The sequence below is a fragment of the Thalassophryne amazonica genome, chromosome 13 (genome assembly GCF_902500255.1).
Source record: "Thalassophryne amazonica chromosome 13, fThaAma1.1, whole genome shotgun sequence".
Lineage (NCBI taxonomy): Eukaryota > Metazoa > Chordata > Actinopteri > Batrachoidiformes > Batrachoididae > Thalassophryne > Thalassophryne amazonica.
The window spans coordinates 82240539-82312627 of record NC_047115.1 but is presented as its reverse complement, the minus strand read 5'-3'; the positions used below and the strand labels follow the sequence as shown (position 1 = coordinate 82312627).

General features: G+C 41.3%; 2 protein-coding genes across 2 annotated transcripts; one reads left to right on the top strand and one right to left on the bottom strand.

The window, feature by feature from the left end:
• Window positions 1-20477: 20477 nt before the first annotated feature.
• On the top strand, window positions 20478-34914 carry LOC117522989 (inositol polyphosphate-5-phosphatase A-like). Its single transcript, XM_034184407.1, has 4 exons — window positions 20478-20603; window positions 29048-29116; window positions 33097-33133; window positions 34713-34914. Exons 1-4 carry the CDS (start codon window positions 20478-20480, stop codon window positions 34760-34762), a joined length of 282 nt encoding a protein of 93 aa, XP_034040298.1. The 3' UTR covers window positions 34763-34914.
• Window positions 34915-38855: 3941 nt separating this feature from the next.
• nkx6.2 (NK6 homeobox 2) lies at window positions 38856-40421 on the bottom strand. Its single transcript, XM_034185489.1, has 3 exons — window positions 39860-40421; window positions 39335-39507; window positions 38856-39132 (listed from the first exon to the last, which is right to left on the bottom strand). Exons 1-3 carry the CDS (start codon window positions 40287-40289, stop codon window positions 38884-38886), a joined length of 852 nt encoding a protein of 283 aa, XP_034041380.1. The 5' UTR covers window positions 40290-40421; the 3' UTR covers window positions 38856-38883.
• Between the last annotated feature and the right edge of the window lie 31668 nt (window positions 40422-72089).

The window sequence follows — 72089 nt, the reverse complement described above, 5'->3', positions numbered from 1 at the left end:
GGGTGCTGGAGTCCTCTGCTCACATATGCACTGCCCTGAGTTTCTTCATGAAATGTCACAAGCCTGCTTCTGGCTGTGGGATGTCGTATAATTTTTAACCGAGGTCAAAATATGGCCATCGGGTATTGTGAAGGCTTTGCATCCGTCTGTCTGTCCGTCTGTCCATCTGTCCATCTGTCTGTCTGTTTGTGCTCAGGTTTCGAATACTGTCCTATTACTGTCAGGGTCTTCAAATTCACAGGGAACATTCTTGGGACACAGACCTTGGACGAGTTCAAAGATAGCTAACCTTGACCTAAGAGGTCAAAAGGTCACAGTCTGTTTCCTATTGTTATGCACATAGGGCCAAGGGTATTTTAGCATTGCAATATATTCTATGTTACTGATATAGTTCTCCACAGGAAAATCTCCAGTGATAAAATAACACTAGAGAGTGTCAATATGTGTTCCTTCTTTCACTGTTTAACACTTTTGGTAGAGTTAATTTAAGAATGTTTGTGTTAAATCAACACTGCCTTGGCTGGGGTTGGTCACAAACACACACTGATGGGCCTTCGGATCCCTAAACACAGGCTTGTAGATCAGTGGTTAATTTAACACTGTCAGTGTTAAATCAGCACTGAAAGTCCTAAATTAACACTTACATAGTGTCATTAATGTATAACCCAGTGCAGGAAGCTTTCTGAATAGTGGTGGTGTCAGCAAACGCTCTGTGCACAAACTAAGTTAATACAACCCCAATTCCAATGAAGTTGGGACGTTGTGTGAAAAGTAAATAAAAACAGAATACAATGATTTGCAAATCCTCTTCAACTTATATTCAATTGAATACACCACAAAGACAAGATATGTAATGTTCAAACTGATAAACTTTTTTGTTTTTGTGCAAATATTTGCTCATTTTGAAATGGATGCCTGCAACACATTTCAAAAAGCTGGGACAGGGGCAACACAAGACTTTGAAAGTTGATGAATGCTCAAAGAACATTTGTTTGGAACATTCCACAGGTGAACAGGTTAATTGGAAACAGGTGAGTGTCATGACTGGGTATAAAAGGAGCATCCCCAAAAGGCTCTGCCGTTCACAAGCAAAGATGGGCGAGGATCACCATTTTCAACTGCATGAAAAATAGTCCAACAGTTTAAGAACAACGTTTCTCAATGTTCTTTTAGGGATTTTAGGGATTCCATCATCTACAGTCCATAATATAATCAGAAGATTCAGAGAATTTGGAGAACTTTCTACATGTAAGCGAAAAGGTCGAAAACCAACATTGAATGCCTGTGACCTTCGATCCCTCAGGCGGCACTACATTCTCATACTTGCAATTTGTGTTTACAAGCAATTGAACAGGTTCAATTCAATTCAATTCAATTTTTTTTTATATAGCGCCAAATCACAACAAACAGTTGCCCCAAGGCGCTTTATATTGTAAGGCAAGGCCATACAATAATGATGTAAAACCCCAACGGTCAAAACGACCCCCTGTGAGCAAGCACTTGGCTACAGTGGGAAGGAAAAACTCCCTTTTAACAGGAAGAAACCTCCAGCAGAACCAGGCTCAGGGAGGGGCAGTCTTCTGCTGGGACTGGTTGGGGCTGAGGGAGAGAACCAGGAAAAAGACATGCTGTGGAGGGGAGCAGAGATCGATCACTAATGATTAAATGCAGAGTGGTGCATACAGAGCAAAAAGAGAAAGAAACAGTGCATCATGGGAACCCCCCAGCAGTCTACGTCTATAGCAGCATAACTAAGGGATGGTTCAGGGTCACCTGATCCAGCCCTAACTATAAGCTTTAGCAAAAAGGAAAGTTTTAAGCCTAATCTTAAAAGTAGAGAGGGTGTCTGTCTCCCTGATCTGAATTGGGAGCTGGTTCCACAGGAGAGGAGCCTGAAAGCTGAAGGCTCTGCCTCCCATTCTACTCTTACAAACCCTAGGAACTACAAGTAAGCCTGCAGTCTGAGAGCGAAGCGCTCTATTGGGGTGATATGGTACTACGAGGTCCCTAAGATAAGATGGGACCTGATTATTCAAAACCTTATAAGTAAGAAGAAGAATTTTAAATTCTAGCTAATAGCTAATTGGTGTGTGTCGTCTGGCTTCATGGATAGATAAAGCTGGGTATAATGCGTAACAATGAAAATTTAAGCAATACCGTCTAATAATACTGCCTAAGGGAAGCATATATAAAGTGAATAAAATTGGTCCTAGCACAGAACCTTGTGGAACTCCATAATTAACTTTAGTCTGTGAAGAAGATTCCCCATTTACATGAACAAATTGTAATCTATTAGACAAATATGATTCAAACCACCGCAGCGCAGTGCCTTTAATACCTATGGCATGCTCTAATCTCTGTAATAAAATTTTATGGTCAACAGTATCAAAAGCAGCACTGAGGTCTAACAGAACAACACAGAGATGAGTCCACTGTCCGAGGCCATAAGAAGATCATTTGTAACCTTCACTAATGCTGTTTCTGTACTATGATGAATTCTAAAACCTGACTGAAACTCTTCAAATAGACCATTCCTCTGCAGATGATCAGTTAGCTGTTTTACAACTACCCTTTCAAGAATTTTTGAGAGAAAAGGAAGGTTGGAGATTGGCCTATAATTAGCTAAGATAGCTGGGTCAAGTGATGGCTTTTTTAATGGTTTAATTACTGCCACCTTAAAAGCCTGTGGTACATAGCCAACTAACAAAGATAGATTGATCATATTTAAGATCGAAGCATTAAATAATGGTAGGGCTTCCTTGAGCAGCCTGGTAGGAATGGGGTCTAATAAACATGTTGATGGTTTGGATGAAGTAACTAATGAAATAACTCAGACAGAACAATCGGAGAGAAAGAGTCTAACCAAATACCGGCATCACTGAAAGCAGCCAAAGATAACGATACGTCTTTGGGATGGTTATGAGTAATTTTTTCTAATAGTTAAAATTTTGTTAGCAAAGAAAGTCATGAACTCATTACTAGTTAAAGTTAATGGAATACTCAGCTCAATAGAGCTCTGACTCTTTGTCAGCCTGGCTACAGTGCTGAAAAGAAACCTGGGGTTGTTCTTATTTTCTTCAATTAGTGATGAGTAGAAAGATGTCCTAGCTTTACGGAGGGCTTTTTTATAGAGCAACAGACTCTTTTTCCAGGCTAAGTGAAGATCTTCTAAATTAGTGAGACGCCATTTCCTCTCCAACTTACGGGTTATCTGCTTTAAGCTACGAGTTTGAGAGTTATACCATGGAGTCAGACACTTCTGATTTAAAGCTCTCTTTTTTAGAGGAGCTACAGCATCCAAAGCTGTCTTCAATGAGGATGTAAAACTATTGACGAGATACTCTATCTCCCTTACAGAGTTTAGGTAGCTACTCTGCACTGTGTTGTTATGGCATTAGAGAACATAAAGAAGGAATCATATCCTTAAACCTAGTTACAGCGCTTTCTGAAAGACTTCTAGTGTAATGAAACTTATTCCCTACTGCTGGGTAGTCCATCAGAGTAAATGTAAATGTTATTAAAAAATGATCAGACAGAAGGGAGTTTTCAGGGAATACTGTTAAGTCTTCTATTTCCATACCATAAGTCAGAACAAGATCTAAGATATGATTAAAGTGGTGGGTGGACTCATTTACTTTTTGAGCAAAGCCAATAGAGTCTAATAATACATTAAATGCAGTGTTGAGGCTGTCATTCTCAGCATCTGTGTGGATGTTAAAATCGCCCACTATAATTATCTTATCTGAGCTAAGCACTAAGTCAGACAAAAGGTCTGAAAATTCACAGAGAAACTCACAGTAACGACCAGGTGGACGATAGATAATAACAAATAAAACTGGTTTTTGGGACTTCCAATTTGGATGGACAAGACTAAGAGACAAGCTTTCAAATGAATTAAAGCTCTGTCTGGGTTTTTGATTAATTAATAAGCTGGAATGGAAGATTGCTGCTAATCCACCGCCCCGGCCCGTGCTACGAGCATTCTGACAGTTAGTGTGACTCGGGGGTGTTGACTCATTTAAACTAACATATTCATCCTGCTGTAACCAGGTTTCTGTTAGGCAGAATAAATCAATATGTTGATCAATTATTATATCATTTACCAACAGGGACTTAGAAGAGAGAGACCTAATGTTTAATAGACCACATTTAACTGTTTTAGTCTGTGGTGCAGTTGAAGGTGCTATATTATTTTTTCTTTTTGAATTTTTATGCTTAAATAGATTTTTGCTGGTTATTGGTAGTCTGGGAGCAGGCACCGTCCCTACAGGGATGGGGTAATGAGGGGATGGCAGGGGGAGAGAAGCTGCAGAGAGGTGTGTAAGACTACAACTCTGCTTCCTGGTCCCAACCCTGGATAGTCACGGTTTGGAGGATTTAAGAAAATTAGCCAGATTTCTAGAAATGAGAGCTGCTCCATCCAAAGTGGGATGGATGCCGTCTCTCCTAACAAGACCAGGTTTTCCCCAGAAGCTTTGCCAATTATCTATGAAGCCCACCTCATTTTTGGACACCACTCAGACAGCCAGCAATTCAAGGAGAACATGCGGCTAAACATGTCACTCCGGTCTGATTGGGGAGGGGCCCAGAGAAAACTACAGAGTCCGACATTGTTTTTGCAAAGTTACACACCGATTTAATGTTAATTTTAGTGACCTCCGATTGGCGTAACCGGGTGTCATTACTGCCGACGTGAATTACAATCTTACCAAATTTACGCTTAGCCTTACCAGCAGTTTCAAATTTCCTTCAATGTCGCCTGCTCTGGCCCCCGGAAGACAATTGACTATGGTTGCTGGTGTCGCTAACTTCACATTTCTCAAAACAGAGTCGCCAATAACCAGAGTTTGATCCTCGGCGGGTGTGTCGTCGAGTGGGGAAAAAACGGTTAGAGATGTGAACGGGTTGGCGGTGTACACGGGGCTTCTGTTTGGCTACGCTTCCTCCTCACAGTCACCCAGTCAGCCTGCTTTCCGGCTGCTCGGGATCTGCCAGGGGGAACTAACGGCGGCTAAGCTACCTTGGTCCGCACCGACTACAGGGGCCTGGCTAGCTGTAGAATTTTCCACGGTGCGGAGCCGAGTCTCCAATTCGCCCAGCCTGGCCTCCAAAGCTACGAATAAGCTACATTATTACAAGTACCATTACTGCTAAAGGAGGCGAGGATAACTAAACATTTCACACCCAGAGCAGAAAAGTGCGGGAGAGACAGGAGAAGCCGCCATGCTAAATCGGCTAAGAGCTAGTAGCTACGCTAAGCTAGCGGATTCCTAAAAACCGCAAAGTGAATAATGTGTAAATAATTTAGAGGTGATTCAGCAGAAGGAGTGCTTTAGTTAAGGCACGTAAAGATTACACTGGGAAACAAATCGTAATCTAGATAACTAGATCAATCTAACTGCGACAATTAAACAGCTAACAGATACAGAAAAACACCGCTGCTCCGGAACAGGAAGTGATACAATACCGCAGTGAGAGCCAACCACCAGTAGAGGCAAGCAAGCAATTTGCCCAATAAAGTGGTCAGTGAGTGTATAATGATGCATTTTATTTATAGGACCTTTCTCAGTACTCAATGATGCCCACAGGAATAAAAACAAATAAAACAACAATAATAAAAATTAAAATACTAGTGTGTTGCCCGTGAGGATCCATGGGCTCTGGATTCGGTAGTGTTTATTAAATAGGTAGCTGACAAATGAGTTGAAATGGTGTGTGAGTCCAGAATGTTTTTAAAACCTTAAACCTTAGACCTCAAGTTTTTAGAAGAACTCAACCCTTTTATTTCCTGTTAACTGTGTACTTTTTTAAAATGTTAATTTACTGTATTAACTGTACTATATTAAATGTATTTATAAATACTTTCTATTTTGTCATTTTATTTTTAAATGGACCACAATGGAAATAGCTTTCACTTTCTTGTGTCATCCATGTATTTTTAATATATTTACAATTATGTTATGTACAGTACTTACATTGAACTTACTAAATAAAATCATACACAGATGCATGCAGGCACACAGGCTTTTTATATATTTTACCGCCCCCTGCTGGAGTGGACCCCTAAAAAAACCAACCCTACATCCATGGTTTGGGGGGCAGACCAGAAGGTGGACCAAGACTGGAACCTGGAATGTGAGGACAATGCTTGCAAGCTGGAAGAAAGGAAAGAAGCTGGCTTGGACTGGCACTCCATGGTTCGGATGTCGAGGGATAGAAGGAAGTGGAGAGAGCTTGTTCGTGGCTTATGCTCTGCAAGAAGAAATAAGAAGCTGAAATGGTGTGAGTCCAGAATGTAATCATCAATGTCCATTGTTCAGTGTTGTTAGCTAATATCCATAGTTTCTTTTAAAAATTAGTCGTATCAATGTTCCATTTTGGCAGCGTTCATCCTTGACCCAAAATACATAAGCACACCAAACAGCAAATGTCAGTTCTCACAGTTTGTCCGTGACTGAAGTTATAGACCCACGAATGCACGCACGCACAGTTTTTTTTTGTGTCTTTTCTGCATTCTGCCGCAACCAGGTGCTTTTACTTTTACACACCCACAACAGAGACAGCGGTGAAAGACATCAAATGCACTACACTTCTCACTCATAATGGCATTAAAGAAACTGCCTAAATCAGTTGAACTACAAAACACAATAAATCAGTAACACAACACTGTTTAACAAGAACCACGATAACATTTAAAACCCCAAACTCCCATGGTGCATTGCAGCACATTGTCCATTGTGTTATGTGCCGACGCAGGTTGAGGAGCGAACCTGCGTCTGACTGAACCTAGCGCTAAATAACCAGAAAGCGGCTCCAAAAACAAAACATTTATTTCCCTTTCTGTGCAATAATTGTGTACAACATAATACAAGGCTTGTCTGGCGGAGTGAAGGACGGCGCGCTCTCCAGCTCCCAAAGGGATCGAAGCCCGGCGCTTCTGGACTCAAATTCACTGCCAAACACCCCCCAGGTGGACACGACAACTGACTCTGTGAAGGATAGAAGAGGCGAGGTAAGTCAACAGCTACAACTAATATCCTTCAAAGACACACGCTATCAGCAACACATTCAGGTCTGACTTTAAGCTTTATGTAAATGAGCAGCTTCTCACAACAGGTGGAGGATCATCAGTCCGTACGCCACGGCCGTGAGAAGCGAGCTGCACAATTCTCATCAATGTTCAAATATACTGCGTAACAAAATACCAAATTACTATTACACTTATTCAGACAATCAATCACCTCTGATGTGTGCTGACAGCATGTGTCCCTCACCCGTCCTCCTTCACAGGCACGATGTGTCAAACCCAGGCGCGGTCCTCAGCGTCTCACAAACGAACGTCACAAGGTCGAGTTTCCGGCAATTCTGCTTGAACCACTCATGGCTTAAATGCAGAACGCCATCTAATTATCTGCTTCAGCTGAAAGTCCTTAAGTCTGCACGTGAGCATCATCCACAGGTGCTGCGAGTCATTAGGCCTGCACGTGGACATCCTCCACAAGTGCAGCCAATAATGTTGATGAGGGTGAAGGATTCTTCTGCCAGCACCTTCTCCACAGACAAAAAACAGTTTGCATACCACCTGGAGAGCAAAGAAAAGAAAAGAACACAAAAACATCCAGCCAAACCCCCAACACACAACAGTACCCCCCCATCAACGGGAAGCCTCCCGACTGAACATACCAGGCCCGAGAACAGCACCTCCCTCCGGGGTCCATGACAGCAAGCAGACGGCGTAACGCTCCCAAGGTCCACAGCAGACAGCAGGACAGGGCACCGTGGCTGGAAGGCCGGCTGGCATCAACAAAACCCCAAAAAGTCCCACATACAACCCAACATACAAAAAAAACACAAAACCTACCCAAAACCTCCCCAGGGGACCGTCCCATCCAACCCGGGAAGAAAAGAAAACTCCCAAATGCAAAAACCCAACACAGCCCCAACAACACAATACAAACACAAATTCACAAAGAAAAATAACAACCAACCCCCCCAGAACGATATGCAGCCCAACCCCCCCCCCCCCCCCCCAAAAGACCTTTACCACCAGTTCTAGGAGAGACAACCAAAACCGGAATCCCACAGAGGTCCCCAGGTTTACATGGAGGAGCAGCGCCCCCCAGAGGACCGTACCATCAATCCTGGAGGTGGAACCTGGAAGGAAGCATAAAAACACAAAAATCCAACCCCCGGCGGACTTCATTAAAACACCCCGGGGGCAAATAAAACAACTGGAAAATCCTGTTACCTCCCCCAGCACCCCGAAAGACCCCAGATCACTCCCAGAGCCAGTCGTTAGCTCCATTTTGGTGAACGGCACAAATTACTAACCTGGGGAAGGAAACAGGAAAAACTAACCCGGTCCCAACCCCGAAGCGCAGCGGAAAACCGGAAATACGTCTGGTGCCCCTACCCGACCATACCACCAGCCTATCGGGAGGGCGGAACTACCGAAATGGCGAACGGCAACACATCGGCCCACCCCTCCAACTGAGGTATGTTCCCGCTGCACCACACCCCGGTAACACCAATGACGAATGGTCAAAGGCCCACCGAGGCTGGAGTGGAACCGGGCCCTAACCAAACCTAAAAAAATGCCCCTGACAACCCCCCCAGGTGCAGAGGTCTTCTGAGAAACACTCAGCGTGACCAACCTGCACCACCCACAACCCACAAGACGAACGGTCTTAGGGCAAGTGAGGTTGGGGTTAGGGAAGCAGGGAAATAAAAACAACAAAACAAAACGACCCAATCCCAAACAGAAAATACCTAAATTCAAATGATAAAAACCGATGATTGGCTGAGTCCAGCCGAGCTCCGACCCGCCAGTCGTTCACTCCACCAGAACCGCCTCTAAACACCCAAACAATTTGTAACCCCTCACAAAAAAACAAAAACAGTCCACATGAACTAATTATGTTTTTTTTTGTGTGTCCATTATTGTGCCTGTCCCAGAACACCTGGAGATACGTCATCACTATCTTTCTTGATGCTTATGTGACCGGGGCAATATGGCGGCTTCAGCTCTTCCGAGCTGCATGGGCTCATCCGCAAGAGGAGCCAGAGGTCCCGTCGGAGGAGTCTCAGTGGGGCGAAGAAGAGGCAGCCCAGATCTGTGTCGGAGAAAGCCTCGAGACAAAAAGACCCGCTCTGATGTCCGCCCTCTCTCGCGTCCACGCTCCTTTATCCGATCATCTAGACGAATAACCAAAGATATTAGCTCATCTATATCGTTTGGTTCGTCACGGACTGCTAGCTCGTCTTTTAATGAATCGTTCAAACCATCCACAAACACTCCTCTTAAAGCTGCAGTATTCCAACCGGACTGAGCAGAAAAAATTAGGAAATCCACGGAATAATCCGTCGCACTCTGCCTCCCCTGCCTGAGATTCAGCAACCGTTGAGCAACGGTATTTGTTTTCACCAGATGGTCAAAAACCAATCGGAACTCCCGGGAGAAATCCTTAAAGGATCCTAACAATGGAGAATTATTACTCCACAATGCAGTGACCCAAGCTAAGGCGTCACCTCGGAGCAAATTTGTCACATATGAGACACGGCTACCATCAGAAGAGAAGGAAGCCGGTCGCTGAGCAAAAACCGGAGAACATTGCATCAAAAATGGAGCACAGGCTTCAACGTTTCCCGCATAAGGCTCCGGATGACAAATAATTGGTTCGGAAGCCGAATCTTCTGAAAAAGTGAATACTCAGATTTAACTGGTACAGGTCGTAGTAGTCTTTGTGTAAAAGTAGGTCAATTGGATGATCAGCTACAATATGCAGTCAGTGGGACTCTGAGTAAAAGCCTCCTGTGCAACATAAAACCAATGAAAACATCATTCTTCAACAGAAGAGAGTTTAAGATTTTTGACTGAAACAGTTTAACTTTTTGGAAAAGTGTGGGCAAATTAAGAAATAACATTTTGTGTATGCGCAAAAACAATTGTGTAATGAGAATCGTACATACTCAGTTGTATTGTAAACAGTCAGTCCCGATTTCCTCAATTTCTAATTCAGGGCCAAAATTGACAGTTAACCTCACAGCAAAACTGAAACTTAATAATGGATAAACTAAGTTTCTATACTCGCTTATTCCAGTTAAGGTTGACTGGGGCTGCTGAAGTGTATCCCAGCAGTTGGGGGGGGGATAGGCAGTGTACGATTCACAGAGTATCACCTCGTTTCTGCTTAAAAACTCCACTCCAGTCATCATCTATCTCAGCAACAGATATCTGAAGCTTTTGTACAACAATCACTTCCACATTATTTCAGCATTATTTCATCATAAAAGGTGGAGGAAGCGATCAGAGCGCCACGGCCAATTTTTAGGTGTGGACCGTTCAGTCTGAGACAGGAGCAGTCTATCCCAGGGCTGCATATAAATAGATAAACACGGTCACACCCACAGTCAATTTAAAGTGTAAAAAATTAGCGTCGATAACAGATAATCAGCTAACTGAAAAGTTATCTTTATAAAGCTAAACCGATAAACCACCCAAAGGTTTACCGGAAGCTACAGATAACCGATAACTTCCAGTATTGTCTCCGGCAGAGAGAACATAGAGAGGGCTGACTTCCTATATGCTGCATTGCAATTGGCTGAGCGCCGGCCACCATTTTCAATGTGTGTAACTGGGTGTTGCTATAGACACACAATGGCAGACTTTGTGTCACTCTAGAGTCCGTATTAGAGACAGAAGTTTCTGTTTATGTGCATTTTTCATGACCATGGATCATAACTATCATACCAGCAACATCAGAAAAACATCAAGATCTAAAGGAACTGAGTGTTCGGCTATCAATTGCACCAAGTACACTAAAACATACAAGGAAGTGGCATTAGGGTATCCTTAAGAAATTATTCGATCCACCGACATCAATAACCTTTTGCTTAACGATTCCCTTATCGGTCCTTCAGAGTGGCCATTGTTTTTGGGGGTGTTGGTCAGGAAATGACCATTTCTCTCCATTGATTACAGACCCTGCAGCGCGTCTGTAATCAACTTTTCTACAGCGCGGCTTTACTTTGAACCTTGAACCAATCGAAGCAGTGATTTGCAGATCGAAGCAGTGCTTCGATCTAATCCTTCCTTGATTCATTGTTTTATTTGCTTTATCTTAATTTTCCCTGCTAAAACCCTAAAGAGTATATGTCTATAAGTAATATTTACCCTTTTTATGTTAAACCGACCTGTTATGATCTTCTGAAACAGTTGATAGATGTATTTTATAACTTAAAAAGGGGACCGATGCTAACGCATTAGCATGTCTATGGCTTTTTCAATGTTAAAGTTAGCATTAAACTGTTGCAGTTGTCAGCATGTTTGTGTGCATTTGTTTTTTGTATAATAATGGTTCAGTGTTTGTTGTCGTAAAAGAGTCAGATGTATTACAAATTGTAACATTTTTAACAATAATAGTAATAATAACTAATAATGCTACAATACAATTTTAGAGAAATAGACAAAAAGAACCTGATTAAAAACACAACAGAAAATATAAAACTAAATATAAAATATAAAACTAAAAATATAAAGATCAGGCTGCCTAGGTTATAATATACTTACAGTGCCTTATTTCCACTCTATACACTCCACAGTCATACAGCTGTTTAAATAAAGTTTGTAATAGCAGTTCCTTGTGTTCTAAAGTCAAATAGTGCATCACAGTAGCTTGTAGTACACTCAAGAGAAGTTTTGTTTATAAAACGTCTCTCCACTGCAGCAGCCAAGCTGCCCCAGTTACATACAATCAAAATGCTGTCTAGATTACATCATTTTGTGGGAGTTGGCCCTCTCTATATACTCTCTGGTCTCCGGTACACTTGCAACTACTAACAAGCTGATTTTGAGTTTTAACACCACAATCCCTTCTGGTAGCATCAAAGGCGACTACAGACTCAAACAATGAGTCAGCACTTCTGTTTTTGTGCAACCCGCCCCCTGCTGGAAGCAATGTAATAAACAGGAGCTTCCAGTAACGAAGCAGTTGAGAGGAGCAGCGAAGCTCAACTCTCTACTCAATAACAGCTTTGCCGTGAAGCGGAGGTCTTGGAAAATAAAGCAGTGTTGACTTATGGTTTGGTTTATAAATAAAATTATACTGACAGGATAACTCCATTAATGTCAATTCTGTCATTTGTACAAAGTTAAAATATAACATATGTCTTTTAATGTTGAATAATGCAATAATTCTGAAGTTTTATAACAAACACAGACAGATGGCAAAGGATTATGGGTAAAATGTGCCTCCGCTAACACTGATTGGTTGACTCATTCAATTTATGTAAACCAACACATTAATGTGAGGTGTGTCGTGTGTTGGTGTTTACAGATAAATGTGCTTTTGTGCCATTTTTTATTTGTAAAAAAAGGCATTTTAAAAAAAAAAAGCCAAATTGTAATTAGATAACCGTCTGATATGCCAACTACTGGATGCTCAATACTAGGGCGAATACTGCCATGAATACTACCGGCCAGTAGATGGCAGTAGAGACAGTGAAAACGTGCCAAAACAAAATTCAGGAATCCGTGTCTGCTACGTTTTAGATGCGTGGAATTTAATAAACGCAAACTGAATTTCATACATATACTGTATATACTACTCTGGAACAAAGACGACACACAGTGTTTGACATAAGCAGGACTCTAATAGCAAACAGGAATCGATTGCAATGATTCCAACTGAAAATAATGGAGGAGCAACCTGAGCTTCTTCTGGCATTTTTACATAAAACAAACATAATAACAATGTCTATAAACCCAGAGAATATATTCACGAGAGTTTTAGGCACAATATATACAAAGAGTTAATGCTGTTGTCCATGTAGAGCCTGATCAGAGCGTCTCAAATGCATTTCTTCTGTTGTGAATGTACTGAGGTACCCATAATGCAACTGGGCACAGCCTGTCCACACTAAAACCTTCACATTAGTGCATTACTTTAAAACTAAAACATATATCTGATATTTTCACTTTATAAAACTTCAGACGTGACGTTAATTTAAATAACTTGTCCAAAATGAGTTTGGTTAAAATTTTAACCATAAGTTAAAACTGTATACCTCTGGATGACTTGGGTGATATTGCCAGCATATCAGTATGGGGTCAAAAGAAATGAGCCTTTTTTTCTTTTTTGTGACCATTTCTCCTTTGCCTGCAGAGGTTAGAGCAGTTTCTCCTAGAACCAGCTCTCCTCTGTTTACGCAGGATAGAACTGCTCATCTACTCTAAAACATTTACCAGGTAGGTGCTTAACTGATTTTAGATTTCATAGATGTTTGTAACTATTCAGCTTTGTTTACCACATCTGCAAAAATACATTAGTGGTCTAAAAATTATCGGACCAAAACTTATTGGAAGATAATTAGTCTGATGATGGCTTTCAAAGTTATCTGAAAAGCTAATCCCATAATGAAAACATTATCTTCGATAATTAGTGGATTAGCGGAACTGTGCCCACCACTGCTCAGGGGTATTATTGAACCATTGCTGTCATTTATCATAAATACACATCCGGTGCAGACACTCATAGCACTTTACATTCTCTCTCACTTTACATTCTCTCTCACAGAAACACACAACCCTAACCCTAACACACACACATTCTGTATACAAGGTGCTCAACTTGCTCAAGCAGTGAGTTTCCTGTGTGATGGGAATCAAACCAAAGTTTTTCAGGTCATAAGCCCTCCTGTCTAACCTCCATGCCACTACCTCCCCTCCACCTGTGCCCATAGACCCCAATCTGGCCTGAAGTCAGCTGCAGAGTTGTCATGCTAATGTTGCAATAATCAGATGGGTTCATGATGCGCGTGCACTCTGCATGTGTACACAAGGAAACAGAATAGAAAAGAACAATGAAATGAAAGTGTTGTGACTTCACTGTACCGTTACACCGCTTCACCTCATGGAGATTAGCTTGTTGCTCTCCACTCACGCGCATTGGTTGACATGTTGAGCACAGATCCCGTAACTCACTGGAAAACCTCTGATGTGAGTCGGCTGTTGAAATCATGCACCAGGTGTCAGACCATCCTGACTCTGAAAAGGGATCACAAATTCCATTCTGAACAGATGACAGTGTGACTGGTTTATTTCAAGTTATATCCTTGACTATACACCCATGACTAATACATTCATTCTCTGACCCCGTTTAGTCTTATTAAGGGTCATAGGGGCTGGAGCTCACATTGACCACATGGTGGCAGTATCTTTATTTTAGCCAAAACATCATAAACCTCTCAGTGTGTTATACATTTGTTTTTGTCTAATTGTGTAATTGAAGGCAAATGCAGGTTTGTGCAGTGTTAGTCACTCCATCCCTTAGAATTTTAATCATATGTTCAGAATGTAAACCTTGTCCAATAGATGAGTTCTGAAACAGACACTGTCTGAGTTGCAGAAATATATGGCAAGAATGAAGACCACAGTGCTTGCAAAGTATCCCAATTCACTCCACGTCATTTGTCAGTCTTTCCTGCTGAATATTTTGGCCATTGTCACAGTATTGTCACCACCATGTTCTATGTTTGAGAGCTAAATTTTTTATTTAATTTGTCAACTGTCTTGACACATTCTTTGACCCGTTGAGCCCATCAGGGACAGTGCTTTATTACATTCGTTATTGTCTTTTACATCACATCCCCGTGTAACCTTATTGAGAAAAAAAGTCATTTGTTAGTCTAACGTATTAGCTGTGTGTGTGTGTTTACTCACGTATTTTCTACACACTGAGCATGGTGTGTATATGTGGTTACCCTGAAGTGTTGCACCGCCTTCTGTACAGGTGGACAGTTGTTGAAGATATTAGTTTGTCCCATTAATTAGTGTAATTAGTCTTGCTTTGGGCAGTAAGGGTCTGATAGACGCTGGCTGCCTCCAGTCCGCACGCCCTCTTGGACCGTTTACCTTCCTCGATAAGTTTGTGAGCCTGCTAATCAGACACATTAATCACTTTGGCCCCAGCGTGCCATTTGACTGTTTGCTGTTGCATTAAGACACGTTATCTCTATCGGAGCCAATGAAGGGTGCGGTGAGACAGAAAGGGGAACAACCTGTATCAGCACAGGCACACAGAATAGCCCTTTAATGGACACTGTTGACTGTTTTAATCAGCTTTTATAATGGCTGGCTGTCATCAGAAATGACTGATCGATAGTAACGTTTTGCTGCTGAAATGCTGAAGGAAGTTTGCTATCAGGCGGGACTTGTTGTTTGAAATAGTTGAGGGACTTGATTTGTCTCTGAGTCTTTAACACCACAATGACCCCACACTTGTTAATAAAGCTATAACAGAGTGGGTCTGAGTCTGTCATTGGTGTTTTGTTGACCGTCCCTCAGGAAGCAGATGGAAGGAGGGCAGATTCGGGCCACCCTGTAGTCAGCCGGCTTCACCAGCCCTTTGAAGACTTTGCTCTTTTCCACCCTCACTTTGCTCCTTTCTGTCTGATCCCTCTTTATCCCCTCTCTTCTGTCTTCCTATCTATCTCGGTTTCACTCATCCTATTCTTTGTGCACCCTTTTATCCCAGGATCACTTCTTTAGCCTGTTGATTAGCATACCAAAGCCCCCATGCATTTCCCTCATGGTTTAAGTGCTATTAATGCTAATTGGAGACGGGCAACTTCTGTAAGTAGCACTCTGCAGATCTGTTTGTGCACCTGCTCTGTGTGTGTGTTTGTGCGCGTGTGTGCATGCACACGAGCATTCATGTGTGGGGAGCTTGAACCCAATACACACAGGTGCACACACTCAAGAAAACCAGTTCAGTTTATCTGGTTTTTAAAAAATGTTTGTGTGGAATTAAGCAGAGATTCCAGTGTACATTGCAGTGTAGCAGCTGCTGATTCAAACCACAATTACGATGCTACACACAGGCTTCAGAAAAATACATTTTTGGTTCATTTCATCTTTCTTAATTAGGGCTGACTGATTAATAATATTAAAATCTAAATCTTAATTTGATTTCACATCACAAGAGCCACAATTAATCACACCAGTTAACGCTCATTTTGCAAGCTGGCCAAATGACAAAATGAAACTCCTGGCCAGTGTGCGTGTGTGCGTGTGTGCTCTCTGCAGCGTGGTGAGGTGTTGGAGTATTCACCAAAGATTTATCACACTGTTCCCTTGAGGTGTTTGAAAGATAAAGAAGAGGACGTTGACTGAAGCCCCTTTTACACGTGCGCTACACCACTGATCTTATGGAGACATTAACCGGTGGAGTTGTGCATGAGAACACACATCTCCAAATCAGTTTGTTTAGATGTGAAACAGACTTGGTCAAGCTCCCAAACACAGTGTCCATGTGATGTCAAACTGAGCTGGTATGTGAGGATGGCAGGTCTTTGTCTGAAGCATTCATGGCAGAGCAGTTGGCAGGTTGATGACCTTTATATATTTGTTTTGTCTCTTGTTTTGTCTTCTTATATAGAAAAGCAGAGGTGTGCCTGAAGACGAGTATAATGTACATACAGTAATACACCTCCCGTGTACCACCATAATTGCGGTGTAACTCTGTCGTTAAACCAGTGTAAACCTGTTATAGAAAGGCTTCTGCAACAAATGGTATCCAAACTGAAAATTGATCAGAGGTCAGAGGTTTACATACACTCATCATGGGCATGAATGCCATGGTAATTTTGGGCTTTTAATGATGTCCATGAACTGTTCTTTTATCAGGGTGGAATCACTGTACGTTATTAATAACTTTAAAAAAGAAGAATTGGGTGCACAAGTTTGAATTTGTTTGGATCATCGCTAATCTACACAGGTTCAAAGTTATGCATACAGGCTCAAATTAAATACATACATTAATTTAAATAGTTTAAACAGTGGTGCTGAAAGTTCTACAGTGTCTTTGAATGTGAAAGGCCAAGGCCAATTACCTCTTCATTAATGATCATGATTGACTACAACTGGTAGTTTCTCTTTGCCAGCATAAAAGGACATGTTGGACAGAACTCACTGAACTGAACAATACTCAGAACAACAGGAAAGTCAAAGGAGCATAAAGATCTAAGCAGGAGCATTGTAGAGTTATAGAAGTTGGGAAGGTCTCTATGCCATTTCTAAGGGCCCCTTCACACATAGTCCGAAGTTTGGACGAAGTGCACACATAGTGCGCATGACGCAGGAATTGTGTGCAATCCGTGTAATGTCATCCCTGCTGCCAACACCTTGTACACCTGTTGCTACAACTAATTATGCACACAAGTGCCTGAAAGACAAAGTGTGCACTGTGCAAACCCATCGCACCCTCTCGCGGCAGGTGCCTGCCAAATTCCAGGTGACAAGCACGAACACCTAACACAGCTCGCATGGCACTTAGAAAATGTGTGGCCAGTCGCACTCTTGGCACGACAACAGACTGCAGACAATCACTGTCGTAGTGCTGTGAAATTTGTCTAAGTTCCCCACAAGTGTGACTTTGCAAATACACACACTGACACGTGGGTGTGTGCGCTCCACTCACAGGAGGCGTAGCTTCTGACAGAAGCAGCTGTGGTAATGTCATTCTGGATGTTCCAGCTACACAACACCTACTGTGTTTGGACAGTCATGGACTAACAACTGTCAACTGTGAGGCACGTGTGTCTGATTGCTGTATTTACGTGGACATAAATAAAAACATATATCGCCCTGGTGGCAACAAGCTGCAGCAAGCGAGCGCGCGTACAGAGCAGACACTGCACACGCGTGCCCGTCTGCGCGCTGTTTCGTGTGCTAATTTCAAACTGTTTTGCACTTTATATATGTATAAAATGCGTGTGTGTGTGTATACCCTGCTTGGACTCCGGTGAGGGCGGTCGCATCTCCTCCTCTCTCCTCTGTCTCTGCTCCAACCTTCAAGTCCCCTACTTCCTATCCAGACCTTCCTATCTGTGAATTCTTCAAACTATATTGGATTAACCATGGAATTCATCATCTCTGAATGCTATTGACACCATTTTTTCAACAAGGAAATCAGGGCTAGGGGACCCTGTGTGCCCAGATGGAACCTACCCTGCAGGCTATGTTCTTGACTCCTGGGAGACGTGGCGGGTTGCATGCTTTGCACCATTCTCTGTGGAGGACGTCGAGGATTTATTTATATTTGGTTTCAATGTAGGAGGGCTGGTACTTATGTGCTGCCCTGGGCTTATGTGCTGCCCTGACCTACCAGAAAATTGGCAAGACGGCTGCCACCACAACCACGACTCCTCACCTGTCCGTCCTGATTAATGAGTTGGGCAAGACAATACATTCTCACACTGTGTTAACCTTTGAACTCAGATGCAAAATGGATAACATCTTGGAGCAAATGCACACCTTGCAAAGGAAGATGTCAGAGACCAGGGAATATTCATATTTGGATCTGGTTGTTCATGTGAAGCTGTAAAGGTGTTTTTCACTGCTCAACCATAAACATGGCAAGCTTATCAGCCTCTGAAGGACAAAATGTCACGTTGTTTTCCTCCAGAAGAATTTCTACGGCCTTGGTGAACATTCGGCTGCCTTCTTATCTTCTCCAACTCCAGCACACATGGACAGAAACTGACTCATTTGACTCACACATGGACAGAGACTGAAAGCATGCTCCCACCTACTCCCTCCTGTCCTCATCCCACACCCCATCCCGGCCCCCGGTCACGCCACTCCCTTCCCCCTCTGGGGTGCTGCGCAGTTTTAGCTGCTGTAGGTCCCCATTCCCCCCAAGGTGGCGGTGGCGCAACTGCATGTTGCTGCGGCTCCTCCACACTCACATCGCCTCAATTCGGAAAACGGACTGTTTCAAGTTTAGTGCACATAAACAATGTAAAATGTATATGTGTTGTCTTAATTCTGATGTGTGCCATTATTACAGTAAACAAGTAATAATTGTGGATTAATTGCTCTATCTTGTGTGTGGTCATTTGAGTGTGGACGTAATCTCGTTGTTGTTGCACTTGTGTAATGACAATGACAATAAATCTCATCCATCCATCCATCCATCCATATACACACACATATATATATATATATATATATGTATATATGTATGTATGTATGTATGTATGTATGTATGTGTGTGTGTGTGTGTGTGTGTGTCTGTATAAACATGCCTTATTTGTTTAATCCATCCCATTTGCACACAAGTATGAGAAAAGGCCGAGAGGCTGCAGGTTTTCTTTGCAACCATCCACTCCACCAAGTGATTTTCACTGATTAACTGACTCCATCTGCTCAAAATGATGTTAATCAGTGAAATCACCTGGTAGAGTGGAAGGTTGCAAAGAAAACCTGCACCCTCTTGGCCCTTTCTGGAACGAGTTGAATACCCCTGCCCCAAAGGGACCGTAAGCACAAATGAATAGAGTCATGACGAAGGTGTTTGCTTCATGACATTGAAGAAAGTTGCATTTATGGACACTTATTGCCAGCTCTGTAGTTTTCTATACTATGTACAATTATAATGCAGTATTTAAAACTAGTTGACTGCCACAGATGGAACATTCTTGAATTGATGAGGTAAATAGTAGAAGTTGTCATGGCAGCAGTCGCAGCCACATTGCAATGCAAATGCAATCATAATCAAATACCTATTAAAACTGTCCTGCATTATCACAAAGTCCAATTAAGCTATCAGAGCTTGGAAAACATTATGAATCAAAGGCATATTGTGTGTTTTTATTTTATCATTAGGATACCACAGCCCGTGGAGAAAAATCACATTGTGTTACGCTACAGTTAGCACGCGTGGCGCTGAAGGAGCAAATTGGATTGGTATTACAGTACGTAAGCCCAGACTTACGTCCTGATGAGCGCAGACAAACAAATTGGATTGGTGGCGTGCAAATCTGAAGCAGTTTGATGAGCCGAAGGGCCAAATTGAATTTTCAACAATGTAAATCTGTATCAGCTCGATGGCTCTTCGCCCGACTCCAGCTTTGCCATCACTTAAATCATGCGATCGTTTCCTGCTGTTCCAAGATACAATCTCTTTTGGCCATTTGCCGCGGCACCTAATCTGTTTTTGATGACCGTGCAGGGATGTAGCTATACATATGGGCAACTGAATTTCTCTCTGATATCAGTCTGTCTAAATCACTACCCTTTTTTTTCTGCTCTCTCTCCCACACAATCACAGCTTGTACAGTTGGCAAAGGATGAGAGCTGTGATTGAGCCGTCCATGTGTGTTGATTCTAGAGATTACTCAGATGATTGATCATACGAATGGACCACCTTCTCAAGAAAACTGATATCTGTTTGTAAGATGAGGTGGATGACATGATGTCTTATATTTATCACTTATCTGCAACTCTGATTCCTCTTGAATCACATTTATTGTCTACCTTGTTGGTTTTCTCAGTTTTCCTTTTGTATAACACTCAAGTTGGAAGTTCTCTGTATGTTTGTTTGTAAAATCCATTATTTCCATTTCGCTCAAATGTGCATATATTGCCATAACTGCCAGTCATGTAAGTCTGTATTTTCATTGATATTGTTGTGCCTATGTGTCCCTTCAGTTACCCATACAGTGAAGACAGCAGTCAGGGGAAGGAGTACATGAACACCAGATGTCCCGCCTGGTGTGACCGAATCCTCATGTCTTCTTCTGCCAGAGACCTGGTTTTAAAGGTGAGCAACATTCAAATCCCTCTGTTTTGTTTAGAATTGTTGTGTTAAAATGTAAAAGAATCTTCCTTAGTGCACATTGTTTCAGTTGGATTGGGCTCCATCTTCTTGATCAGGGGTGCCCAAGTTCGGTCCTCGAGATCTCTTAGTTGTCTCCCTGCTCCAACACACCTGAATCCAATGAAAGGCTCATTAAAGCCTGCTAACGAGTCTTTCATTGGATTCAGGTGTGTTGGAACAGGGAGACAACTAAGAGTGTCAGGAAGGTAGATCTCGAGGACCGAACTTGGGCACCCCTGTTCTTGATGAAGCCTAAGCTCTGCTTCCATCATTACTGTGACCCCCCACAGATCCTCATTCTGCTTTAAATCCACCGAAGCAATGCCAACTCAGTCTGCCACAGCTCTAGACATCTCCTGTGCTGCATGCAGTATGTTCACTTGGAAGTCAGTAATGTGTTTGGTCGATGACCTCAAAAGACACCATGCAGACCTTGAAACTATATTCCAAAATTTGATCACACTGTTTGACTTTTCTTCTTTAAGTTTGGCAAAAATATTCATTCAAACTGTTTTTCTCAACTCATGATGTCACCGAAATAAGTTTTCCAGTCAACCAGAAAGACTACATTTTCTTAGAAAGTTGTTTTTCAATGAACAGAAATTTATTTTAGTTTATGTTCACAATGTTCACAATGAAACTTGTTTATAAAAGATTAAATAATCATTTGCTTAAGAACTCAATTTTATATAAATATCAATATGGTTTTCGGGAAAAATCATTCAACTTGATCGAATTATTGGACAGAATTCATTTAGCTTTGGAAAATAATGAGTTTGGTATTGGTGTGTTTTTAGATCTTTCAGAAGCATTTGATACAGTAAATCATGAAATTTTGCTTTCACAGTTAAACAAATATGGATTTAAGGCAACTGTACACACATGGCTTAGTAATTATTTATCTGAAAAAAAAACTGTATATTTCTCTAAGCCTGGACTCGGATATCAATTGTGTAGAGTGTGGAGTACCTCAGGGATCAATTCTGGGACTGTTATTGTTCATAATATATATTAATGATTTTGCATCTGTTTCTATTACTACATTCCGTTTGTTGTTTGCCGATGATACTACTCTTTTTTATTTCCAGCAAAGATATTGATAGTTTGGTTAGTACTTTAAATGATGATCTTTGTAATTATTCAACCTGGTTCAAAGCCAATAGATTGTCATTAAATATAAAAAAGTCTAATTTTATGTTATTTGCTGGCAATAAAAAATGTAATCATGGTGTAATGAAAATTTGCATTGATAATGAAATAATATCTAGGGTCTCATCTATAGGTTTTTTGGGTGTGTGGATAGATGAGAAACTGTCTTGGAGAGAACATATTGATCATGTTTGTAAAAAAAAAAAAAACAAGTCAATAGGAATCATATGCAAAATAAGATGTTAAATACATCACAAATGGCTTTTAACATTATATTATAGTTTAGTTTATCCATATTTAAGTTATTGTAATATTGTATGGGGAAGTACCTTTGCAACTTATATAAGCAAAATATTTCTTCTACAGAAAAAATTTGCTTGAATAGCTACTCCTTCGAAACCTTGTGCTACAAGTGCACCTCTGTTTTTTAAATTGCAGCTCTTAAATATTTTCCATATAAATATTTTCTTGACTTGTACATTTGTTTTCAGAGCTCTGTATGATATTAAGTGGCCTTCCTTCATTAAATATTATTTTATGTATAACCATCAAATTCAGAATTATCCGACCAGGCAGGCTGCACATTTGCATTTACCTTTGCATAGAGCGACTCGTTATCAGCATCACATCAGATATCATGGCGTTAAATCTTGGAATGATAATGTACATCTAGTGAATCCATCTATCATCTTATATACATATAAAAGTGGATTAAAAGCGAAGATCCTGCAGGAGTATTTACAATGATTTGTTTTAATCTGGAAAAAATGGTGTAATTCTGTTGTATTCTGTTATGTTTGCTTTGTTTGGGAGTGGATTCTTTATAAGCCTTTTTGCTTCCACCACTCCCTTGCACATTACTTATATAGTATTTTTTTCTCTCTCCCTCTCTCTTCTGTTGTTTTATGTATACACATTATTTTGTATGAGTTATTTTGTGCTAAATAAACAAATTAAAAAAAAAATCAATGTCAGATTTTCAGTGATTCAAAGTTTTACACACACCAAATTGAACATTTTGAAGGTTTCAGACTTACCTGTCAACTCTACCGATATCGTCGGGAGTCTCCCAATTTGTAGAGTTTCTCCCGACCACCCAGTTCATACTTAAAATCTTCCGATATCAAAGTTAATGAGTGAGCACCGCTGACAGATGAACAGCGGAAAGTGTCAAGACCCTCTGCAGAGCCGCTGAGTCTGTAAAACAGAGATATTCGTCTAGCTAGTTAATTGTGACTTTAACAACTGAAACAAAAATAAAATAAATGGCATATTGTGTGGAAAAAGCAGTGGTGGCAGGTGGGCGGACATCACTGTTATCTCCATTCGGTCCCTCGCAGCCCTGACATGGACTGAGTGGACAGCTAAAAGCGTGCGCGCTGCAGAGGACAGCAGCAGCTTTCCAGGTAGAGGTCTTCTGTGCATGATCATCCCTCATTCAAATGCTTCAAGAGAGCAAAGTTTCTCCACAAGATTGTAACAGAAATCAGAACAGATTTAACCAGTGACACTGTGTGTGCTCCTCTTAGCTGCACCTGTACTCGACTGTCCCAGTCCATTTTATTTATTTAACAGTGAATATAGATTTGTCTATCTGACTCTTTTACTTCTTATAGAAGTGTTTTTCTTTTCTTATTGCTCCAAATAAATTTGATTTTGATTTTACATACTGTGCAATAAATAAATTAATTAATTAGGATTTGATAACTAATTAGGATTAATTAATTATTAATAGGAAAGAAAGAAAAAATGCACAGTGCTTTACAGGGCTCAAGGGTGGGTTGCACATTCATGATAAGTTTATGGCAAAAAATATCTCCCTCTGATATTTCCCAGAATTGACAGGTATGTTTCAGAATCATATCAGTTCCATAAACTGATGGAATTGCTTTTCAAAGTAGTACTAATTAGGGGTTAATTGTGGACCTAGGGTTGTAATTAAAGCCACATCTGTAGAACCAGTGCCTTCTTACATTAAATAGCAGTGGGGGAAAAAATTAAAACCATTAACTTATTAATTAGCCCAATCTATTTTAGTGTGACTCCAATCTTTGCAGCTTTCTCATCATTGTGGACAATGGACTAGGGTTTTTGAGCTGCAACACTTCTGTTATTGCATTGTGTCATGTTTTGTCCTGTGAGTATGGCCAGAGCAGATGGTCACCAACTGAGTTTAGTCTGTTTGTGGTTTCTTCCTATAACCAAAATAAATGCCTGGGGGAGTTTTTGCTTACCAGTGTCCCCATTGTACAGTGTATCTAGAAAGTATTCACTGTGCTTTGCTTTTTACACATTTTGTTATGTTACAGCCTTATTCCAAAATGTACATTCACGTCTCCCTCAAAATTCTACTCACAACACCCCATAATGACAACATGGAAAAAGTTTTTTTTTTTTTTTTTTTGCAAATTTATTTAAAAAACTAATCAAACACATGTATACAAGTATGCGCACCCTTTGCTCAGTACTTTGTTGTTGCACCTTTAACAGCAATTACAGCCTCAGGTCTTCTTGAATATGATGTCACAAACTTGGGGCACTTATCTTTGGGCAGTTTTGCTCATTCCTCTTTGCAGCACCTCTCAAGCTCCACCAGGATGAATGGGGAGCGTCGGTGCACATCCATTTTCAGATCTCTCCAGACATGTTCAAACGTATTCAGGTCTGGGCTCAGGCTGGGTCACTCAAGGACATTTATAGAGTCGTCCTGAAGCTACTCCTTTGATATCTTGACTGTGTGTTTAGGGTCATTGTCCTGCTGAAAGATGAACCATCACCCCAGTCTGAGGTCAAGAGCGCTCTGGAGCAGGTTTTCATCCAGGATGTCTCTGTACATTGCTGCATTCATCTTTCCCTCAATCCTGACTAGTCTCCCAGTTCCTGCTGCTGAAAAACATCCCCACAGCATGATGCTGCCACCACCATGCTTCACTGTAGGGATGGTGCCTGTTTCCTCTAAACATGATAACTGGCATTCACGTCAAAGAGTTCAACCTTTGCCAAAATGCACCTGAAGGACTCTCAGACCAAGAGAAACAATATTCTCTGGTCTGATGTGGAAAACTCTAATTGGGCTGCCATGTGCCTTTTACTAAGGAGTGGCTTCCGTCTGGCCACTCTACCATACACGCCTGATTGGTGGATTGCTGTGGAGATGGTTGTCCTTCTGGAAGGTTCTCCTCTCTCCACAGAGGAATGCTGGAGCTCTGACAGAGTCACCATCGGGTTCTTGGTCACCTTCGTGACTAAGGCCCTTCTCCCCCGATAGCTCAGTTTAGACGGGCAGCCTGCTCTAAGAATAGCCCTGGTGGAGCCGAACTTCTTCCATTTACAGATGATGGAGGCCACTGTGCTCATTTGGACCTTCAAAGCAACTGAAATGTTTCTGTACTCTTTCCCAGATTTGTGCCTTGAGACAGTCTAGTCTTGGAGGTCTGCAGACACCTCCTTTGACTTCCAGCCTGATTTGTGCTCTGACATGCACTGTCAGCTGTGGGACCTTGCCTTTCCAAATCATGTCCAATCAACTGAATTTACCCCAGGTGGACTCCAGTTAACTCGCAGGCATAGGTGTCTTTCCGTGGCCACCTATGCCTGCGAGACCTGGGTACTGCGCAAGTTGGATGAACAACACATCACAGCCTTCAAAAACAAGTGCTACCGAAGGATCTTGAGGGTCCCATGGACTCAACACTGTGCAAATGACAGTATAAGAGAGGAGCTTGGTGGGTCAAATGATTGGCTACTGCAGTATGTGAGGAAGCAGAAATTGTCTTATTTCAGCCACATAAAGCAGCAGGATGGCATGAAGAAAAGAGTGTTAGAGGCCTACATTCCTGGAAAGAGAAGAAGAGGAAGACCAAAATGCCAGTGGGAGAAGACTATATGCTTGTCAGGGCCCTGCACAAAACCACAGAAAGATCCAGAATAATCACAGGGACTTTTTTAAAGCAACTGGAATTTCTATATCAGAACAGGTCTCTATATTTACCAGCCACATTTCTTCCATTTTAAATCACAGAACACTGTATTTGATGGTTCTTCACCTGCTATGATTGTCGAGTCTCAGTATGATGGAAACAGTGTTTAGTCTGTTCATGTATGTGAAGGAGATGGAGCAGCGTACGGCAGCATTCCACAGCGGGAGCTGCCGAAGACCGTCTGCCTTTCTTTTGTCCACCACAAAGGACATATTCCTTCCTGAGCTTCCTTCTGATGGACTGAAACATCACTCTATTTTACGGCCATTGAAGAGTAATTACTGCAATACAGTAAGGTGAATGTAAAGCATTTTAACATGATGAAACTGAGTTTACATCATGTTGAACATATCAGTTAGTTATTGCAATCAGAGCTGTGTAAACAATAAAATGTTTCATCTAAACACAGCTGGGGCCTTGTTTGCTTTAGCAGTAGCTAATTGCTTGTAATGCAGGAACACAGGTAGAGTTAAACAGTGTGCTCACAGATTGGCTGATGATTCACTGAGCACACACTCTGTGCCTTCCAGCATTACAGATTGTTGAGACATGGGACCGTAAACAGCCCGGCGTGTGGCGTCATCTATCATGGCACGGTCGGTTAACTCGCCATCATGTTATTTTCTGCTTGCCGAGCCCTAACACGCCAAAGGTTGCCCGCTGGCTGTGCCGCGCAACGCCAGCTCCGGGAGTGCCTGTAATGAATGTTTAGCCGAGCGAGCGCTCCTTCTCCGCCGGCAGGGCCCGGGTAATTTGTTTATCTGTCTAAAGATTATGCAGCCCGAAAATCCACAATTTTATGCTGCCTTTGTAAATTATCAAGTGTGTGTTTGATGAATGTATCTTAGGCTTTGGGAGGCAGCGGCTCGGAGCCGGCTGCCAGACAAATAGAGAGGTGCCAGTGCGTGGCCTGCTAGAAAGGTAGAGAAGGTGGCGGTGATGAAGGCACGCCAGCACACCGGAGCTGACCCTGCTCCACCGGCGGATTGGTTTGAAGTTAATTTGGATTTCGCTTTATGGTTCATTCTCAAGCTCTCTGTCTCTTTCGTCTGAAGCACCAGTGAAGCTCACCGAGTCACAAACAGGAGCACACACTCGGATGTGTGTGTGCGCACGTGCATGCACGCATGGGGGTTGGGTGGCTGTTTAAAAAGTCTTTAGTTCGACCAAACGAGTGTGATTTATGCTTCAGTCTGCAGATTCATGTCTGGGTGGTAACGGCTTCTTTGTCTTCACAAAGTGATATGAAAACCTGATTTCCTCACACCGCCACGTAGATTACAGCGTATGTTTTGAAGCAGCGAACATGCACACTGTAAATTAGTCCTGCTTTCCGTTTCTGCTGGGTGCACAGGTTTCAAAGTGAGAACACAGTGCCCAGTTCTTAAATGTGCATTCGCTTTAACACATACTTGTGTTCACCATAAATCACCTGCTGTTACTCTGTGCTGATTTTAACAACTCAACATTGAGTTTTTTCAAACCGTCGAGTTTCAACGTGACTCTACACTCCAGTATTACTGAATAAATGTGGGTTTAGATGTTTTTCCTTCATGAGTGTGTCAGTAAAAGATCACACTTCAATTTTTTTAAATGTTTGTTTTCAAAGTACATTAATAAGATCAAAAGTTACAGAGAATGTTGTGTCTTATTAAAAATAATAGCATTTTATGTAAGTATCAAACCTTTGAAGATGAATAAAAACATTTTGTGTGTTTACAGTCCAATACATGATTCCACAAATGTAACAAACAGGATAAAATTGATGAGTAATGATTGATGACCATGGCATACTTGTAAAAACAAGGGAACATTATCCCTCCCCCCATCTGTCTCTCTCTCTCTCTCTCTCTCTCTCTCTCTCTCTCTCTCTCTCTCACTCTCTCACACACACACACAATAATATATTACAGTTAAACAAGATTTATTTTGATTACTTGTGAGTGTGGAGACCTCTTTATCATGAATTATTTGACATTTCATTGTTTTTGCAGCATATTTGCTTTAGTTTTGTTCATGTCTAAGATTTTTGGCATATTGTACTTTTTTGCTCTGTTGATGACGTTGCTTTATTTACTGTATTATGCTTGAGAGTTAGCCATATTTTCTTGAAATGAACATCACATACCAGTGTATTACACAGGGGTTATACAGCTGTAACTGATGTCCATTGCAATGTTCTCAACTGTGCCAGACACTGTACTACACAACACAAACAAAACCACAACTTTCTAGCAGATGAGGAAAAACAATAGCCAATTTGACTGCAACAATCACAAGTGTGTTACTGGCTTCTGAATCAGTTTTGGTTTGGATGATTTTTGGAACAATTTTAATGTTAAATCTATACACTGACAAAAGTCAGTTTTGTTTGAATGGAGAAAAATGAATGAACAGATTCTTTTCATTGCAACTACGCTCTTTTTCTTATGGTATTTTTACCAGCAGTACGTGCACTGGTAAAAATTTTAAAATTTGCTGTCAAAAATGTTTCAACTTTTACCACCTGCTGCAACAACGAGGACAACGAGGTTGTTTTGTTTTTACCAAGAAGAAAAGATGGGCAGAGAGACTTAGACTGTTTAAGTGTAGAGAGTCACCTGGTTTTAACCCAGAAACATAAATAATTTGTGTGATATTACAGAAGAAGAGTTAAGCTATGACCTCACAAAAAGTTGAAATTTAAGCAACCATCATAGGCAGAGCTTCCTGTTTTAATAGAACACTGCAAAATGCACAAACTCTTATCTTTCAGTGGGTGAAGATGACCTCCCTCAGCCTCCTGGAACTGGTGTGAAAGTCTGAAATTTAAAGTGATTTCACACTGTATATGAACAAAACAATGGATCAGTTTGATCTGGACTGAGACCACCTCATTTGGTAATTTTGGTCCTTTGATCTGGACCATAGTCCAAGGCAGCTTTTGGTTTGGTTCAAACTGAAGGTCTGGACCAAACACGTTATCGTATATTCGTGCTCTAATTGTGTTTAATGAAGCTAGTAAGTTGAATTTTGATTCCTGGATGTGTCATAAAACATGTCATGATTTGACTGTGGGTGCACAGACTTTGCTGTGTGGGTGAAAGGAATGTTTGGTTTAACAGTTACTCAGTTACTCAGACTTAAAAAATAATACATTGTTCAGTGTTTACTGTCACTATTTCAGTACTCTGGCAAAATAATTTCCTTCAGGATAAATAAAGTTGATCTTATTCTTATTCTTATTTGTTGTCAAGCTTTGATTTTGTGTCTCTGCAGCCTGAAAATGAAGACAAGTCTGTAGTGTACGATAACATTGGGCCAAATGTCTGTATGGGGGACCACAAGGTAACAACATTTCTCTTTCTTTGTGTCATTATGTTGTGATTCAAACATGATTGCAGACACTGAAAAAGGATTTACTAGTTATAATAAATTGAACTGTAATACATTGAATGATTTTTTTTCCACTGTATTATTTTGATGTAAAATGTTTTTCTGTGTGTTTTTCTTGAATATAAAATGACCCATATTCCATTTAGGAAAAATAAAATATTTACTGCTGCAATAATTGCTCGCCACTGATGCCTAAATATCAAATCAAAGCAGTGTAATATGAATATAAAAACAGGATTAAGAATTGTGTTTTCTGCCAGTGCACATACAAACTTTTTTTTTGTACTTTTTTTAAACCTTACCTTTCTAGATCACAGTCAAGTCAAAGCGTTCTCTATGAAATCAGTGTTCACCTGCACAACATACAGTGCATCCAGAAAGTATTCACAGCGCTTCACTTGTTCCACATTTTGTTATGTTACAGCCTTATTCCAAAATGGATGTAATTCATTTTTTACCTCAAAATTCTACACACAATACCCTATAATGACAATATGCAAAAAGTTTGGGTTGTTTGGTTTGGGTTGTTGGTTGTTTTTTGCAAATTTATTAAAAAAAAAACTAATACATCACATGTACAGGTACGTAAGAATTCACAGCCTTAACCTTGAAGATCAAAAGTGAGCTCAGGTGCATCCTATTTTCACTGATCATCCTTGAGATGTTTCGACAGCTTAATTGTAGTCCACCTGGGATAAAATCAGTTGATTGGACATGACTTGGAAAGACACACACCTGTCTACACATAAGGTCCCACAGCTGACAGTCAGAGCACAAACCAAGCATGAAGTCAAATTAATTCTTTGTAGACCTCTGAGACAGGATTGTCTCAAGGCACAATTCTGGGGAAGGGTACAGAAACATTTCTGCTACTTTGAAGGTCCCAATGACCAGAGAGGCTTCCATCATCCATAAATGGAGAAGCTCGGATCCACCAGGACTTTTCCTAGAGCTGGATGCCTGTCTAAACTGAGAAATTGGGTGAGAAGGGCCTTAATCAGGGAGGTGACCAAGAACCCAATGATCATGCTGTCAGAGCTCCAGCATTCCTCTGTAGAGAGGGGCGAACCTTCCAGAAGGACACCCATCTCTGCAGCAGTTCATCAGGTATGTATGGCAGAGTGGCCAGACGGAAGCCACTCTTAGGTGGGCTGTCACTCTTTGGCAGCCCACCTGGAGTTTGCCAAAAGGATGGACTCTCAGACCAGGAGAAACAAAATTCTCTTGTCTGATGAGACAAAGATTGAATTCTTTGGTGTGCATGCCAGGTATCATATTCGGAGGAAACCAAGTACCATCCCTACAGTGAAGCATGGTGGTGGCAGCATCATGCTGTGGGGATGTTTTTCAGCAGCAGGAACTGGGAGACTAGTCAGGATTGAGGGAAAGATGAATGCAGCAATGTACAGAGATATCCTGGATGAAAACCTGCTCCAGAGCGCTCTTGACCTCAGACTGGGGTGACGGTTCATCTTTCAGCAGGACAATGACCCTAAGCACACAGCCAAGATATCAAAGGAGTGGCTACAGGACAACTCTGTGAATGTCCTTGAGTGACCCAACCAGAGCCCAGACCTGAATCTGATTGAACTCTGATTGAATCTCTGGAGAGATCTGAAAATGTCTGTGCACCGACACTCGCCATCCAGCCTGATGGAACTTGAGAGGTGCTGCCAAGAGGAATGGGCAAAACTGCCCAAAGATAAGTGCACCAAGCTTGTGGCATCATATTTAAAAAGACTTGAGGCAGTAATTGCTGCCAAAGGTGCATCAAGAAAGTGTTGAGCAAAGGGTGTGAATACTTATGCACGTTAAAAAAAAAAACTTTTTTCATGTTGTCATTATGGGGTTTGTGAGTAGAATTTTGAGGGGGGAAAATGAGTTTACTCCTTTTTGGAATAAGGCTGTAACATAACAAAATGTGGAAAATGTGAAGTGCTGTGAATAATTTCAAGATGCACTTTATTTATGTTGAAGAAAGCCACTGCAGTGTCAGTTTATAGTTTATGAAGAAAAGTTTAAAAAAAATTCTTAAATTTGCCCAGCGTCAATAATGTCCTGATCAACCCCAGAGGCCATCGTGTCTGTCTGTCAGATTCGCTCACACACAAATGATCCCAGCATCAAGTTGGTGCTTCTCAGATTAGAAAGTAAACTCTCAAACAGTGTCATTTAACATTTGAGCATTGTACACTATGGCCAGAATATCAGGAAAATCAGCACCAGTGCACTCATTAAATGTGTCCTTTTCAGTAATAAGACGAAGGACAGTCATCAGCGTCCATACATCAGCAAAGTTTTGTCAGTTATACGTGGACCTGCTTCAGATGCTGTACCATCAGAAAAAACTTTTTCAAGAAGTTTGTTAAAAATTACAAGTTGCCACTCTTTTATTATTATTATTAGTAGTAGTAGTCGTAGTATCCTTAATTGGAATAAGTGGGGGCAGCACGGTGGATTAGCGATTAACACTGTTGCTTCACAGCAAGAAGGTTGTGTGATCTTTTCCCGTGTCCTTTCCATGCGGGGCTTGAATGTTCTCCTCGTGTTCACGTGGGTTCCCTCTGGGTGCGCCGGCTTCCTCCCACCTCTAAAGACTTGCAGGTTAGGTGGATTGGTGACTCTAAATTGACTGTAGTTGTATGTGGCTCTGTGACAGACTGGTGTCCTGTCCAGGGTGTGACCTGCCTCTCACCCTATGACTGCTGGGATAGGCTCCACCCCCCCGATTAATTAATTAATTAATTAATTCATAGTAAATTCGTTCAGGAGCAAAACGTTTCCCCTGATAGGTGACAAAGATATAAAAATGTATATCTTTAAGCACTACTGTATTACTAGTACTAGTATTCTTATTAATAGAAGTAGTATTGCACAGGCATGCTGCTCTGAGCACACCTGATCCTGTCAGATATCAGAAGAAAAGCGGAGTTGATCCTGATTAGTGGTTGACTGGACGACCGCTTCAGAACATGAGCAGCTGTGTGTGTATCTCCGTGTAGAACTGTCACCCGGCGTAAATCTTGTACAAAATCTCAAAGTGAATCTGTTGTGGTGACCCAAAGGAAAAAGAAAAAAAAAAAAAAAACAGGGCTGTGGATTATTATCATTTAAGTTTCATGGCACTGCAACTTTATCTTAATCTGACATAACATTTGATGATATCTGTTGCCGGGTAGATTCAGCCTTTATGCCAAGTTTGATGAAAATCACTTCCTTGGTAAAATGCTGTAACTCAGTGTTTATTTGTACATACATTATGTAGAATAATGTTTTGTGGGTCCAGCCCTTATTGTGGATCCACCACAAAATTTTACCATAACTATCAGAGGCCACGTTCAACTTTACCAATAATCTTTGAGTTATCCTGTTAACAAAGCTATGAGTGAGATGGGACATGTCCTTGTCCTGGGAGGTAGAAAGTCATATCGTGGGGTGAGAGGAGTGTGGTGTGCCACAAAATGGGACAAAATGATTTTGCCCTCTCGCTCAGTATAATCAACAGCTTTATTGCAAACATTTCAGTGTGTGGCATTAAAATGTCAGAATTTTTGCTTAGATCTCATGACGAAGCAGGAAAAAGTGGGAAAGAGGTCAGAGCAGGGGGTTGTTTTTTTTTTGTTGTTTTAAGGTGACAGTATTGAATGTGTTTTAACACCTTGCGTTGAGGCTCTGCGGTGTCAGACACAAGGTCTTAGAGACGCCTTAAGTCAGCCCTTTCATCATTAGTGTCACACAAACGGCGTTGTGTGTGAGGCAGCGCCGAGCTGAGCGGGCCGCACACCACTGCTAAAATCACAGCTTGGCCGCCTCACGGTGAGTTTAACCTGCGTGTCAGAGGGCCCTCGGGGAGCGTTTTTCCCGAATACGTCCAGCTGAAGCGTGTTTTTTGTGACCTGATGCTGAATGTTTTGTCTCTGTCCCCCTGCCAGCCTGTCTTCCTGTCCTTCCGAATAACAGCGGGGGCAGGTAAACCTATGCAAATAAGCACAAGTGTTGTGTGGTGCAGTGATGTCGTGGTAAATATTCATTTTTTTCTTTCTTACAATTCTTCCCATTGTTGCTCTTACTTGCTTTGATTTACTTTTGGTGGTCTGACTTGTACATTTTTAATCACTTTATGTTAGAGCTGCAACACTTATTGTTAAAATTGAATATTCTTTGCAGTGAATTGCAAAATCACATGAAACATTCTGGTTTGTTTAAAGAATGTGCATGAAGTAATTAGATGTGTTTATGTTCGTGTGTGTGAGGAGAGAACGCTGCCGTCAGGCTGAAATAAGTCAGCTGTGCTTTTTCACAGCAGCTGAAGGAATATTTCAAATGTGTAAAAAATATCCATAGAAACGTTTCAGAACAAACCTGCAGCGTAAATCCCTGTTTCCACTGTCTACGAGTGTTCCAAAGGCCATATTTGTAGAAAATGCTCTCAAATATGGCTGTGCAGCTAACTGCTGAGATAATTAGCAGGGCAAACAAAATGACATAGTCCAAGCAGTTTAAATGTTGTTACACACATGTGCAGCTCTTTTTTTCCTAAACAAGCCTTGTGGTGAAAACAAAGCACTTGATGCCTTGAGGTTCATAAAACTGGTGAAGGTGATTCACTTCAGGTGATCACCTTCACCAGTTTGTTCACTTCAGCCTCATTTTGTCCAAACCAATCACACTTCAAATGTTTCTGTTCTGACACGCTCACTTCCAAAATAAATTTCCATGCTATTATTAAAAAATGAAGCAGGTTGTTACTTCACGTAGATGTGGACATCCTGATGAGCACAGAGATAATTTTGGCCGATATCCATCAGATCTCAAAAGCTAAGCAGTGGCAGGACCTGGTTAGTACTTGGATGGGAGACCTCTTGGAACACCAGTGGCTGTGGGTGTTTCTCCAGGTTACCCTAGAGTTGCATCAGGAAGGGCATCCGGTGTAAAACTTGTGCCAAATACCAATGTGAATCTGGCTGTATCCGCTGTGGCGACTCAGAACAAAACAAGAGCAGCCAAATGGACGACAACAACAACATGCTTAGACAGACCGTCGAGGATAAATGGGTGTAATATTGTATGATAAGCATTTATTATTTATTATTTGTGAAGTTTTCTGAGTGAGTTTAACAGAGGAGATTAGAAAGAGTGCAGAAAGTTGCCCCCCGTGTTGTCCTGATTTGAGTACAAGCTCACTTGGACTCACACAGATTGTGCTAGGTTACCACAGCCTGTCCTCAGTTGAGTGCAGGTTGGACTGGGCTGTTTGGGAGTTTGACCGAATTCCACAAAGAAATGTCTTTTTCTGACTTTGCCAAGCTGTGCACAGTACGACCCCATTAAGACATCCATCAGCTGAAAAACGTGACAGTTCCTGGCATGAAGCAAATGTCTCCGTACAATACTGTCATAGTTTTTCAGGCATTTTCAGATGTACCTTAGAAACTAGAGCTGCATGAAGTGTTTTTAAATTTCTAAGACATGTTGATGATGATTGAATTTGACTGAAACCAACATGAGTCGTTCAGGAGCAAAAACATTTCCCTCATGTTCTCCACAGGAAAATGTTGCCATAGTGGGGAGAAGATATTTCTTGAAGCACCTCTGTGAGAACACGGCAGAAAACCGGGACAACAACAACACACACACACACACACACATTTTCAGCAGTGCTGACCAGTTGCAGTTGTCCTGACACCTCATCCATATTGAAGACCCCCGTTGTTTTCTCTCCATAAAACACTTGTTGAGATGTGGTCTCACACCCAAGGGCCCGGCTCCAGTCAAGACGCACATCACTGACCTCACCGTTGCCATTGCAACCCCATTACTCAGCATAAAACAAGGACAGAGGGACGTCTCTTTTCATGCCACAAAACTCTAATTGAAATCAGTCCTACTACATCATTTTAGACACCCTACTTGCCATTTTTAGGTATGCCATTGTGTATAGATGCGACTTTCCATACAGTATGTAAGATTTTTAAAGAAAAACAAAAGTGCAATGCAGAAAAGTTTATCTATATTGTTCAGTTTATTTGTACATTGGACAGTATAATGTTGTTTTAGTGATGTTTTTTTCTCTGACCAATCTTTGTGGTCCTTTTTGTGGAATAGATAAATCATATATATATATATATATATATATATATATATATATATATATATATATATATATATATATATATATATATATATATATTATAATATGAGTTGTGTGCATAACGCACTGCCATACCTGCCACATCATTTGAGTTTCATTTTATATATTGTACTTTTTAAAGATATAATTTATAATTCCTACCAAAATGTTTATGCTGGTGTGTTTGGAGGCATAGTGACAGTTGCGCTGTGTGATTCGCAGGAGTCGGTAAAACTGTTGGGTCTGCGAGAGCTGTTGCCTATCCAAGAATGTTTTAAGCAGTGCCATAAACCATGCAAGTGTATTGTTTCATATATAGCACACTCACCTTATTTCATTATTACTCTTACTCTAACTTATTTCTGCATAATAATGTGTTTCTGAATGTGATATTTTAGATATGCTTGGGTATTCTTAAAATGTAAACAGGTTTTTGTTTTATTTTTGTTACTGTGTATGGTGCCAAGTATCCTGAACACACACACACGCACAACGTGTAAGCGTTAACTAAATACTTAAGTCTGATGGTAAGGGTTTTGATTATGAAATGTAAAAATAAAATTAAAAAAAAAAAGATAAACGCTAAATGCTGGGAAAGAATAAGTACTTTTTGTTTCTTATGTAGCCTTCATCACTTTTAATTTGAGCATTAACAGGCTGATCGCAGATGCCTGTTTTGTTTTAATTATTTTAATTCACGACACTACAGAGTTCAAACTGTGTGAAGCTGTCAGATTGTTACTTTTTTTTTAATAAATCTAAATCACAGTAAGTGGAAATGATTTTTGTGCCTGCTGCAGAATTATGTTGTCTTGTGTGATTTGTTTTGTAGGCATAAAAAACCCTGCTTGTTTTTGTTCCTGCTGCTCGTTGTGAGTGTGCTGTAGCAGTAAGCCACAGTTTTCTTTACTCCATCATATAAAACCAAGAGATTTGGTTTTAGAGCCCTTTTGGATGTCTGACCTCGACTGTAGGTGATGCAGTTTTCAAGCAATAAAAACCATTAGAGCTCAGCCACCACTTGTCCTTATTTCTTCTCATTTTACATCATTTTACACACAATGAAACTTCACAACATCATTGTACAATTACAGTTATATAAGTCTTATATTTGAAGTTATATATTTATTTCATTGGTTTTCTGTTGGGAGCAGCATACTCTGGTTTCATTTAAGTGATTTAACTCATGCAAATGTTTTTTGTTTTCTCAAAAATGGGCTTTTTTTTAATAATTGATTATTACTAAACATGGGCATTATTATTTAAAGAAACCATCTGCTTCCCAAGATATTAAAAACTTTTAAATTTGTCTGTAGTTTGTAACTTTTCTTTTACTTCAAATGTTGTTAGGTTTCAGACCTGTGAAGGTAACTGTTTTAATCAGGATTTATATCTTTAAAATGTTCCAGAATCGTTAATTGTCAAAAAATAATTTGACAATATTTTTCTATCTGTGATCCATAATGGTTACTATTTTCTCTGAATTTGAAACTATTCACAGAAAGCATTTTTTTTTTTTTATCATTTTCCTCACTGTTATGTTGTCACTTCTTTCATGCATGTTATTTTGAGGCCATTTTACAAAATAAATTTAAAAAAATCCAGGTTAATGTATAAAAAAACCCAGACATTTAATGACACAATTTAGTTGCTGTTTAAATGTTTATAGAAACAATGGCAGTATTCCAATAGGAGCATTAACAATTATTTTGTGACACAAAATACAAAATGTTTATTAATGTTAATTTCAAACTTTAACAATCAAATGCGATGTTTAAATAACCGCCAACATGACTGTAATCTTTAAAGTAACAGTGTTCTTTGCATGAAGTTATTTAGAAGTATTCTTCAGTTTGGCCCACATTCAGAGGGAGCAGATGCTCACGTCTTACCCGATGAATCAAAAGCTTCATACCGGTATTTGATTCGTCTGACTGCCGATTTGTGATTGGCTGAAAACTCCCATTCATACGAACCGCAGACAATAATTCACCTATAGTAGCACGTTAAAAACAGAGGGGGCGTACTTCAGTCCTTATGACGTGAAACGGGGAGGGGGGGCGCAATATTAGAGCTGAATAGTATACTTTAATGGTTTTCCGGAGTTAATTAATGTAATAAATCTGTTTGTGGAAACCGGTGATTAAAATAATAAATGAACATGTGAAAGTAATTTTTATAAAGCTGCCATTGTAATCAAAAATTAATACTTTTGAATTTATTCTTTTGAGGTTATATTCGTAATTATGCTAAAATTATGAAAATAAAATGACTCAAATTTTTGTAAATATATGAAAATACTCACTTTAAATTTAAAGTGTTATAGCATAATTATTATAATTATTCAGCTTTGTTTTCCAGCTTCATAATTATTAGTGTCATATCAGTGTCATCTGTAAATGCATCTTTGTTTTCAGGAATAATGTTCAGTTCTGGACAGACATGAATTTATCTTTAATTTATATTAAGCCCATACATTAAAACAAAATTGTTAAATAATTTATTCATATACAAAGTGTTTTTTATCTACCTTCCCAGAAGTAATAATACTCTCTTTAATTCCAACAGAAACGATGGCCCACTTTTTTTTTCCTTCTGCAGTTTGTTGAGGTAAAACTTCAGACAAAAAAAAAAAAAAGCTGCTGATGTTAAAACAAGCCTTTAAAAAAACAGTGATTATTTACAGCATTTTGCGTCTTTACATCTGTGTTGAGTATTTTTTTATTTATTTTTTTTTTTTTTGTAAAAGGTGGACAAAGAGGCGACATTTACTCTGCAGGAATAAAAACCAAACAGCAGCAGCGGGGAATAAGCGCGTTTCCACTGGTTCAACATAAATTACTCAGTAAAAAATATATATACAATCTCACGTTTATCGTCTTTAGGCTGCAGCATAAATCATCTCTGCGGCCCGTCCTCCGTTTTATTCGTGTTTTTTTTTTCTTAGGACAGTGATACCCTGGTTAAACTGAGCTTTAGAAGCAGCGCAGGCCCCGTTCACACCTGTCATTTTAACATGCGTCTGTGATCCGGATCAGCGTCGAATACCAACAAATCACTTCTAATCTCAAACTACAGCTGGTTTATATATAAACATCCAAAGCATCTGGCTGGCGTGTTTGAATAAAATTAATAGGCTTTTTTTTATCATCACGCTATATTTAGAAATAGCGTGGTAATTAAAAAATAATAATTAACAACGCGCGCGGACCTTTTAATTGTCACACTGTGGTGAGAGGTGCAGCGGCACCTAATAATAAAATAAGTGTCAGTAAACCAACTCTGATCCGGATTATGTGTCTCCATTTAAACAGTTTACACCTGGCATTTAAAAAAAAAATGTCCAGCACCCCCCTGTCCGAACGTGTCTGTCGTTGAAGTTGCCATGTGTCTCCTGCAGTCCGTTGGGACACGGGGAGTCGAATATCTCCGGTGGGTGGCAGCGGGTTCGGACGCGACCCAAAGCGTCTTTCCGCTGGGCGCCGCTTTTACGCGCCGTATGCGTGCTCCGGTTCGAGAACGCCTGTTCGTTCAATGTCAGGTGGAAAAGGGGCTCAGAAAGAGTGCAGCGGGTCCGTCACCGATCCCATCACAACGTGTCCGAGCTGTTACTGCACGGGCTGACCAGCGCCAGGTTCGCGGCCTTGTGCTTTTTTAGCAGTCTCGTGATTTTCTCGTCGTCTGAATTTGGGTCCAGCGGTTTGTTGTACTCGTCGTCTTCCTCGTTGTCGGAGCTCTCCTTCATCTTCTCCGTCTCAGAGTCGTGTTTTTTCTTGGCAGAGGCCATTTCCGCCGCGTGTCTCTTCCTCCATTTGGTCCTTCTGTTCTGAAACCAAACCTGTGGCCGACAATGGACAGGACGCGCGTAATTACGCACTGATGCGCAACAGGTTTACGCATAATCAAAAGCTAAGTCAGACATAATAATTATATATTACACAAAATAATAATTGTACTTTACAAGCAAAAGAGAGATTTCCAGTATTGCAGAAATAATATTTCCCACATTTTTGCATATATCATTATGTGTTTGTTTGTACCTTGACTTGACTCTCGGTCATTCCCAAGGAATAAGCCAGCCTTGCTCTCTCTGGCCCGGCCAGGTATTTCGTCTGCTCGAAAGTTTTTTCCAGTGCAAAAATTTGCTGTCCTGAAAAAGTGGGTCTGGAGTGTTTCTTCTTCCCATCCTTGTCCACCATGATGTTTGCTTGCGCTGGACACAGAGAAGTCTGGTTATAAAATCTGTTATTAATGTTGAACTAAAGCCGATCTGTTTACACTGAGTGAACCTTGCAGAAAAAGAAAAAAGTGCACTACAATATAATAATTAAGGTGTTTAAAAATGAGCTTATTTCATGGTGTGTAAAAGTTTTAATAATGCACTTTAACTAAATGCTTGTTCAGGTTTCATCTTCCTTCTGCACTTTAAAGTGACTTTATGATGCGGATAAAATTTTATGACATAAGTATGATATTAATAATTATTTTACATTTGCGGTGATGCTGATCATCGGCCTGTAATCAGGCTCAGAAATTTGGAGAATTACCCTCGCTGGGGGACTCACCCGGACAGGGGACCCTGGGGTCTCTCCAGGGGGAGCCCTGCATCACCCCGGGCCAGAAGATCGGCGCCCTCCCGGGCAGCTCCGCCAGAGGTTTGGGGTAGCGCGAGACGGCCGGGCTGAAGTACATCCCCGCCGCGGCGGCGGCTGTGGCCGACGCCAGGCCATTGATCCTGGGGAAGCCGGAGAGCAGCTGGCCGGCCGTGCTGATGGGCCTCCCTAGGATGTCGCTGATTCCGTGCGGAGTGGCTCCGGCCAGCTGGGAGTTGAGGCTGGAGAGCGGCGGCGCCTTGAAGCCCGCGGGGCTCTGCTGCAGCGCGTACGGGAACAGGGAGGTCTTCATCTCGGTCATGTTGTGCAGCGCCGCCAGCGGCGTGCTGCCCAGGACGAAGGCACTCTGCCGGTTAGCCTCCATAGGACCGACCGCTAACATCTGTGAGCATGAACCGGACCGACTCAGAAAGAAGAGGAATGAAGAAGAAGAGCCGCCGCGCTCCCGACGCCTCCAAAAAAAAGTATCCTGCACTTAAAGTTGAGCGAAGAGCAACTTCTTTTCTCCCGGGCCGAGCAGAGTTTCGTCGAACCCGGTTCGGTCGCGTGCTGACTCCCCGCGGACGGTGTGACGGTGTTTTTCCCGGGTTTAATGGGAACCATGAAGGGTTCGCGATCCTTCCATAAAAGGAGCCGCTTCGTGTTGACCGGGACTCGAGCGGGACCCTCTGTTAACAGCGCTGCCACCTGCACGCGCCGTATTCCCATTGGACGAGGCCGAATGAGACTACACCCTGATTGGAGGAGACACACACACTCCGCTGTGGTACACGTGCGTCGTCCCTGGACGGATGCTGCCTTCACTGACTGTCACGGAAAAAATAGCTCCTATTTCGCACAAACAAGACTGGAGAGCTGCAACTAACAACTAACATTATCGTTTAATGCGTAGATTATTATCGCAGTCATTAATATAATATCTTCGAACGTATGATAAAATAAGGATAATGCACAATAGATTTTTTTCTGAGCCCGAATTCACATATTTAAAGTAGCATTGTGTCTCTTGCGTCAAGAAAACTGATAAACAGCAAAAAACAGCAACAAAAAAGTTAAACTTAATACTTTATAAATTAATTTAATAAATAATTTGCTTTTGCAGTTCATCAACTGTACAATTAAGTGATTAATTTTTTTCAACACTATATATTGAACACAGTTGATTAACCTGTTGATATTACTGAATTCAATCGATCGATTGTCCAGAAAATAAAATTTGAATTTTAAAAAGCGCAAAGGCTCATTTTCATTTCATTCATCTTGGAGTTCAAAATGCGATATTCAATTTCCATTTATATAAAGCAGTGTAAAGCTGCTTTATATAAGCACACACATATATATATATATATATATATATATATATATATACATATATATATATATATATATATATATATATATATATATATAAATATGTGTGTGTGTGTGTGTGTGCGTGTGTGTGTGTGTGTGTATCCCGCCTTGCGCTCTATGACTACTGGGATAGGATCTAGCCCCTGCGACCCTTAATTGGACTAAGCGGTTGAAGATGAGTGTGTGTGTGTGTGTGTGTATATATATATATATATATATATATATATATATATATATATATATATATATTTAATAATGACCAAAGGGAACAATTTTTTTATTGGCACATTTTATACACCCGTTTTCTGTCCACAAATCATCATTTCAGCATTGCTATTTATAATGAGCAATATGAACATTGCAAATTAGTGCCACTGCAGATTAAATTAACATAATTTTAATAGACATTTTTGGGGTTTTTTGCACGTTCTACGGGTTTCTCTCCCGGTGGCGCAGACCGATGCACTTGGTTAAGTGGTAGTTCAGGCTTGAGGTGGTTGAGAACAGAGCTCGGAGGAGACCCTGAATGCATCAGGAGCCAGAGTCTATTAAGATCTTATTGCGGTGCTGCTGATAATGACGCCTCTCACACTGCCGAAATCAGCCTTTCCACATCTGACAACAATCACATGACAATCTGTCTGAGATAACACATTTAAATAACAGCATTTATATTCGTTTCTAAATTGATTTAAGCAAATGTTACAGGCTTATTTGGTGGTGATTCTGTTTCTCAAAATCAGATTTTAACGGGTTTATTGCAAAATATGGCCCATAGTGAAGGCTGTGTGTCGATTTTACGACATATTTAAAATTCACATTTTAGGTTTTTCATTGAGGTTTTTTCTTCTTGTAGAACTGAGGTCGCATCAGGAAGGGCATCCACCATAAACCGTAAATCCACGCGCGGATCATAAAAATTGTTCCACGCCAAATTGAATGAGAAGGAGACGGATGATCCGAGAGGCCGAAAGAAATAAAATGAAAATGAAATGAAATGAAAACACAATTGGATGAAATGAAATACATGTTTAATTAATAACTCTATTAGTGGCTTCCCATTGGACCGAACCGGACGTGGCAAAGAGTTTTGGTTCTCTATGAGGTCATGTGAGCCTTTGAGACAAAGTGCGCGATCACGCGCCGAGAAAAGCTCCACACAGCTCCAGTCATCACACTGAGTGCTGTGATATTTTATGGACACGCGAGGAGGCTGTAAGAGTGAAATATGACCACGTTAGTGTTTGAAAGGCTTCAGTAAATGCATCTTACTGCTCATTTACTCACCACAGGAAGAAAAAAAAGGATAGTTTAATAAACCTGGAACACGCTCTATAATTCTGCAAATATTTGTAATACACGAATTGAATGCATTGTGCAAACTCTTTTAAAATACAACTTTAATGTCTTTCTGAAAGGATTTTCAGCAGTGACAAATAATTCAACTGAATTAAATTAAAAACAAATATTTTTGTAAGATCTCGTACGTTTTCGCGAACATATTTTAGAATTATATTAGTTATCTTTTGATTGAGATCAATGGCACAGATTTGCGATTTTCTTCCATTTTTGTCGCGTGTCAGGGAAAATAAGGCATTATTTGATATGGACATTTATTTAGTCAAAATTTACAGTTATTTGAAATACAAAAGGTTGAATTGGTATTCATAAAATACATTGGCACAGTGGTCATTATCACACGAACGAAAGATGGAAAAATAATAAACATTGTAATTACTGGTAAAACGAGTGAACATATATTTTTTTAAAATAGTGTAATTCATCTTGTAGCTTACAGCTTTTAATCCTAAATTCATTCCTGAAATTAATGTAGCCTAGATAAAAGTAACAGCAACAACAACAACGATAATAACAATAATAATTTAATTAAAATGATACTTCTGTATAAACAAAACATTATTATTATTATTATTATTATTATTATTATTATTATTATTATTATTATATTTTTAGTAAATGTTTCTTGTAACATATAAACCTGTTGCTCAGAATCCAAATAAATAAAAATCTGATTTTATTGTTTTAATTTTATTTAAGTGTAGGCCCTTGTTGCAGTATTGAATGAAATTGGGTTAATAAAGATGGTCTTGATTTTTTAATTGTATTTAGTTATTTATTTATTTATTTTTAATTGTAATCTGTACATTCTGACACCATTGTTGTCTCTTTGTCCTTCCAAACAATTTACATTTTAAAACTCTAATCCAAACCTGGCCGTGGTCTTAAAATTTGATAAGATGTGGAATTATCACCAGCTTGTGAAACTATTTTTTTCTCTCGTGCGTCACCTTTGACACCCAGCTATAATTACAGAACGCCAATGATGAATGACTGAGTTCTTTACAGAGTCATTCAGCTGATGAACAGCAAAGCTGAATACTTTGAGCAGGTGCGACCTCTAGTGGTCCAAACAAAAATCACCTTTCATGTTTATGGAGATGTTCTCTGCTTCTGTTATGTTTCCTGCAGTAAGGTCACAGGTGATAGTATATCTACAGGTAACAGACTTTTTTTTTAAAAGATGTCCTCCACCACATTTCTGCTGACTGATGTATGAATGAAAACTGTCTTCATTGATGTTCTCATAGCTAAATACTAAAGCTCTGCATGGGCCGTTCCACAGACGTATCGTATCAGCTGAGACCACTGTTCTCAAGGCATCTATATAACCAAACACAAAATAAATAAATAATCTGTCATGTGTTCAGGTCTTTTAGTGCATTGGTGCCGTGTGTCTTCTCCATCCATCACAGCACAGACCACCTTACGTCCTGCAATCACTCAGGCAAACAAGTGATCGAGGGTGTCTGTGACATACGTCACCGAAATCTAAAACCAGCAACAGTTTGCTTGTTGCAGTGGACAGTGACATTGAAGGTGGCAGAGAATTAAACACTGGACAAACTGCTGGATATTATGGACAATGCCAGTCACCCTCTGCACATCGCCATCAGCAACCAGAGGAGCCTCTTCAGACAGCAACATTTGACAGCAGGTATAAATATTATATTTTACATCATATTTATATATAATTTATGGCCATGTGACAGACTGGTGTCCTGTCCAGGATCCACCCTGCCTCTCACCATATGACTGCTGGGATAGGCTCCAGCCTCCGTGACCCAAAACTGGAGTAAGTGGGTATAGAAAATGGATAGATGGATATAATATTTTACACCTTAACAGTGTAAACCTGAGCACCAAGTTGCTGTTTGCCAAAACAACACTGGCACATCTTCAGCTATGAGCAGCTGACACACTGAATGCAGGTCTGTTTCTCATCAGAATATGAGTTATTCATAAATGATCGACAGCAACTCTATATTGTGCTAAAGTGATGAGGTCACAGTACCTTGACAACAGTTGCTAGGTGGAAAATGAACGTCTTAAGAGAATAGCCTTGTTAGCGTCCTACTTTTCTGAGGAGCCAAAACCACAACATCAAGGGGAAAATCACTACGTCGAAAACTGCAGTTATTTTCCAGGTGACTGGAAATTTGTGAGGTAGCATGAGGCGCTGTGTGACCTGTACGGACAACAGAAGTTACAACACTGTGGAAAGTGTTGGTGTTAAATATTTTTGCCACTGTGGGTGCTGGAGTCCTCTGCTCACATATGCACTGCCCTGAGTTTCTTCATGAAATGTCACAAGCCTGCTTCTGGCTGTGGGATGTCGTATAATTTTTAACCGAGGTCAAAATATGGCCATCGGGTATTGTGAAGGCTTTGCATCCGTCTGTCTGTCCGTCTGTCCATCTGTCCATCTGTCTGTCTGTTTGTGCTCAGGTTTCGAATACTGTCCTATTACTGTCAGGGTCTTCAAATTCACAGGGAACATTCTTGGGACACAGACCTTGGACGAGTTCAAAGATAGCTAACCTTGACCTAAGAGGTCAAAAGGTCACAGTCTGTTTCCTATTGTTATGCACATAGGGCCAAGGGTATTTTAGCATTGCAATATATTCTATGTTACTGATATAGTTCTCCACAGGAAAATCTCCAGTGATAAAATAACACTAGAGAGTGTCAATATGTGTTCCTTCTTTCACTGTTTAACACTTTTGGTAGAGTTAATTTAAGAATGTTTGTGTTAAATCAACACTGCCTTGGCTGGGGTTGGTCACAAACACACACACTGATGGGCCTTCGGATCCCTAAACACAGGCTTGTAGATCAGTGGTTAATTTAACACTGTCAGTGTTAAATCAGCACTGAAAGTCCTAAATTAACACTTACATAGTGTCATTAATGTATAACCCAGTGCAGGAAGCTTTCTGAATAGTGGTGGTGTCAGCAAACGCTCTGTGCACAAACTAAGTTAATACAACCCCAATTCCAATGAAGTTGGGACGTTGTGTGAAAAGTAAATAAAAACAGAATACAATGATTTGCAAATCCTCTTCAACTTATATTCAATTGAATACACCACAAAGACAAGATATGTAATGTTCAAACTGATAAACTTTTTTGTTTTTGTGCAAATATTTGCTCATTTTGAAATGGATGCCTGCAACACATTTCAAAAAGCTGGGACAGGGGCAACACAAGACTTTGAAAGTTGATGAATGCTCAAAGAACATTTGTTTGGAACATTCCACAGGTGAACAGGTTAATTGGAAACAGGTGAGTGTCATGACTGGGTATAAAAGGAGCATCCCCAAAAGGCTCTGCCGTTCACAAGCAAAGATGGGCGAGGATCACCATTTTCAACTGCATGAAAAATAGTCCAACAGTTTAAGAACAACGTTTCTCAATGTTCTTTTAGGGATTTTAGGGATTCCATCATCTACAGTCCATAATATAATCAGAAGATTCAGAGAATTTGGAGAACTTTCTACATGTAAGCGAAAAGGTCGAAAACCAACATTGAATGCCTGTGACCTTCGATCCCTCAGGCGGCACTACATTCTCATACTTGCAATTTGTGTTTACAAGCAATTGAACAGGTTCAATTCAATTCAATTCAATTTTTTTTTATATAGCGCCAAATCACAACAAACAGTTGCCCCAAGGCGCTTTATATTGTAAGGCAAGGCCATACAATAATGATGTAAAACCCCAACGGTCAAAACGACCCCCTGTGAGCAAGCACTTGGCTACAGTGGGAAGGAAAAACTCCCTTTTAACAGGAAGAAACCTCCAGTAGAACCAGGCTCAGGGAGGGGCAGTCTTCTGCTGGGACTGGTTGGGGCTGAGGGAGAGAACCAGGAAAAAGACATGCTGTGGAGGGGAGCAGAGATCGATCACTAATGATTAAATGCAGAGTGGTGCATACAGAGCAAAAAGAGAAAGAAACAGTGCATCATGGGAACCCCCCAGCAGTCTACGTCTATAGCAGCATAACTAAGGGATGGTTCAGGGTCACCTGATCCAGCCCTAACTATAAGCTTTAGCAAAAAGGAAAGTTTTAAGCCTAATCTTAAAAGTAGAGAGGGTGTCTGTCTCCCTGATCTGAATTGGGAGCTGGTTCCACAGGAGAGGAGCCTGAAAGCTGAAGGCTCTGCCTCCCATTCTACTCTTACAAACCCTAGGAACTACAAGTAAGCCTGCAGTCTGAGAGCGAAGCGCTCTATTGGGGTGATATGGTACTACGAGGTCCCTAAGATAAGATGGGACCTGATTATTCAAAACCTTATAAGTAAGAAGAAGAATTTTAAATTCTAGCTAATAGCTAATTGGTGTGTGTCGTCTGGCTTCATGGATAGATAAAGCTGGGTATCATCTGCGTAACAATGAAAATTTAAGCAATACCGTCTAATAATACTGCCTAAGGGAAGCATATATAAAGTGAATAAAATTGGTCCTAGCACAGAACCTTGTGGAACTCCATAATTAACTTTAGTCTGTGAAGAAGATTCCCCATTTACATGAACAAATTGTAATCTATTAGACAAATATGATTCAAACCACCGCAGCGCAGTGCCTTTAATACCTATGGCATGCTCTAATCTCTGTAATAAAATTTTATGGTCAACAGTATCAAAAGCAGCACTGAGGTCTAACAGAACAAGCACAGAGATGAGTCCACTGTCCGAGGCCATAAGAAGATCATTTGTAACCTTCACTAATGCTGTTTCTGTACTATGATGAATTCTAAAACCTGACTGAAACTCTTCAAATAGACCATTCCTCTGCAGATGATCAGTTAGCTGTTTTACAACTACCCTTTCAAGAATTTTTGAGAGAAAAGGAAGGTTGGAGATTGGCCTATAATTAGCTAAGATAGCTGGGTCAAGTGATGGCTTTTTAAGTAATGGTTTAATTACTGCCACCTTAAAAGCCTGTGGTACATAGCCAACTAACAAAGATAGATTGATCATATTTAAGATCGAAGCATTAAATAATGGTAGGGCTTCCTTGAGCAGCCTGGTAGGAATGGGGTCTAATAAACATGTTGATGGTTTGGATGAAGTAACTAATGAAAATAACTCAGACAGAACAATCGGAGAGAAAGAGTCTAACCAAATACCGGCATCACTGAAAGCAGCCAAAGATAACGATACGTCTTTGGGATGGTTATGAGTAATTTTTTCTCTAATAGTTAAAATTTTGTTAGCAAAGAAAGTCATGAACTCATTACTAGTTAAAGTTAATGGAATACTCAGCTCAATAGAGCTCTGACTCTTTGTCAGCCTGGCTACAGTGCTGAAAAGAAACCTGGGGTTGTTCTTATTTTCTTCAATTAGTGATGAGTAGAAAGATGTCCTAGCTTTACGGAGGGCTTTTTTATAGAGCAACAGACTCTTTTTCCAGGCTAAGTGAAGATCTTCTAAATTAGTGAGACGCCATTTCCTCTCCAACTTACGGGTTATCTGCTTTAAGCTACGAGTTTGAGAGTTATACCATGGAGTCAGACACTTCTGATTTAAAGCTCTCTTTTTTAGAGGAGCTACAGCATCCAAAGCTGTCTTCAATGAGGATGTAAAACTATTGACGAGATACTCTATCTCCCTTACAGAGTTTAGGTAGCTACTCTGCACTGTGTTGTTATATGGCATTAGAGAACATAAAGAAGGAATCATATCCTTAAACCTAGTTACAGCGCTTTCTGAAAGACTTCTAGTGTAATGAAACTTATTCCCTACTGCTGGGTAGTCCATCAGAGTAAATGTAAATGTTATTAAAAAATGATCAGACAGAAGGGAGTTTTCAGGGAATACTGTTAAGTCTTCTATTTCCATACCATAAGTCAGAACAAGATCTAAGATATGATTAAAGTGGTGGGTGGACTCATTTACTTTTTGAGCAAAGCCAATAGAGTCTAATAATACATTAAATGCAGTGTTGAGGCTGTCATTCTCAGCATCTGTGTGGATGTTAAAATCGCCCACTATAATTATCTTATCTGAGCTAAGCACTAAGTCAGACAAAAGGTCTGAAAATTCACATAGAAACTCACAGTAACGACCAGGTGGACGATAGATAATAACAAATAAAACTGGTTTTTGGGACTTCCAATTTGGATGGACAAGACTAAGAGACAAGCTTTCAAATGAATTAAAGCTCTGTCTGGGTTTTTGATTAATTAATAAGCTGGAATGGAAGATTGCTGCTAATCCACCGCCCCGGCCCGTGCTACGAGCATTCTGACAGTTAGTGTGACTCGGGGGTGTTGACTCATTTAAACTAACATATTCATCCTGCTGTAACCAGGTTTCTGTTAGGCAGAATAAATCAATATGTTGATCAATTATTATATCATTTACCAACAGGGACTTAGAAGAGAGAGACCTAATGTTTAATAGACCACATTTAACTGTTTTAGTCTGTGGTGCAGTTGAAGGTGCTATATTATTTTTTCTTTTTGAATTTTTATGCTTAAATAGATTTTTGCTGGTTATTGGTAGTCTGGGAGCAGGCACCGTCCCTACAGGGATGGGGTAATGAGGGGATGGCAGGGGGAGAGAAGCTGCAGAGAGGTGTGTAAGACTACAACTCTGCTTCCTGGTCCCAACCCTGGATAGTCACGGTTTGGAGGATTTAAGAAAATTAGCCAGATTTCTAGAAATGAGAGCTGCTCCATCCAAAGTGGGATGGATGCCGTCTCTCCTAACAAGACCAGGTTTTCCCCAGAAGCTTTGCCAATTATCTATGAAGCCCACCTCATTTTTTGGACACCACTCAGACAGCCAGCAATTCAAGGAGAACATGCGGCTAAACATGTCACTCCCGGTCTGATTGGGGAGGGGCCCAGAGAAAACTACAGAGTCCGACATTGTTTTTGCAAAGTTACACACCGATTTAATGTTAATTTTAGTGACCTCCGATTGGCGTAACCGGGTGTCATTACTGCCGACGTGAATTACAATCTTACCAAATTTACGCTTAGCCTTAACCAGCAGTTTCAAATTTCCTTCAATGTCGCCTGCTCTGGCCCCCGGAAGACAATTGACTATGGTTGCTGGTGTCGCTAACTTCACATTTCTCAAAACAGAGTCGCCAATAACCAGAGTTTGATCCTCGGCGGGTGTGTCGTCGAGTGGGGAAAAACGGTTAGAGATGTGAACGGGTTGGCGGTGTACACGGGGCTTCTGTTTAGGGCTACGCTTCCTCCTCACAGTCACCCAGTCAGCCTGCTTTCCCGGCTGCTCGGGATCTGCCAGGGGGGAACTAACGGCGGCTAAGCTACCTTGGTCCGCACCGACTACAGGGGCCTGGCTAGCTGTAGAATTTTCCACGGTGCGGAGCCGAGTCTCCAATTCGCCCAGCCTGGCCTCCAAAGCTACGAATAAGCTACACTTATTACAAGTACCATTACTGCTAAAGGAGGCCGAGGAATAACTAAACATTTCACACCCAGAGCAGAAAAGTGCGGGAGAGACAGGAGAAGCCGCCATGCTAAATCGGCTAAGAGCTAGTAGCTACGCTAAGCTAGCGGATTCCTAAAAACACGCAAAGTGAATAATGTGTAAATAATTTAGAGGTGATTCAGCAGAAGGAGTGCTTTAGTTAAGGCACGTAAAGATTACACTGGGAAACAAATCGTAATCTAGATAACTAGATCAATCTAACTGCGCAGATTAAACAGCTAACAGATACAGAAAAACACCGCTGTGCTCCGGAACAGGAAGTGATACAATACCGCAGTGAGAGCCAACCACCAGTAGAGGCAAGCAAGCAATTTGCCCAATAAAGTGGTCAGTGAGTGTATAATGATGCATTTTATTTATAGGACCTTTCTCAGTACTCAATGATGCCACACAGGAATAAAAACAAATAAAACAACAATAATAAACAAATTAAAATACACTAGTGTGTTGCCCGTGAGGATCCATGGGCTCTGGATTCGGTAGTGTTTATTAAATAGGTAGCTGACAAATGAGTTGAAATGGTGTGTGAGTCCAGAATGTTTTTAAAACCTTAAACCTTAGACCTCAAGTTTTTAGAAGAACTCAACCCTTTTATTTCCTGTTAACTGTGTACTTTTTTAAAATGTTAATTTACTGTATTAACTGTACTATATTAAATGTATTTATAAATACTTTCTATTTTGTCATTTTATTTTTAAATGGACCACAATGGAAATGAGTGCTTTCACTTTCTTGTGTCATCCATGTATTTTTAATATATTTACAATTATGTTATGTACAGTACTTACATTGAACTTACTAAATAAAATCATACACAGATGCATGCAGGCACACAGGCTTTTTATATATTTTACCGCCCCCTGCTGGAGTGGACCCCTAAAAAAACCAACCCTACATCCATGGTTTGGGGGGCAGACCAGAAGGTGGACCAAGACTGGAACCTGGAATGTGAGGACAATGCTTGCAAGCTGGAAGAAAGGAAAGAAGCTGGCTTGGACTGGCACTCCATGGTTCGGATGTCGAGGGATAGAAGGAAGTGGAGAGAGCTTGTTCGTGGCTTATGCTCTGCAAGAAGAAATAAGAAGCTGAAATGGTGTGAGTCCAGAATGTAATCATCAATGTCCATTGTTCAGTGTTGTTAGCTAATATCCATAGTTTCTTTTAAAATATTAGTCGTATCAATGTTCCATTTTGGCAGCGTTCATCCTTGACCCAAAATACATAAGCACACCAAACAGCAAATGTCAGTTCTCACAGTTTGTCCGTGACTGAAGTTATAGACCCACGAATGCACGCACGCACAGTTTTTTTTTGTGTCTTTTCTGCATTCTGCCGCAACCAGGTGCTTTTACTTTTACACACCCACAAACAGAGACAGCGGTGAAAGACATCAAATGCACTACACTTCTCACTCATGGTAATGGCATTAAAGAAACTGCCTAAATCAGTTGAACTACAAAACACAATAAATCAGTAACACTAACAACACTGTTTAACAAGAACCACGATAACATTTAAAACCCCAAACTCCCATGGTGCATTGCAGCACATTGTCCATTGTGTTATGTGCCGACGCAGGTTGAGGAGCGAACCTGCGTCTGACTGAACCTAGCGCTAAATAACCAGAAAGCGGCTCCAAAAACAAAACATTTATTTCCCTTTCTGTGCAATAATTGTGTACAACATAATACAAGGCTTGTCTGGCGGAGTGAAGGACGGCGCGCTCTCCAGCTCCCAAAGGGATCGAAGCCCGGCGCTTCTGGACTCAAATTCACTGCCAAACACCCCCCAGGTGGACACGACAAACTGACTCTGTGAAGGATAGAAGAGGCGAGGTAAGTCAACAGCTACAACTAATATCCTTCAAAGACACACGCTATCAGCAACACATTCAGGTCTGACTTTAAGCTTTATGTAAATGAGCAGCTTCTCACAACAGGTGGAGGATCATCAGTCCGTACGCCACGGCCGTGAGAAGCGAGCTGCACAATTCTCATCAATGTTCAAATATACTGCGTAACAAAATACCAAATTACTATTAACACTTATTCAGACAATCAATCACCTCTGATGTGTGCTGACAGCATGTGTCCCTCACCCGTCCTCCTTCACAGGCACGATGTGTCAAACCCAGGCGCGGTCCTCAGCGTCTCACAAACGAACGTCACAAGGTCGAGTTTCCGGCAATTCTGCTTGAACCACTCATGGCTTAAATGCAGAACGCCATCTAATTATCTGCTTCAGCTGAAAGTCCTTAAGTCTGCACGTGAGCATCATCCACAGGTGCTGCGAGTCATTAGGCCTGCACGTGGACATCCTCCACAAGTGCAGCCAATAATGTTGATGAGGGTGAAGGATTCTTCTGCCAGCACCTTCTCCACAGACAAAAAACAGTTTGCATACCACCTGGAGAGCAAAGAAAAGAAAAGAACACAAAAACATCCAGCCAAACCCCCAACACACAACAGTACCCCCCCATCAACGGGAAGCCTCCCGGCGACTGAACATACCAGGCCCGAGAACAGCACCTCCCTCCGGGGTCCATGACAGCAAGCAGACGGCGTAACGCTCCCAAGGTCCACAGCAGACAGCAGGACAGGGCACCGTGGCTGGAAGGCCGGCTGGCATCAACAAAACCCCAAAAAAGTCCCACATACAACCCAACATACAAAAAAAACACAAAACCTACCCAAAACCTCCCCAGGGGACCGTCCCATCCAACCCCGGGAAGAAAAGAAAACTCCCAAATGCAAAAACCCAACACAGCCCCAACAACACAATACAAACACAAATTCACAAAGAAAAATAACAACCAACCCCCCCCAGAACGATATGCAGCCCAACCCCCCCCCCCCCCCCCCAAAAGACCTTTACCACCAGTTCTAGGAGAGACAACCAAAACCGGAATCCCACAGAGGTCCCCAGGTTTACATGGAGGAGCAGCGCCCCCCAGAGGACCGTACCATTAATCCTGGAGGTGGAACCTGGAAGGAAGCATAAAAACACAAAAATCCAACCCCCGGCGGACTTCATTAAAACACCCCGGGGGCAAATAAAACAACTGGAAAATCCTGTTACCTCCCCCAGCACCCCGAAAGACCCCAGATCACTCCCAGAGCCAGTCGTTAGCTCCATTTTGGTGAACGGCACAAAATTACTAACCTGGGGAAGGAAACAGGAAAAACTAACCCGGTCCCAACCCCGAAGCGCAGCGGAAAACCGGAAATACGTCTGGTGCCCCTACCCGACCATACCACCAGCCTATCGGGAGGGGCGGAACTACCGAAATGGCGAACGGCAACACATCGGCCCACCCCTCCAACTGAGGTATGTTCCCGCTGCACCACACCCCGGTAACACCAATGACGAATGGTCAAAGGCCCACCGAGGCTGGAGTGGAACCGGGCCCTAACCAAACCTAAAAAAATGCCCCTGACAACCCCCCCAGGTGCAGAGGTCTTCTGAGAAACACTCAGCGTGACCAACCTGCACCACCCCACAACCCACAAGACGAACGGTCTTAGGGCAAGTGAGGTTGGGGTTAGGGAAGCAGGGAAATAAAAAACAACAAAACAAAACGACCCAATCCCAAACAGAAAATACCTAAATTCAAATGATAAAAACCGATGATTGGCTGAGTCCAGCCGAGCTCCGACCCGCCAGTCGTTCACTCCACCAGAACCGCCTCTAAACACCCAAACAATTTGTAACCCCTCACAAAAAAAACAAAAACAGTCCACATGAACTAATTATGTTTTTTTTTGTGTGTGTCCATTATTGTGCCTGTCCCAGAACACCTGGAGATACGTCATCACTATCTTTCTTGATGCTTATGTGACCGGGGCAATATGGCGGCTTCAGCTCTTCCGAGCTGCATGGGCTCATCCGCAAGAGGAGCCAGAGGTCCCGTCGGAGGAGTCTCAGTGGGGCGAAGAAGAGGCAGCCCAGATCTGTGTCGGAGAAAGCCTCGAGACAAAAAGACCCGCTCTGATGTCCGCCCTCTCTCGCGTCCACGCTCCTTTATCCGATCATCTAGACGAATAACCAAAGATATTAGCTCATCTATATCGTTTGGTTCGTCACGGACTGCTAGCTTGTCTTTTAATGAATCGTTCAAACCATCCACAAACACTCCTCTTAAAGCTGCAGTATTCCAACCGGACTGAGCAGAAAAAATTAGGAAATCCACGGAATAATCCGTCGCACTCTGCCTCCCCTGCCTGAGATTCAGCAACCGTTGAGCAACGGTATTTGTTTTCACCAGATGGTCAAAAACCAATCGGAACTCCCGGGAGAAATCCTTAAAGGATCCTAACAATGGAGAATTATTACTCCACAATGCAGTGACCCAAGCTAAGGCGTCACCTCGGAGCAAATTTGTCACATATGAGACACGGCTACCATCAGAAGAGAAGGAAGCCGGTCGCTGAGCAAAAACCGGAGAACATTGCATCAAAAATGGAGCACAGGCTTCAACGTTTCCCGCATAAGGCTCCGGATGACAAATAATTGGTTCGGAAGCCGAATCTCTGGGTGATGGAGTTATCTGCACCGGTATCGATGGTGCCGCAGCTGGAGCAGCAGGAAGCGGAACAGCTTGCGCTGCAAGCTCCGTAACGTGGGCATCTGTTTGTTTAATTTGGTTTGCGAGATGCTGTAATTGCTCCCATATTTTCTCCAAGTGTTCTTGGACTCTTTCGGCAAACGGAACCGCTTCTGTTGCTGGGTCCATTTTAGAATGGCTGGGAACTACTGTTATGTGCCGATGCGGGTTGAGGAGCGAAACTGCGTCTGACTGAACCCAGCGCTAAATAACCAGAAAGCAGCTCCAAAAACAAAACATTTATTTCCCTTTCTGTGCAATAATTGTGTACAACATAATACAAGGCTTGTCTGGCGGAGTGAAGGACGGCGCGCTCTCCAGCGCCCAAAGGGATCGAAGCCCGGCGCTTCTGGACTCAAATTCACTGCCAAACACCCCCCAGGTGGACACGACAAACTGACTCTGTGAAGGATAGAAGAGGCGAGGTAAGTCAACAGCTACAACTAATATCCTTCAAAGACACACGCTATCAGCAACACATTCAGGTCTGACTTTAAGCTTTATGTAAATGAGCAGCTTCTCACAACAGGTGGAGGATCATCAGTCCGTACGCCACGTCCGTGAGAAGCGAGCTGCACAATTCTCATCAATGTTCAAATATACTGCGTAACAAAATACCAAATTACTATTAACACTTATTCAGACAATCAATCACCTCTGATGTGTGCTGACAGCATGTGTCCCTCACCCGTCCTCCTTCACAGGCACGGTGTGTCAAACCCAGGTGCGGTCCTCAGCGTCTCACAAACGAACGTCACAAGGTCGAGTTCCCGGCAATTCTGCTTGAACCACTCATGGCTTAAATGCAGAACGCCATCTAATTATCAGCTGAAAGTCCTTAAGTCTGCACGTGAGCATCATCCACAGGTGCTGCGAGTCATTAGGCCTGCACGTGGACATCCTCCACAAGTGCAGCCAATAATGTTGATGAGGGTGAAGGATTCTTCTGCCAGCACCTTCTCCACAGACAAAAACCAGTTTGCATACCACCTGGAGAGCAAAGAAAAGAAAAGAACACAAAAACATCCAGCCAAACCCCCCAACACACAACACATTGTTCACTGTTGTTAGCTAATATTGTTCATTTCTCCAAAAATATTGGTCCTATCAACTTTCTGTTTTCACAGCGTTGATCCTTGACTCAAAATACATAAGCATACCAAATGGAAAACGGTAGCTCTCCCCAGTTTCTCCGTGATCGAAGCCATACACACGCATGCACACACTCTCACAGAGGCCACTTGGCTATTATAATACAGATAAGGAATTTAAAAAGAGGTTAAAATTAGGGAGCGCAATTGGTCAGATAGAAAACACAGTCTTATGCTGCGTTCACACTGGACACCACACAAGCAATGGCGGTTGAGAGGTTGCCATGTAATCCCTATGGAAGGACATGTTGTGACGCCACAAAAGTCCAAGCCATGCAATGTGACGCGATGGACATGAATAAAGCAACACGAGTAAAGCGATTTTGAGTGATTGGCGCGTTTGTGGCACGACATCATGTTGCATCACGTCATCTCGCCCTCTTCCCCAAGTTGAAAAATCAGAACTTTTTCATATCGTCGCGCCACGATGACCAATCAGGGACTGGATGTGGAGCTGTCTGGAGTTTACGCTCATATACTTGATGTGAACATGTCCAGTCTCTGGCATTCAGCCTGTGAGCAGGATGTATGTCCCTTTTGCCCTTTATTTATTTAACACAATTATGACAGAGTTTGAGGGGAGAGCGATGAACTGCAGCGGCAGCCAGTTTTTTTATTCTTGTTCAGATGTGTACGCGCAAACGGGACAGGAGGTCCTCAAACTGGGTCCTGGAGAGGCGGAAGTATTGCTGAAAGCAGCTGTCATCCAGATGCAGCTCCTGCAGCAAATGATGAATTTGTGGCATTGCGTGGCATCTGGTGTGAATGTGACATTAAGCAGATGGGTTTTGAGTTTGGATTTGAAAGGTGGGAGAGAGTTTCTATTTCTGAGCACAGGTTATGAGTTCCAGTAGCAGAACGGCTGAATCCTCGGCACCCCATAGTGGTGAGACGGGCAGGGGAGCAGTCAAGCGAATGGAGGAGGAAGATCTGAGGGTGCGAGAGGGAGTGGCCACATGAAGGAGGTCAGAGAGATATGGAGCTGCAAGTGTGTGTGTGTGTGTTTGTGCTTGTTTGTCTGTTTGTGGCCCTGCGACAGACTGGTGTCCTGTCCTGGGTGTACCCCGCCTCACGCCCTATGACTGCTGTGATAGGCTCCAGCCCCCCGCGACCCTTGATTGGACTAAGCGGTAGAAGATGAATGAATTAATGAATGAATGAATGAATTCAATGGCGTATTAGTGTCCCTAATCCAGCATTAACCGTCACAGGTACTTTGCTTTAGTGCATCAGCTGAACTACACAGAAAATACATTAAATGTTCTAAAATTAAATAACATACAGAGTGGATCGTAAATTGCAGACAATGAAAGGGTTTTTTTTTTTAAAGCAGAAGGCCACAGACCCTCGCCGATAGGGGGTGCTGCACCACCCCCAGCATCCATACTTCCAGCATCACCGCCTGATGTAATAAAACCAAATGACATAAATGATGAATATAATGGTGTTCACAGCTGACAGCACTATTCTCACAACAACAGTGAGTAGAGCAACAACAGACTTACTTCTCCACCTCCAGCAAATCTGGTAGGAGCATCACAATGGACTCAAAATGCCTCAGAAAAAAGAAACCGGAAAGTTTGTCCTCATTTGATTCTTCATTGAGTTTAGCCAAGTGTGTATGTTTTCATAAAAAAGATTTTAAAATTGTAAGTGAACTTAATAAAAAAAACAAAACCCTGCAGTTAAACCCGAAGGCTGACATTTAACCAGGTAATTTACTGTTATTTCTATATTTCAGTCATCTCATTTTAAGAAGGTATTGACACGAACAGTGGACAGACAAATCATCAGAGATCAGGATAGAGGTGATCATCAAGACACACACAACATGAAATGTGAGGAGCTGACTGAGGAGTAGAAGGCAGAAAAATGACACCAGGATGTAGATGTTCTTCAGAAGGAAGTTGAAAAACATGGACTTGAACAGTCAGACTGACGGGATGATCCATAGTCAGAAAGAGGTTCAACACTTCTAGGATGAAGATGGAATCTGTGGCAGGTAGGTCGAAAGAACTCCCGACCTAAAAAAAAAGAAAAAAAAAAAGGCAAAAACAAAAAAGGAAAAAGATGTCTTAAAAGAAACACTGGAAGATATGGAGAATGCTTTCCAGGAACAACTTTTACTCAAAGAAATGGAAAACGAATAAAAGAGTTTTCTTATTTGTTAATGAAATATTGATACAAAGCTGTTTGTTATGCTCATGTTCTCCATCTGATCATGTAAAGGTGTGCACGTACAGTAAACTGATCAGATAAGGTCGGAGAGCATGTGCTGGTGCCACGCGTCTCCGCATCCACCACATTACGGAAATACCTTGGGGCCAAGATGGCAACCACCCAGGAGGATGACTGGTCAAGCCCCACCTCTCAAACGTGCCACAACCACATGAAAAGCTGGTGTGAGGTGACAAATGGATGTCTTTGGTCCCTGGTCTCTTCAGAGGCTCCTTGGATACACTGAAGAAAAAAAGAAAACAGAAACAAAACAGATTTGCATGATTTACATATCTGCATCCATTTCACATGATCAGAATCTATTCAAATAACAATTTTCTTATGGCTGTAATTGATAAACATAAACTAATAAGTGGCACAACATCACCAGTGGCATTCCTTAGGGGTTCATGATGTACAAAAACCTGACTCCTCCCTGTCATCAAGTTTGGTGTTTGCCAGTAACTCAAAGCTCTACAGAATTATCAGATCAGCTATACCATGACTACCACGCCGAGGAGCTCCACACGTTTCTCTTAGCTAACTAATTAAATGAGTCATGTCACAGGAATACTGTGGACATGTTGTTAATGAAACAGATTTGTGTTGTGAAGACTCCGGTTTATAAATCCAACTACAACCACTAGATGGCGACTGAGAGCAATTTGTGGGATTCTCCTGCTTTGAGTTGGTCTTGAGGCCTTCATGATCTTCAATTTGAAATGGAAATAATTAGATGACTACAGATATTTTTTAAAACAATGTTTATATTGACTTTTCTTAAAACAATACTGAACAACAAACAATAACAAACATTTTTAACATCTTAATAACCCCATATTAACAAACTCCACCCCACGCCTACTGCACCTAACATTTCAATCGAAACAACAAAGAAGGGGGGGTATAAGAGCACAAACACACAAACAAACAAAAAGAACATCCTTAGTTACAATAAACATTTGCTACTACCCAACTCTTTTATATGGGATAACACAGGTTGGCACACTGTGCGAAATGTGCAGTCTTGTCTTAAGTACTTCGAAGTGATAAGTGAGTGAAAGCACACTTATCTTACAATAAAATTACTTTGGTAAAAGTTAAAGTCTCCTTTAAAAATATTACTTGAGTAAAAGTCTTAAAGTATATGACATTTACAGTACTTAAGTGTCAAAAATAAATTTCTCATATAAAATGTACTTTAAGTAAAAGTATTGCGTAAAACTGAGCAGTTGCATCATATTAAAGATATTTAAGACTGCTCTTAACCCACCTGTGGCCTTGAGCAGAGACGCTTGAAAGCTTTAGGATGCAGGCAGGATTACTTTGTCCAACACCTTCCAGCCGAGCTGCAATCATGAGCCAGGTGGACCAAGGCCAAGTACTCATCTGGCGACCCGTGGTCTGTGTCTACTGTCAGGTAAAACCTAAAATGAGTGGAGAGTGAAATGCCAACATGAATAGAAAGCCAGGCTCTTGTGGAACAGAACAGTCATTTACAGAGGTGGAAAATGGCTTCAGAAAGTAAAGGTCCAGCCACATATTTGTTCCATCTTCCTAATAATCCAGCTGATTGTAACTAGTTCAACTCTTCAGGCAAGTGGATGAGCTAATTATTGAGATCACATGTTTTAGGTGCACAGATAGAAGCAATACATGGTAGGGCTTCTACTGTCTGAAGCCAGAGTTTTCCAACTCTGGTCATTTATAGCCAACTGTTTCTCTTCCCGATACGCCGTACCCCTGGGTACTGACTGCGGAGGACTGCATCTCTTCCCAATACGGCATACCCCTGCGTACTGACTGTAGAGGACTGCATCTCTTCCCGATACGACGTACCCCTGGGTTCTAACTGTGGAGGACTGCATCTCTTCCCGATACGCCGTACCCCTGCGTACTGACTGTGGAGGACTGCATCTCTTCCCGATACGACGTACCCCTGCGTACTGACTGTGGAGGACTGCATCTCTTCCCGATACGACGTACCTCTGGGTTCTAACTGCGGAGGACTGCATCTCTTCCCAATACGACGTACTCCTAGGTTCTAACTGTGGAGGACTGCATCTCTTCCCGATACGCCGTACCCCTGCGTACTGACTGTGGAGGACTGCATCTCTTCCCGATACGACGTACCTCTGGGTTCTAACTGTAGAGGACTGCATCTCTTCCCGATACGCCGTACCCCCTGGGTACTGACTGTAGAGGACTGCATCTCTTCCCGATACGACGTACCCCTGGGTTCTAACTGTAGAGGACTGCATCTCTTCCCGATACGCCGTACCCCTGCGTACTGACTGTGGAGGACTGCATCTCTTCCCGATACGACGTACTCCTGGGGTCTAACTGTAGAGGACTGCATCTCTTCCCGATACGACGTACTCCTGGGGTCTAACTGTAGAGGACTGCATCTCTTCCCGATACGACGTACTCCTGGGGTCTAACTGTAGAGGACTGCATCTCTTCCCAATACGACGTACCCCTGGGTTCTAACTGTGGAGGACTGCATCTCTTCCCGATACGCCGTACCCCTGCGTACTGACTGTGGAGGACTGCATCTCTTCCCGATACAGCATTCTGTTTTAAAGTGTTTGGACCTCTGATTTAAGTGACAAAAGAATCTCGGTCTTCATGATGCCGATTTGCTCGTCAGTCTAGCAGGAAGTGAGTTTGGTTCATCAGTTGCAAGTATTTTGTACTTGCGCAACTTACTTGCCATTTAAAAAGCATAGTACCATAACAGCCTTTTGCAGAGGTGATTAAAATTCATAGCTCTAAGTGTGTTATATCCGATGACAACCTCCAAAAAGTATATTTTTAATGAGGATTTTTGCAGGTCACCTTTTGTTGCTTCCTACTCCACAGTCAGCTCACTTGCGCCCCGACTGCAGCTTTTTTTAAACTAAAAAAAGAGATTTTCAGTTGTTGTAAACACTTGCCCAATTCATGAAATCACTTTCATGGCCAATCAGACTGTAAGATAAGGAACAACTGTCATGTACTTTAAATGAGCTCTATTAGCAGCATGGGATTGTTTATGGAAATCACACCTGAAATTGGATTGGGACTGTAATTTACATTGCACAATTCCATTGATGTCATCAGCGTCTCAGTAGCATGTAAGAATGTATGTTTATCCGATCCCGGATCATGACACAAAATACATGTTGGCATGTGGACATGGTCAAGAGGATCTGCTGAAATTCAAGGCAAGCATCAGAATAGAGGAGAACGGTGATTTCATTGACACAGTTCAGGTCACTGGCGTGTTGAACTGTGAAGCAGATAAGCAACAGCAGCAGCAGATCACACCGGGTGGCACTTCTACCAGAGAACAGGACACTGAGGCTGCAGCAGACACAGGTTCACCAGAACTGAATGATGGAAGATGTTTGATGAGTCCAGATCATCTCAGCACAAATTTATGTACTGTGAGTTTTCTTGTCTCTTGAGTAAATGCTGAACCTCCAGGCTGCTCAGTGCTGGAACACACTGACCTCACACAGCACACGTTATTACTCGCACACAATGTTGGAAATGTAAAAACAAAATTTCTCATTTATTGTGTTTTTGTGTTTGGCGGCTCTTGGAAAAGCAGAACATGAAAGCTGCAGTACAGTGAAGATCAGAGCAATAACATGGATGACTTGAGGGAAATGAAAGCGATGGGTGGTGCGGCTCAGGTTTGATGGGCCATAACTTAGAAAAACATTGTTTTTGGCCAAACTCTGTTTATTTGTTCTGGACAGCAGACAATCATACCCAAACAAATTAGAGAGTATAGGATATCCTGCCTGGAAATTTTACATGGATACCCTTGATAACACTTAACAAAGACCACTTTATTGCTTTGTGTTTTTGCAACAGGAACAATAAAGGGGGGAAAAAAAAGCCCTCCAGAACCTTCACGATGAGTACATTGTGATTACGTTGGATAATTAAAGTGCTTTGGTATTTTATGAAAAATGGAGTTCCCATTGCTGGGAACCACAACAACTGGCTTTAATTTAATATTTGATTGAAAGGGACATCACATTGTTGCTTTAGGGCCCCTTCACACATAGCTGTTGAAATCTTTGGTTCTGGACATCAGAGCTGCAGAACACACACGGTGTTTTGATGGACGTGCGAGTGTGCGCGCTTGCTGTACTCACATAAAAAAACATAAAAACATATATTGCTTATGCAACACACTGACAGGCTGTTCCGGCTGGACCAGACTGTTAGTTTATGTGGACATGCAGCAGGCGATCTGAACATCACGTCTGTCTGACAGGACAGTACGACAGTATGACAGGCCAACAGTACGACAAATACGCCACTTTCTGTCATGTATCAGCAGGAATACACCATAGCAGATGCTGTTTGGTTAGTTATCGCAGCGCTTTTCTTTTTTTTTAGAAAATACGTTTGTATGCTTGTTGATTTTAGACATTTTACACTTCTATTAGGAGACAATGATTGCAGTGTAGTGGTAAAGTCTCCTTCTGGTAATCAGAATGCGTGGGTTCAAATAACGTGAGTGGTGTTTTTTTCCATTTGTTATTTGACCGTTGGGGTTTTTACGTAATTATTGTATGGCCTTGCCTTACAATATAAAGCGCCTTGGGGCACCTGTTTGTTTTGATTTGGCGCTATATAAATAAAATTGATTGATTGATTGATTATTTATTGCAGTTTCTGTTTATCAGTTATCTTGTTTTATTTATTGCATTATTCTGTAGTCACTGGGTTTGTTATTCTCTTTTATACCAGTAGTTTGTTTGTCATCTTCATGTGTTGTATTCACATTTATGTCTCAGTTAGTATCAGTGCCGCACTAGTTTGGTTTTATATTAGGTTTCTTGTTTTTTTCCCCTTTCCTAGACTAGCCACAGTATTTCTTCGTTTTGCCCCTTTAGTTTTGCTTGTGTTAATATTTGTTTGCCTTGAGCACTTCACATTTTTCAGTTAGTTTTTCTGTCACTTACCTCTCTTGCTTTGCACCACTTTGTTTTGCCCTCTCGCACTCTCTTGCCTTCTTTCCCTCTTCTTTGAATCACAAAAAACGACACCCATTTCCAGAACCTTCCACGCACCTGCTTCACATCACCCTGTTTAGTCTCCTCCCTATTAATACCCGCACAGTCTCACTACTCACTCCCAGATTGTTGATTTCGTGTCACTTTCCAGCCTCCGTCCCGTGCTTAGTTTTGTCCTGTTTTGCTTGTCAGTATTTTGACATTGCCTGTTTCTGACCTTGAGTTTGTCTTGCCTCTGATAGCCCGAACACTGTGTATTTTGACCTGTGCCTGTTTATTGACTACGCCTCAGCCTCTCGTCTGTTTGCTACCTCTGCCACACTGCTGGACCACACGTGTACTGACCACCAGCCTGTTGTACCCATTAAACCTCTTTTGAACTCTATCAGTTGTGTGAGTTTGCAGTTGTGTCCATACAGTTTGTGCCACGCCTGATACTCATTGGATGAACTCAATTCAATTATGGGCAGGATTCCATCTCATAAATATATGTAGTCCCAACTAATTTAAGTTACATTATATTGCATGGATACACTTTATTTGAGTTGAGTTAGTCAAAAACCAAGTGACCATACCAGAAGGAGATGAGTAAAGGTCAAACAAGGTGAACATCCATGGAATTCTTTGACATATGTTACCCCAGAACTTGATAACTAATTTTCATAGCTTGACTATAAAGTGAACCAATGTGGTTTGTAGTTGAGGGAAGTGCCTGGGCCCATGCTGTCATGCAGTAGGATATACTGTATGTGAAAATATCATCCCATGCATGTACAGCAGGGCCGCCTGGTTTGGAATGTAATGTCTGATAAGTTTAATCAATTTAAGTTTCTTTGTATTGTTGTCAATATCTTCTTTATGTGTCCATCAATTTTTAGTTTTTTAGTTAAACCTAAATATTTAATTTAATTTACCAATTGTATTTTGTCATTTTACAAAAGTATTTGAAAATTCTGTTCTAAATTTTGCATTTTAATGGAAAAACACATGGCAACTGTTTTAGTGAGATTCTGTTGTGAAAGTGTAATGACACGGATCCACAACAGGGGGCGTAAATGAACGGACAATGAAAATGCCAAAATATAACAATTTAATGTTGTGAAATGTGCACAACGGAATACAGATGCTGCTTTTAGGTAACAGTCAATTAAATCACAGATGACGTGTGGGCAGGCTCGAGGATAGGAGACGCCTGTCCAGAGAAGAGCCGGGCCCCACACGATTTCCACTGCCAACGGAGACCTGCAACACACCGGAGCCACCAAGTCCTGAGTCCCCAGGTGGCCACTGCCTCCAGCTGTCAGATCTCGTACTGCTGGCAGGAACAACAAACAGGTTAGGTGGGTGTGCGAACACCCAGCAACAGTCAGCGAACTCACAGTTCCTTCCTGAGGGAAAAGTCCTCCACTCCCAGGTAGCAGGAAAACAGAGTACGTGCAGTGCCTAATGTAATACTTAAGAAATTTAGGAGTGGAAACGCCAGCTCCTCCAAATTTCCACTAACCAGTTCCAAGCTGAAAGTATACAGAAGGTTTACGACTGCAAAGCGTCCAGAAGCAATTATGTGCGTACGGCACAGAAAAGCCTGAGAGGTTACCTGTCGGGTAAGCTGATATCTCGGCAGGGAGGTGGAGTCACTGCCCGGCTTATGTAGGAAGGTGATGATGATAATGAGTGACAGCTGTCATCCCGGTGCTCCTGGTTGCTCTTGGGAGGTGACTGCGCCCTCTGGTGCCTGAAGCCCGCCTTCAGGCAGGGCGCCCTCTGGTGTTGGGCCAGCAGTGCCTCCTCTTCTGGCAGCCCACACAACAGATTTGGAACCAATTCATTTTTGAAAAGCCACAGACTAACCTCAGCCATGCATGCAGATAAAGCTACTGCAGCTTGCTCCGGTGTCTTTGGGGAGCATAAAAACACAGCATCGTCTGCATAAAGTTGACAACGGACACCACAACAAATCAAAGGCAGATCATTTATGAAGAGACCAAACAGCAATGGTCCCAGTATGGAGCCCTGGGGTATGCCCATTGAGATGTTTATGAGAGATGCCTTTTCCTGGGCCACTTTCACACACTGTTCCTGACAAAATGAGGCAAACCACCGACCACACTGCATCATTGGAGATATTGCATAAAGACATTTTGGCTAAAAGAAGGCTATGGCAGACTATTTCAAAAGCTTTTTTAAGATTGAGAAACAGAGCTCCTACCACCTCACCCCTGTCCAAGGACTTCTTTATATTTTCTATGAAGCAGCAGTTTGCAATCTCAGTGGAATAACTTGATCTAAAGCCAAACTGCTGTGGGTGGAGGAGCTGCCGGTAGTTGTGTATAGTCCTGGCTTCCTAATTTAAAGATTGGGACAATAACAGCTTTCTTCCATTCTGAGGGAAATTTACCTTTACTAATGGACAAATTGACAATGTGTGTCAAGGGTTTAACTAACAAGTTACTGTAGTGTTTAAGGAAGCAACAGTTCATATTATGAATATCCTTTGCTCTAGAGTTAGACAGTTTTTGAATGATCTGGGTGACTTCAGTCACACTTACCTCTTCAATACAGAAGGAGGCAGGAGGTGAAGTGATTCACTCTCAATTTAGGTCCCTCAAAATGTTTAGTTAATTCTACTATTGACTGGACAAAGTAAGTATTAAATCCATTAGCCATGGTGGCACTGTCATTAATACTTTGGCCATTAATAATTAATTCCCTAATGCCTTTGAATTTGGTTGTTTTATTAGTCAAATTATTTAGGTGCTTCCAAAGGGAATTGTTGTTGCTCTTTGCATTACCTATAAGGTCAGTATAATATGAAGCTTGTGCTTTTCTAAGCTCTTGAACTACTTTATTTCTTAAACTTTTAGAAATAAAATGATCTGTATTAAGTTTAGACTAATGATTTCTTCAGAGCCAAATCTCGCTTCTTTATAAGTTTCCTTATATCATTATTAAGTCATAGAAGTCAGTTTTCATTTTGTTTACACTTTTTTTGAATGGTAAATTTATCAACCAAGTCTGTGATAGCTTCTTCCATGGCCATGGCATCTTCCATGGCCAAAATCTTCACCCAGTCAAAAAGTTTTAGTTCCCTTTCAAACTGTAGGGTTTTGGATTTAGGGATAAATGATTTAGTGCCATTTTCATGATTGTATAACTTACCAATATATTGGAATCTCTTTTTAGTCAGCTTCCTCACAGTCAAAGTCAAATTGTGGTCAGATAACCCTGTTATTAAATTACACTATGTAACAAATTTTTATTTTTGTTTTGTTCCTGGGTACACAGTGTGTTTTCCTAACCTGTTATGCCTTAAATAAATAGAAAATAGCTGTTATTCCACAGAAACTTTGCTTCTGTGATCAGGACATTGATATTTTGAAATTTGTCTGTTTTCAAGAATATTCTCGATTCGCCTTCACTACTACTGAGTAGTCTTCTAGAATATTCTTTAACTGCTAGAACTGTCTAGAATTTTCTAGAAGTTTCCAGAATTATCTAGAAATTTCAAGAAACTTTTAGAACTTTCTAGAACGTAAAAAAAAAAAAAAAAAAAAAAAAAAAAAAAAAATCAACGTTTGTGCTGAATGGAGTCATTTTTCCATAGACTTTAGACATAAGGAGTTGAAATATAACACTTAGAAGCCAGGAACAAAAATTGTGTTACATAGTGTTATAAGTCTTAACAATGCGCTCAGGTTCGTTTGTAAATGCTCTTGTCTGACTTAGTGCTTAGCTCAGATAAGATAATTATAGTGGGCGATTTTAACATCCACACAGATGCTGAGAATGACAGCCTCAACACTGCATTTAATCTATTATTAGACTCTATTGGCTTTGCTCAAAAAGTAAATGAGTCCACCCACCACTTTAATCATATCTTAGATCTTGTTCTGACTTATGGTATGGAAATAGAAGACTTAACAGATGAATATGTTAGTTTAAATGAGTCAACACCCCCGAGTCACACTAACTGTCAGAATGCTCGTAGCACGGGCCGGGGCGGAGGATTAGCAGCAATCTTCCATTCCAGCTTATTAATTAATCAAAAACCCAGACAGAGCTTTAATTCATTTGAAAGCTTGTCTCTTAGTCTTGTCCATCCAAATTGGAAGTCCCAAAAACCAGTTTTATTTGTTATTATCTATCGTCCACCTGGTCGTTACTGTGAGTTTCTCTGTGAATTTTCAGACCTTTTGTCTGACTTAGTGCTTAGCTCAGATAAGATAATTATAGTGGGCGATTTTAACATCCACACAGATGCTGAGAATGACAGCCTCAACACTGCATTTAATCTATTATTAGACTCTATTGGCTTTGCTCAAAAAGTAAATGAGTCCACCCACCACTTTAATCATATCTTAGATCTTGTTCTGACTTATGGTATGGAAATAGAAGACTTAACAGTATTCCCTGAAAACTCCCTTCTGTCTGATCATTTCTTAATAACATTTACATTTACTCTGATGGACTACCCAGCAGTGGGGAATAAGTTTCATTACACTAGAAGTCTTTCAGAAAGCGCTGTAACTAGGTTTAAGGATATGATTCCTTCTTTATGTTCTCTAATGCCATATACCAACACAGTGCAGAGTAGCTACCTAAACTCTGTAAGGGAGATAGAGTATCTCGTCAATAGTTTTACATCCTCGTTGAAGACAACTTTGGATGCTGTAGCTCCTCTAAAAAAGAGAGCTTTAAATCAGAAGTGCCTGACTCCGTGGTATAACTCACAAACTCATAGCTTAAAGCAGATAACCCGTAAGTTGGAGAGGAAATGGCATCTCACTAATTTAGAAGATCTTCACTTAGCCTGGAAAAAGAGTCTGTTGCTCTATAAAAAAGCCCTCCGTAAAGCTAGGACATCTTTCTACTCATCACTAATTGAAGAAAATAAGAACAACCCCAGGTTTCTTTTCAGCACTGTAGCCAGGCTGACAAAGAGTCAGAGCTCTATTGAGCTGAGTATTCCATTAACTTTAACTAGTAATGACTTCATGACTTTCTTTGCTAACAAAATTTTAACTATTAGAGAAAAAAATTACTCATAACCATCCCAAAGACATATCGTTATCTTTGGCTGCTTTCAGTGATGCCGGTATTTAGTTAGACTCTTTCTCTCCGATTGTTCTGTCTGAGTTATTTTCATTAGTTACTTCATCCAAACCATCAACATGTTTATTAGACCCCATTCCTACCAGGCTGCTCAAGGAAGCCCTACCATTATTTAATGCTTCGATCTTAAATATGATCAATCTATCTTTGTTAGTTGGCTATGTACCACAGGCTTTTAAGGTGGCAGTAATTAAACCATTACTTAAAAAGCCATCACTTGACCCAGCTATTTTAGCTAATTATAGGCCAATCTCCAACCTTCCTTTTCTCTCAAAAATTCTTGAAAGGGTAGTTGTAAAACAGCTAACTGATCATCTGCAGAGGAATGGTCTATTTGAAGAGTTTCAGTCAGGTTTTAGAATTCATCATAGTACAGAAACAGCATTAGTGAAGGTTACAAATGATCTTCTTATGGCCTCGGACAGTGGACTCATCTCTGAGCTTGTTCTGTTAGACCTCAGTGCTGCTTTTGATACTGTTGACCATAAAATTTTATTACAGAGATTAGAGCATGCCATAGGTATTAAAGGCACTGCGCTGCGGTGGTTTGAATCATATTTGTCTAATAGATTACAATTTGTTCATGTAAATGGGGAATCTTCTTCACAGACTAAAGTTAATTATGGAGTTCCACAAGGTTCTGTGCTAGGACCAATTTTATTCACTTTATATATGCTTCCCTTAGGCAGTATTATTAGACGGTATTGCTTAAATTTTCATTGTTACGCAGATGATACCCAGCTTTATCTATCCATGAAGCCAGAGGACACACACCAATTAGCTAAACTGCAGGATTGTCTTACAGACATAAAGACATGGATGACCTCTAATTTCCTGCTTTTAAACTCAGATAAAACTGAAGTTATTGTACTTGGCCCCACAAATCTTAGAAACATGGTGTCTAACCAGATCCTTACTCTGGATGGCATTACCCTGACCTCTAGTAATACTGTGAGAAATCTTGGAGTCATTTTTGATCAGGATATGCCATTCAAAGCGCATATTAAACAAATATGTAGGACTGCTTTTTTGCATTTACGCAATATCTCTAAAATCAGAAAGGTCTTGTCTCAGAGTGATGCTGAAAAACTAATTCATGCATTTATTTCCTCTAGGCTGTATGCACCACTCTGCATTTAATCATTAGTGATCGATCTCTGCTCCCCTCCACAGCATGTCTTTTTCCTGGTTCTCTCCCTCAGCCCCAACCAGTCCCAGCAGAAGACTGCCCCTCCCTGAGCCTGGTTCTGCTGGAGGTTTCTTCCTGTTAAAAGGGAGTTTTTCCTTCCCACTGTAGCCAAGTGCTTGCTCACAGGGGGTCGTTTTGACCGTTGGGGTTTTACATAATTATTGTATGGCCTTGCCTTACAATATAAAGCGCCTTGGGGCAACTTTTTGTTGTGATTTGGCGCTATATAAAAAAATTGATTGATTGATTGATTGACTATTGTAATTCATTATTATCAGGTTGTCCTAAAAGTTCCCTAAAAAGCCTTCAGTTAATTCAAAATGCTGCAGCTAGAGTACTGACGGGGACTAGAAGGAGAGAGCATATCTTACCCATATTGGCCTCTCTTCATTGGCTTCCTGTTAATTCTAGAATAGAATTTAAAATTCTTCTTCTTACTTATAAGGTTTTGAATAATCAGGTCCCATCTTATCTTAGGGACCTCGTAGTACCATATCACCCCAATAGAGCGCTTCGCTCTCAGACTGCAGGCTTACTTGTAGTTCCTAGGGTTTGTAAGAGTAGAATGGGAGGCAGAGCCTTCAGCTTTCAGGCTCCTCTCCTGTGGAACCAGCTCCCATTTCAGATCAGGGAGACAGACACCCTCTCTACTTTTAAGATTAGGCTTAAAACTTTCCTTTTTGCTAAAGCTTATAGTTAGGGCTGGATCAGGTGACCCTGAACCATCCCTTAGTTATGCTGCTATAGACGTAGACTGCTGGGGGGTTCCCATGATGCACTGTTTCTTTCTCTTTTTGCTCTGTATGCACCACTCTGCATTTAATCATTAGTGATCGATCTCTGCTCCCCTCCACAGCATGTCTTTTTCCTGGTTCTCTCCCTCAGCCCCAAACAGTCCCAGCAGAAGACTGCCCCTCCCTGAGCCTGGTTCTGCTGGAGGTTTCTTCCTGTTAAAAGGGAGTTTTTCCTTCCCACTGTAGCCAAGTGCTTGCTCACAGGGGGTCGTTTTGACCGTTGGGGTTTTACATAATTATTGTATGGCCTTGCCTTACAATATAAAGCGCCTTGGGGCAACTGTTTGTTGTGATTTGGCGCTATATAAAAAAAATTGATTGATTGATTGATTGAAATGCCAAGTCAATAAGGGTCTTCGTCTATCGGGTAATCCTAGTAGGTCCTAATTTTGTCATAATTGTTTTAAGTTTTCATTTGCACACTTTGTCAGTCCAATTGACGTTAAAATTCCCATACCATATTGCTTCTCTATGTACCTCAAGTTGTTTTACTGCACAAACTTAGATCATCATCTTCACTTGGTCCAATTTAGGGTCGCGATGGGCTCGAGCCCTTTCCAGCAGTCATAAAGTGGGAGGCGGGGTACCCCAGGACAGGACACCAGTCTGTCACAGGGCCACAAACAGATAAACAAACACAGTCACACCCACACACACCTACGGACAATTTAAAGATTCCAATCCATCTAATCCACATGTCTTTGGATGTGCGTTAGATTCAATGGGAAGACCATTGCCGGTCTCAGCAAACTCATTTGTGCCTAAACTAAATTCAGTCATGGGTTTAAGATTCAAAATGGCGTCCAAAATGGCCACCAATAGACCCTTATCATTGAATCTCTGTGATATTTAAGTTGTTTATATGTTGTGTAAAGGTGTTTTAGTGAAAAACCCTATTTTGGCAGCCATCTTGGATAACTGGCTTGAGGGCAGTTTTTATTTTTGGGAACATCCTGATTGTGTTTTGGGGTCATCTAAGGAATCTAAAAAAGTTGGTTTGCTTTAGTCCTGGGGGGGGGTGCAAAGGAAGTGGTCGTAGCGCCCCTAGTATTATGTGAGAAGTGAGAAGTTTGAGTTCTGAGTTCTGCTTGGAGATTTAAGGACTCCTTATAGAGTTCAGGGGAGGGGAGGTTTGTATATTGCTTATCAGTACTTTGAATCTGAGTAGAGGTTGAAAGTTTTATAATTTAACCTCTAAGATATGCTTTCATGGCTTACCACACAGTTTTATTTGACTTACCTGGAGTTTTATTATTGCTGAGAAATGACTTAATATGATTGGAGATGCGCATCCGAAACTTCCCATCTGTGAGGAGCAGTGGGTCCAGTCTCCAGTGCTTCCTCTCTTGTACAACATCTGAATAAAATAGGCTGAGAACCAGGGCCTCGTGATCTGAGATAATAATACCCTCACAACTGCCGGATCTAAGATTGGAGACAATCCATGAAAAAATAGTCAGTCTGGGAATAGGTGTGGTGAACATGAGAGAAGAAAGAGTATTCTCTTCCAAGAGGGTAAAGGAAGCACCAGGGGTCAGATAGGCTGAAATCAGAAAGGAATGATTTAATAAAGCTAGCAGATTTACTTAAAGTTGTAGGCTTAGCAGAAACATCTACGAAACAGTTAAAATCCCCTCCCAAAATGAGAGAGTGAGAGTTCAGATTACGGAGTATGGAGAAGAAATTGTTAAAATATTGTACATGATAAATATTTGAGGCATACAAATTAGGTAGTGTGACTGACTTACTACCAGGTTTGCCTGAAATAAACCGTCGGTTACACTCTGATATAATGTCAGAAGGCTCAAAGGGAATGTTCCTGTCAATAAGGACAGCTGTGCCTCCGGGCTTTCCCGTAAAGTGAGAGTGGAATATCTGGCCTGTCCAAACCCGACTCAGTCATCACTGGTCAGA

What these genes read in the sequence shown, in the direction of transcription:
- LOC117522989 (XM_034184407.1), top strand. Translation starts at nt 20,478, where the DNA reads ATGTGTCCCTTCAGTTACCCATACAGTGAAGACAGCAGTCAGGGGAAG. An exon ending in CCAGAGACCTGGTTTTAAAG is followed by an intron (nt 20,604 to 29,047) that starts GTGAGCAACATT and finishes GTGTCTCTGCAG; the next exon opens with CCTGAAAATGAAGACAAGTC. An exon ending in CCGAATAACAGCGGGGGCAG is followed by an intron (nt 33,134 to 34,712) that starts GTAAACCTATGC and finishes TGTTCTCCACAG; the next exon opens with GAAAATGTTGCCATAGTGGG.
- nkx6.2 (XM_034185489.1), bottom strand. Translation starts at nt 40,289, where the DNA reads ATGTTAGCGGTCGGTCCTATGGAGGCTAACCGGCAGAGTGCCTTCGTC. An exon ending in CCCCAGGGTCCCCTGTCCGG is followed by an intron (nt 39,508 to 39,859) that starts GTGAGTCCCCCA and finishes CTCTGTGTCCAG; the next exon opens with CGCAAGCAAACATCATGGTG. An exon ending in TGACCGAGAGTCAAGTCAAG is followed by an intron (nt 39,133 to 39,334) that starts GTACAAACAAAC and finishes TGTCGGCCACAG; the next exon opens with GTTTGGTTTCAGAACAGAAG.